This window comes from Cyprinus carpio, chromosome B25 (assembly GCF_018340385.1).
Source record: "Cyprinus carpio isolate SPL01 chromosome B25, ASM1834038v1, whole genome shotgun sequence".
Lineage (NCBI taxonomy): Eukaryota > Metazoa > Chordata > Actinopteri > Cypriniformes > Cyprinidae > Cyprinus > Cyprinus carpio.
The window spans coordinates 18,818,300-18,890,388 of NC_056621.1; the positions used below are offsets into that span (position 1 = coordinate 18,818,300).

The 72,089-nt window shown below is 38.4% G+C and overlaps 1 protein-coding gene across 1 annotated transcript; it reads left to right on the forward strand.

Moving 5' to 3' along the window:
* The first annotated feature begins 1,410 nt into the window (after positions 1 to 1,410).
* Positions 1,411 to 21,348, forward strand: mrpl23 (mitochondrial ribosomal protein L23). Its single transcript, XM_042752731.1, is given in 5 exon segments — positions 1,411 to 1,514; positions 3,098 to 3,224; positions 8,601 to 8,682; positions 12,283 to 12,356; positions 20,630 to 21,348. Coding segments are annotated over 5 exon segments (465 nt in total). The 5' UTR covers positions 1,411 to 1,497; the 3' UTR covers positions 20,795 to 21,348.
* The last annotated feature ends 50,741 nt before the right edge of the window (positions 21,349 to 72,089 follow it).

The following is a 72,089-nucleotide window of genomic DNA, read 5'->3' on the forward strand; positions in this document are numbered from 1 at the left end:
TGTCGGATTCAGTGTGCAAAGACCTTTACTCAGATCATTCTTCTGAGAGACAACTGGACAAAGCAATGTTTTTTTTTTCCTTTTCTCGCCTTTTCTGTGTGTTCACCACTGCAGATGGGATGAGGCGGAGAAGAATTGTTGAATAATGTCATTATTTTTGTATTATTCGTGCACAGAAAGTATTCTCGTAGCTTCATAAAATCATGGTTCCCTGGTGTCACATGAAAATTTGACCGATGTCCTTGCTACGTTTCTGGACCTATGGAGGGTCTGAGGGCTCTCGCATTTAATCAAAAATATCTTAATTTGTGCTTCAAAGATGAACAAAGGTCTTACGGGTTTGGAACGACCTGAGGTGAGTAATTGATAAAAAAAAAATCATCTACAATACAACAATCAAATTAATTTCAGCATTTGCAGCAGCCAGTAATCCTCCCAGATTCGCGGCGCCAATCTGCATTTTTGTTGCATTTGTTCTATTTCGCCTATTTGTTTAGTTTATCTTTCTAAATTGTCTATTCATATTAAGGTGCACTACACGTGGTGAAGTTATAGGCGCGATCACATTATTACATCAACGTTGTGTGGGAATTAATTAGTCCGTGACAGCACTGTCGGGAACGTTTGAAAATTGTGTGCAAAACAATCGCTCACCCTGTTGAGGCTCCGTTAAAGCACAAACAAACAGTATTACTTTGATTTAACGTCAATATATGTTAGCAGGCTACTACCTTCAAACCGACAACAGTGTCTCTTCTGATGCTCTGTTCTTCCTGAATGAAGTAGCGCCAATAATCAGTGTAGCCCTCTGCTGGTGAAAATAATCACTACATAAGTGTTCAGGAAACATGTACACCTTGACAACATGTAGGCTATATGGTAGGAGCTTTTTTTCGTAGTGTAAAAACGGGGACATTTTCACATTTTCGGGGAGAGAGGACACCAAAACTGGTTATATATTCGAACGCATATAGATCTGTAGAAGGATATTAAATTATTTGAAACTAAATCAAATGTGACTTTATTATTATTATTATTATTATTATTATTATTATTATTATTATTATTATTATTCCGACAACCTTTTATTAAACCATGTATACAAAATTGTATAAATCTCACAACAAGGGTTAACAAAAATTTGACATTTAGGAAACGGTCAAACGACATCAGCTGACGTTATATTTCCATCAAAATAAAAGTTCTAACAGTATTTGAAATGCATATAAATATCCCCATTTTTATAAACAAACCCCATAGTTTAAAGTTAATATTAAAAGTATATTAATTTGATCATCCTATCTATTACAATACTCCACATTTAACCGCGCTGTGCGATCCAAACGACAACAGTGTTGCAAAAAGACTTTTATTGTGAACATTTTCTGACGCTTGTCTGCGCAGCTTTCACAGCACTCAGTTTCTAGGACCTTGAGCACATGAAAATAAAATAAATACAGCACGTGCGACTGTAGAAGTCCAGAACGTTTACAGGACATGGCGAAACGGATCATGTGAGTGGTTTCGTGTTTGTTTACAGTATGCATGCATGTAACGTTAGATATGATATAAAAATAGTGAAGATAACATTATTGTTAGTGTGTCCTTCCTCACAGTATGTACTGAAGAGACACAGTATGTACTAAAACGGCTCCCTTGGTTTCAGCCGTTTTTCTGCAGGGATGGTAATGTTACGCTTATTCTGAACAAATAATTTAGATAATCCTTTAGTAAATACACGTGATAGTTAAGTGTTATTCTTTGAAGCTCGTGAGTACCATGTAAAAATCATGGTATATGAATATGGCAGTCATTTAGTGTTATGGTAAATATGCAAAACTACCGTGGTTCTTCCACAATTTTATAAGAGATTGGAACATTTAATTAGAAATAGCTGGAATTATATCAAATAAATTATTATAACGTTGACTCCTATATCTATCTATCTATCTATCTATCTATCTATCTATCTATGTATCTATCTATCTACATATATATATATATATTATTTATTTATTTATTTATTTATTTATTTATATACATACACTACCGGTCAAAAGTTTGGGATCAGTAAGACTTGTAATGTCTTTTAAAGAAGTCACTTCTGCTCATCAAGGCTGCATTTATTTGATCAAAAATACAGAAAAAAAAAACTGTGATCTTGCAAAATGTTATTACAAAATAAAATAATGGTTTCTATTTTAATATGCTTTAAAATATAATTTATTTCTGTGATGCAAAGCTGAATTTCCATCAGCCATCACTCCAGTATAAAGTGTCACTTGATACTTAAGAAATCATTCTAATATGCTGATTTATTATTAGAATTATCAATGTTGGCATCAGTTGTGCTGCCAGGTATTTTTTCGGAAACTGCAATACTTTTTTTCAGGATTCTTTGATGAATAAAAAGTTCAAAACAACAGCATTTATTCAAAATAGATTTTTTTTCTAACAATATAAATCTTTGCTATCACTTCTACATCTGTGAATAAACACTTGCTGAATAAAAGTTTTAATTTCTTAAAAAAAAAAAAGAAAGATTAAAAATGTACTGACCCCAAACTTTTGAACTGTAGTGTATATTGTTAGAAAATAATTCTATTTTAAATAAATGCTCTTCTTTTTAACTTTTTATTCATCATAGAATCCTGAAAAAAGTATCACAGGCTCCAAAATAATATGAAGCAGCACAACAGTTTCAACACTGATAATAAATCATCATATTAGAATGATTTCTGAAGGATCATGTGACACTGAAGACTGGAGTTATGATGCTGAAAATTCAGCTGCGCATCACAGAAATAAATTACATTTTAATGTATATTAAAATAGAAAAAAGTTATTTTACATCATAATAATATTTCACAATATTACTGATTTTCCCTGTATTTTTGATCAAATAAATGCAGCCTTGATGAGCATAAGAATCTCCTGTAAAAAACATAAAAAATCATTCTGATCCCAAACTTTTGACCGGTAGTGTGTATATATATATATATACACGTACAAGTTCTATGAAAATTCCTTGGAATATGAATAAATGGAATGGTAATTTCCTTTCATGTAATTTTATGTAATTTCCGTATTTGTTCAGATATCCTTTATTCCAGCTTGGTAACCCACAGCTGAGAATTTTCCGACCCACCTTCAATCTGACGCTGGTCAGACCCGGCAAAGAACAGCCACCTGATACAGTACAGTTTCGCATTCCTTTGGAGTAAGTATTTAATGTCATTTACTTCAATAAAGCCAACGGTGTCACTGTCAGGGTGAAAGTTCTCAATGGTGTAGTTGCATTATTTTCCAGTAGGTGGCAGGCAAATCCCACAAATCTATTTCGTCTTGGCATTGTAAATTGCAGAGTGGGAATCTTATTGCGTGAGATGATCACAAAGAATTAAGGCATCTTAAGTGATGCTTAACTATAATTGCAGACCGGTTAGATGCAACACAGCATTTCGTAACAAAACCCGGGATGACGTTTCGGAGCGCGGTCGCATGGCCGATGATGCCTCGGAGCTCCCTTGCCTCTCTCAAGACTTGTTTACAGCTCTTTCACCTACTTAAAATCCGACATCTCGTTCCTTTATTGATGACGTTTGTTAAACGTCACTAAAAATACAGCCATAATTATTGCATTGCTGCGGTGTAATACGAAACAGGCAGTCAGACTGTTAATAACGGGTCTAATCGGAGTCCACACAAGAAAAGAGGACAAAGTCTGCTTTGTTTTCTGGAGAACCTCAGGGCGTACATCTAAAGCAGTGACGGTGGAGCCTTGTTCCTCAGTTATTATTCCACTAGTATGTGTTCCAAACCGCACACGTTTGTAATTGGGCTGTATGTTATCACTTGCGCAAGTGCTCAGAGGAAGCTTTTTTTTTTTTTTCTTTTACCTGTTTTTACTCCTTTGTTATCTTAAGTGTCTTAATCTGCACCAGGCATCCTTGTCACCTGAATGTAAACATTTTGTGCCTGTTTCAATCAAAGGAAGAGGTGTTTTTTTTTTTTTTTTTTTCTTTTTCTCCTTCTTGTTTTGAAACCACTGTCGCCTCGGACATCAAGAACTGTTTTGTCTCCTCCGGAGCTGCGTTTGACACAGTCCCATCGCAAACAGAATGAAAGTAGACAAAGCAACAGAGGTATCATTAAAACATCCCCCTCTTCACTTTCTACTTTTCAAAGATACCCTTCACTTTGGCAAGGAGTTGTTTTGATTGAAACCAACCTGGTTTGCATAGTGATTATCAGAGCCAAAGAATTTCAAAGCACTTGTTTTTGTGAAAGAGGGCCTCTTTAGAAAGTGTTTGTCCTTGCAGGATGGTTTATTTACCATCCTATGGGCCTTTTAAGTATTTGATCCATCGTCAACATTTGATCTTTCATCTTTTTATTTACTTTCTTTTTTGAATAATTTCATTTTAATGATCTTAGTTCATTAAAGCTATTTGTCCACTCTCTTGCCGCTTTTATAGTCCCAGTGGTGTGAATGTAACCTCGAGGTCACCGGCTAAGAAAAGATCCCCCCTTTTTTTTGGATTTCCTCAAAATTTGGAGTGTTTTGTCCCTCTGCTTCTGAGTCACCTACTTGGAAAGCCTTTGAAATGGGCGGCGTGAGCGCACATGTTTAGAGATGAGCGTGTACTGTTTATGTGTGAAGGGTGGGGCGCAACTCGCAGTAGAGAGGATTGAACAACAAGGAGGTCTCTATCTTTATAAGACGTCAGCACTTACAAAAGATAAGCCACACCGGCGCAAGGCACTGTTTACATCTGCTGAAGGTCATGACCGTGTTGCCCAGTGCTTCATTTAATTGATTCTATGGAGCAGAACTAAGAAGCATCGTCCAAACAGATAAAATAAGTGATTATTAAAATTGCAATTAATTACTTTTCACTCTTCACTGTTATGTCTTCATGTATGGGATTCCCATTTTTTTTTCTTCTGTTTTTTTGTTTGTTTTGTTTTTGGGCCAAACCTCTCTGACCTTATATATATATATATATATATATATATATATATATATATATATATATATATATATATATATATATATATATATATATATATATATATATATATTTTAGTAAATAGGCTATTTAAATAATTCAGCAACACTATACTGATTAATAAAAATAAATAAACAATTTTCAAATAAAAACAATATTACGATTTAATTAATTATTACAAACCCCCTGCAGTTCCCTCATTAACCCACAGGGGTTTGGGAAACCCTGCTGTGTATGATAGATAAAGTGGAAAATGACTCAAAAATATCATCGAAAGAAAGAAAATATGATAGGAATATGTCATAGGACAAACTCAGTCCTCCATTTTCCAACATTAAACAGCAGTTTAAAACTCTTTTTTGTTTTTCTTCCTTCCAAGACAAAGAGTCAAACGTGTGGCCTAGTGATTTGAATGCATTTTCCAGACACATTGAGCTCATGTGGGGTCGAGTCCAGTCAGTTTGTTGTTTACACAGTTTAAAAAATATTAAATCTTTTTAATAAGTACTTCATTTAGATATATTTTTATTAGAAGTGTTTTTATTTTAAAATAATTTATTTTAATTATACAATATTATGAATTAATCAATTATTGTTTTAATCAACCCCCGGAGGTTTGCAAACCCTTTTATATTTGCAATATTTTGTCACTCTTCACTGATTTGTCTTTGATAGATGAAGTGGAAAATGTCATAAAATTATCAAGGAAACAAAAAAAAAAATAGTAATATGTTGCAGGCCAAATTCGACCCTGCATTTCCCATCTGAGCACCAAGTTTCAATGTGATAGTTTCTCTGCCTTCGTATATGAGGTCTTAGAGATGTTGCCCAGTAATCTTTATTCATTTTCCAGACACATTGAGCTGTGCTGCTCATGTGTGTTTTGAGTCCAGTCAGTTTGCTTTGTCCCTTTTGACTGAAAATGTTTTTTCTGTTATAACAAAATATTAATATTAAAAATTATTTATTTATACAATGTTATGATTCATCAACTGACGAACCCCCAGGTTCATGAATCCCAGTTTTAAAAAATATATATTTTGTATATATTTAACAGATGAAGTGGAAAATGTCAGTAAATTATCAAGGAAAGAAAGAAAATATCATTGGAATTAGGGGTGCTCCGATTGATCGGGTACCAATCACTATCGGCTGATAATCACGTTGGGATGATTGATCGGCGGTCTCTAAAAAGGCCGATCTCAAACAACCGATCTCAAAATATGCATATGGATTCACCAGACACCGCGTCTGTCTGTAAGCGAGTTGCACAGATGACACAGGAATTGTCACTTGCACAATCGAGGCAGTGTCACATCATCACTAAAGTTTATAAATTGCATTACTTTTTAATTCTTGCCCGTGTTTTACCATTCAGCGCTCACACGCTCTCCTGGAGACCATGCGCTCATGCACACTCGCAGAGCGCACGTCAGGTTCACATCACTCTGTTTGCAGTGCATATGCGGTGCATATTTTTTTTCTGCATTCATGTTAACGGATTGTTAACTCAAAGCCCACACTTTTCACACAAGTCTACTATCCGGCAGCGCGTCTGCAGTAGTGTAGAGATTGTTTCCGCACCGAGTCTATTGCTGCGCTGCAAGCGCTGAATTAAAATAACAGCACATTGTTTTCAGTAAATATGAACATGGATTGACACAGAAAATGTAGTAATTACACCATACATGCATATTATTAAAGACTACTGTGTTTCACAGTCAACACATGTGGCTTTTTGGCTAGGTTTAAAAGGAAAGAGCACTTTTAGATAAACAAGGCCATAAGATGGCACTCGTGGAGGAAGAAAAACAACGTTCTTTATGAATGTCAGGATTGCTTTTAATAAATATTTAAAAAAGCAAAGGCAGTAGAGCTCATTTTCTGTCAATGGTAAGTTTGTGATAACGTAAGAAAAGTAGTTTAAATGTTTTGCCACTTGCTTGAGCAAATTAATATATAAATCTAGAAGTAAGTGCATTGAATGATGTGTTGCTTATATTTATTGTTTAAACATGTCTCTTAAGTATTGTATTACTGTACTGTATAAAAAAAATAAATTGCAATGCTGAAAAAGCATTTTCAGTGACAATGTTTGGATTTGAAATCAAAATAATGGATAAATGTTGTGTTTGTACCTTTGTGGTAAGCAGCTAAGGATCAGTAGGGGACTCTTCTGTGAACGCACAGTCCGTGCTGCTTCCCCTCTCACAAGAGTCACCTAAGAGCGGAACTGCCCCATTTTCAAAAATAAATTTCTAAAAATCCTGATTGGAGTATCACTATATATAGTTATAAATGATAAAAAGAACGCTTTAAAAAGATTGGTATCGGTGATCGATATCAGCAGATACTGCTTTCTTTGATCGGCGATCGGTGATCGGCCTCAAAAATCCTGATCAGAGCACCCCTAATTGGAATATGTTGCAAGTCAAACTCAAACCAGCATTTCCCAAGTGAGCACAAAGGCTCAATGTGATGGCTTTTCTGCTTTACTGGATGAAGTCTCAAATATGTGGCCTAGTGGTTTTAATGCATTTTCCAGCTGTGCTGCTCATGTGGGGTCGATTCCACTCCACATCCGTTCCCAGTCCTCCATGAAAAGCCTAAAAAGAGACTGACAGAAAATTCAATCTTGTCATTTAACTCACTCATTACCATCAGATGCTCCAGCTCTATACAGCACTAGACGTGGATGGGGCCGCAAAGGTCCTTCCTGTTGGCAGAACTGTCGAGGTCACCAGGAGGCCGGAACTGAAAAAGATCTCACCTTCTCCACTCCAAGATCTCAGAAAGCACTTAGGTCTGCTAACTATTCGTCTCACTGTGGATCGAGTGCTCTGCTCTCTAGGAATCGCCTCACTCTCTCACTTTCACATAGACAAACGCGCGCTTGTACGCATCTCCTCTCTCACATAAATTACGCTGCCAAAACTCCACTCCACTTCATTGAAATCTGGGCATCACACGCTGGTGGTGACTCGGAAAGATGTGCGTACAATACTCTTTCCGAAGGCGCATCTGTTTGTTGGGTTTCTTGGAAACCCTCTCCTTTACAAAAAAAAAAAAAAATTACATGGACTGACTTGTGAACAAACATCCTTGTTTTTCAAAGCAGTTCAATATGTTCTTCCCGTTAGCACCGGCGTCATATTTTCTGAATGGTTCTCATTGGGTTTTCAGTAACTGAAAACATAATGATACAATTTTGTTTTGTTTGTTCATGAAAGCATGTCACAAAAAAACATTTTACGTAATTTCAGTCCTCGAAAAACAGAATTTAAACGTGGGTTTCTCAGCCTTAGGGTCTCCAGAGATGCAGATGAACGTAATTTGCCATCTGTGAGATCCTAAAGCGTTCATCTTTAATTTTGTTATGTAGGTGGGTGGGATGGGGTTGTGGGGTCACAAGAATTTTGGAACTTAAAAGATGGATTGTGGACCAAAAAAAGGTTGTGAATCTCTGTATTAAATGCTTCCATATGACATGAATTTTAAGGTCTTACTTCAATACGCCATAGATTCTCATATTTTGTTCTCTTACTCCATGGCAACTCTGAACCTCTATCCGTTTCAATTTTCTTCAAGATGACCAAGTTTGATGTCAGAAATTATCTAGAGAAGATCTACAGCGTTCCTGTTGCAGCTGTACGCACAAGGATCCAATACTGTGAGTAAAACTTTCTGTCATTTTATTTGATCTAGAGTGATTCATTAAAAATTTTAAAGCAGGTTTTTGCAGTTTGTTTTTATTAAATCATTTTATTACAAGACAAAATTTAAAAATATGTTGTATCCTATTTATATGTAAACAATTGCATGTATGCCATTTCTCGGCTGATGTTTTGAAAAGCATAAAACTGTATCTGTGATTTATATTATTATGATTTTAATTTTTTTTTTGTCTAATTTAAATAACAGCTTTATATGAAAATGAAACATTACAGTGTTAAACTTCCAGTTGCATAAGGTGTCAGATCTTTTTAGTATCTTGTGCTCTAATAGTTGCATTTTTTAAGATGACTTGATTAAAAATAAAACAAAGAGTGTCAAGGCCTCTCCATTCTGGTCCATTCCAGTACATTCCGGCCAGCTGTTTTTGCATGCGAGAGCGTGTCTTGTGAGCCCCCTTTACTTTTTTGCACCTCTGCTCACTCTGTTTTGTTGTCGTCTTGCCTAACAACGCAAGCTAAACTCAGCTGACAGCAGCAGTGCCATCAACTGGCCTGAACTTTATGAAGCCCTTATACAACAACTCGCCAGTATTCTATGTTTATCACTTGTGTTTGCGCTCCTGGGGTGGTCGGTCACCTAGATAGGGGTAATATGAGTGTTAGTCAGTGAGAATGATCAATACTGACAAGATGTTTTGGAGATACTTGACAGCCGAGCGGGAGTTTGAATTTTATGTATAAACATATGGCTAATTCAGGGAACTGTGTTTTGTGGAATTCGGATCAAGTGGGAGACACTGAGGGAGGGAAGGAAAGGGAAGTGAAAGAAGAAGTGGTTTGCGTGATTCCACTCACAGCTGCTTATCTCTCCATCCATGGCTGTAGCGTTCCAATCGACAGTTGTCCTAGGATGCCCTGCCCTGTTTATTTCTTCACAAAGTTTGCCAGAAGCGTTACACAACCATGTTTTTTTTGTTGTTGTTTTTTTTTTATCATCATTTATAGGAGTAATTCACCCAAACCAGAAACTTTCGTCATTTAGTTATTTACTATCATGCCATTACAAACATGTAGGCTCAACACAAAAGGATTTTTTTTTTAAATCTTCAAACAGCTCTTTTTCATATAATGACAGTTCATAATAAATCACATCTGTAAGGTGCCAAAATTAAATGTTAAAATGTCCTGAACCCACATTGCAGCTTTGTGTGAGAACCACATTGAAATATAAAGATTCAGAAGAATCTTTAAAAGAAAGTGTATTTTGTTGGTCTTCCTTCAATATGTTTTGTTTTATTTATTTATTTAGACCTTGTCTTTTTTTTTTTTAATCGAAATGTCATAATCCTTTACCCTTAAAGCATCAGACTTTTGTTCAGTTCATTCACAAATGTAAGTTCTGAACTCAGTGCCTCAATGATCTTTTCGCAGTTCTCAAGTTAACAGCCTACTTTGTGGAAGATTATCAGTGAATAGAATTTAGGTCTGTTCCTCACAAAAACATCCAAAATATTGTATGACTTCAGAAAACATTGAAAATAGTACTTAGGTTGTATCGACTACTTATAATGGTGCCTTTAATCATTTTTTTGAGCTTAACAGCTGTGGCCACTTTGAGCTGTCATGGTATAGAAAAGATTTGCATACATGTTTTTTTTTTTTAAATCTAGTTTTCCATATAAAAAAAAAGTCATATGGGTTTGGAACAACATGAGGGTGACTAAATTACATAATTTTAAAAATGGAACTATTCCTTTAAAGCATAAAGGTTACAGCAATATAACATAAACAATAATGCCTAAGGGTAAGTAAATAATGCTGGGGTTATTATAGGCTTTACCGTCTGGTTAACGCAGAGGGAACCACTTTTACGAGCTGCCAGTTGGGTTTACGCCACCGGGATTTTTCCATGTGGTTTCCACACCAACGCTGGAGAGGGCCAATAAGCAAAGTGGCAATTTTTACAGCCACAACGTAAAGGAAGAAAAAAATGCGGAACACCCATTAGGTGAAATAGACCACGTCAGAGAAGGTTTCCCACTCTGCGTCATGGGCTCCACTCCGCTGATGGTTTAAAGGATGTAGAGAAAGGGGGGGCGTGGGTGCAACCCCCGGGCTCAAGGCATCTATTCTTTTTCCTAAGGAGTATTTTGGAAGGGGTTTCTATAACTACCCCTCAGGCCTGGGATTTGTAACATAATAGTAGCCAGCCAACACACAACCTCAAAAGAGAGCTTGATTGAATATTTATTTATACTATATAATGGTGGGTGGGAGTACGGGAATGGAAACAGGGTTCGCATACATGAACAAAAGCGCTTCTCACCTGTTTTGCGGGTTGACCGTTCATTTGACCCTAAATGGAGGGAGTGTTTGTGTGTTTAGGGTTTCCTTGTACTAGTAAAGGAAGACTGCCAATCCTGTTTAAGAAAACTCATCACACAGGTCGTCATTTAAACTTTTCTTGAGCAGGTTTTAAGGAGAGATTTCACTGCAAAATGTTGACATTACTATACCAGTCTTATATCATTTTAAACCTTATATCATTGCAGAACTTTCTTCGGTGGACCAGGAATCTGAAGAAAAGTCTTCTTTGTATAACAACAGTTCCTTGTGACAGTACAGCTATTAAGCTCCAAAACTGCCAGCAAATCAATAAATACTTATACTTTGGCCTGTATTGTATGGCTTTCGGAATACCCGAAATGTAGCACACATTATATGGACCACAGTTAAATTTAATTTTTTGTGTATTTATTGGTCTTTTTTGGAGCCAAGTAGACACGGTCACTATGAACTTGTAGTATGATAAACTATACCTTTAAACTTTCTGACTGAATGAACCAAATCTCATGCTGTAAAGATATTTTAATGTAAAACAATGCTGTTATCCACTGAGTGTGTTCTGTCATGTTTTTAATGATTTAATCTTTTTACTCTTTTTACACTGTCTTGTTTTTTGGAAGTGATTTGGTTCAGATGTACTTCTTGACTTCTTTCTCTGGGTTCTTGTGAACATCACCCAGCAGGCTTTGTGCAGTTACATCATGGCCAGCTGGGAAATGGTTAACGTGCATTCCACAGTTAACATGACTGAAAACATGGCCTTCTTAAGAGATAAACCCAACCCCCTGTTACCCTAAAATACATATTGGGTATCTAAGATATTCTGCAAAACATAACGATCTTCTTTGAAGGTGTAATTCTTTCAGTGTAAATATACCCAGCTGCAACACAGTTGGAGAGGTTATTTTTTATATCACCTGAGGTCTTACTATAATTATAAAAATTTGCTATATTTATATAATGCTTTTCTGGGTACTCAAATTGCTTTACATGGAAGGGGGGAATCTCCTCAACCACCACTAGTTAGCATTTATCAGATATTACTGGTTGATTTATTAGTTGTTAAACAAACACGTTGATAGTATTTGAAAACAAGTAGTTTTCATTAACTGTATTTCTGCAATCTGTGCCTCCTTAAAATTTAAAAATAAGTAGTGTATTACGGTATTGAGAATGAGCAATTGTAAATGAATAATAATTACAATAAACTTTTAGCTAAATATTAATCACCTCCTTTTTTTTTCTATCAGGTACAAATAAGAAACGAAACCACTTAAACCAGCGAGTGAAGAGGCCAGATTACAAAGTGGCATATGTTCAACTGGTGAGTGTTATTCTGTTGAGGCCTGGATTTGAAAGGGCCTGACATGCATTGTTAAAGTCCCTGTGTGTACCTGTGGTCTTTTGTGTTTATCTTGATTTTCAGAAAATGATCCCATCATTAGCACAGGACCATTTAATCCCTTTTTAAGACTTTATTGATTATGGGTGCTTGGGTTAGATGGATTGTCTCAGTTGAAATTATTGAACAAAACAATATCCCCTTGAGAAATGGGATGCTTGGGCATTTAAGCCCTCCATTTTTGTTTCTTCTTTGTTTTGAGGGCCCATCACAGCTTATCTTAAAAAAAACCCCAAGGCACAGGTACTCTTTCATGCGAAACCCTCACCTTATTGTGTTCGACTTCATGAGTCCCATCGCTGCTTGTTTAGTTTCTGTCTCTCCCACATATTCGCCCCTGCCCTCCTGAAAAAGGCGGCAGTTTGGGTTCTGGCTTTGGCCAAGAAGGCAAGAGGTCGTCTTTGGTTACATGCCAGACTTTGTGCAGGAATTATAGTACAAAGTTCTCAGAGAGCTATGGTTATTATCATGGGCGGATGGGAGAGTTGTTTCTTGGGGCATTAGAACGTTAGCATTGGTCGCGATCCAGTGGTGAATCACGCTGGTTTTTCTTTCTGAGTCTGGGTTCACACCTGCTTTTGGGCAGAGCCCTGGGCTGTTGATACCGACCGTGTTTGAAGTATGCCGGCGTGAAAATACCTTAATCTGATCTCCTTTGATTCATTTGGAATAGCTGGTTTTGTTTCTTTATGTTTTTTTGTGATTGTTTGCTCTCTTTTTTTCAGCTATCAATCAAGGCAGGGATAAATAATTAAACTTGACACAACAGAGCGGCTTGTAATGGGATACACAAGCAAAATACAAATTAATATTTAAAGGTGAACTTCCTCTTGACAAGATTTGAATGACTTCCTGTATGGCTTTGCGCCATTAATTTAACCTTCTCATAAACCCAGTTAGGGTCTTGGATACAGAGAATTACTGCAACCTGTTCCTAACATTTGTCTTCTTTCAAAAATACAGTGCCATATTTGCTTAAACATTTCTGGAGATAACTACTTACTTGTTGTCCAATCTTTCAGCTAAAAAAAATCTCAGACCGCGGCGAAAAACACTGATATGAAACCAAATTTCCGGCCTCTTTCTTCTCCTCTAGTGGGTCTGCAAAAAAAAAAAAAACACTGCCCAAGAAAAGCCCTCCTTTCTTTTCAGTGGTGGGTAAAAACAAGATTGTTCCTAATTGACACCACATGTGGGGGAGTATTCTGTGGTTGGATACCCTCAACGGTTCCCCCCGCCAGCCCTTCCCCCAGTGCACTACATCAGCTAATATTCCAGAGGCAATACAGTGAGCACCGCTCTCTACAACCCCCCTGAACCCCCAGATTTTACAAACTCCAGGCTCGTTGAAAAGCCATGTGTTAGTACGGATCCTTGATGGCCACTCTCTCATCAGACCTCCCCACGGTGGGGAGGAGTGCGGGAGGAGAGAGGGTTCATCAAGGAGGAGGAGGGGTTACGGATGCAGTCGACACATGAAGCGAGGTGAGCGAGGGCACCATGGAGCCGTGCCAGAACAGGGAGGTCCAGACAGAGGTCAGGGAAAATCTTAAGCAACATAAAATCTTGAGACAATATCAAGGCTTTACGTACGACCGCTTTGCAAGTAACGCTCTAGTTAAATGAAATGATATCCTGTGCTTCCCTTTGCAAGGCCATGACCTGTTCGGTCCTGGAATAAAGGTTCTGTTTGTTGATGTTGTGTCTGTAGTTTCCTGGGCTGGCTGGCGCAATGCACATAGCACATGCTATTGTATAGATGCTCCCTATCAGAATCACTTACCCCCTACGCTGAATTTCACTCATCTGTATTGTTGTATAATTGGCATTTGGCTAAACTATATACCTCACTAAAACACTGCCCCTCAAAGCCAAGATTTTGCGGGAACACTCCAGCTTGCCTGCTTGTCCACAACAACTGTTTATATTGCAGCCCCTATCCCCCACCCTGCTTTTTCCGCAAGGGTCTTGTTGCAAGTATCAGTATTTGGCAAGACAAGGCAACTGTTGTTGGTACTAATGGATGTTTGTTGTTGTTTGAGAGCTTGTTGCTGAGTCGTTGTTTTTTGGGGCAGTGTTTCAGTCTGGATCAGCTGGTAGCCAGGCTACCTTTCAGATCGGATCACAATGTTCCACCTGAACTTGTGAGCACACTCTGCTCAATTACCACTCAACAAAACCGAGTGAAACTCAACCACGCTAAGGCATACTATTATTTTTCTATTCAAATGGGTTCCTTCCTGTTACACACATCTCCCCCACTGATTGCCATGCACAAATTAACACCCTTTCCATATTTGCTGTTTTAAGTTGATGGCTCGTGAAAGTTCACATTGTGATCTTATCAACACTAGATGGCAACGTTTGGCTTCAGTGGTGCGGAATGAATGTAGGGCTCTACAACATTGCTGTCGTATATTCCTTGCAGTTCAGAGTACTGTAAGCCAAAGTAATGAAAGAAGAAAACTGACATTCGAAGACGTTTTGAAATATTGATTTCACAAGCATTGAGAGAGTTTAAGTTTAGAATTGTAAAATAGAAAAGGTATGAGGTAAGTTTGTCATTTAGAAAAAGTGCTGCCTGAGATATTATATAGTAGAATAGAAAGGTAGAAGGTAAGTTTATCATTTGAAAAGGCACAAGTTAGGTTTATTGTTGCACTTTAGAACAGAGAAAGTACAAGGTAAGTTTGTAATTTAGAAACGGTACAAGGTAAATTTATCATCATACTGAAGAATAGCAAAGGTACAAGGTAAGTTTGTCTTTTAGAAATGATATTGTAAATTTGTCATTTAGAAAAAGTATGAGGTAAGTTTGTAATTAAGAAAAGGTATGAGGCACATTTATAATTGAATTTTGTAGAACAGAAAAGTTACGAGGTAAGTTCATCAATTAGAAAAGGTATGAGGCTCATTTATCATTGCTCTGTAGAAACAAAAAGTTATGATTTAAGTTTGTCAAAGTGAAAAGGTACGAGGTGAGTTTATCATTGTAGCAAATGTATGAGGTCAGTTTGTCTTTATATGTAGTATAGAAAATGTACAAGTTACGTTTGTCATTATTCGATAAAAAGCAACTAGTTAGGTTTTTTTTATTATAGAAAAGATACAGTAAGTTTAAAATTGTACATCAAAAAAGGTACGAGTTATACATTTGTCACGGTAGATAAAAAGATGGAAGATAAATTTGTTATTGTAGAATTAAGATAAGATGTTTGCTGGCATTCCTCATTTTATTTTTTTAACGTGGACTAGTTATAAAACGTTGACACTGTTTATCATGTTTGGTTTAATTGCAAATGTACAGTATTTCATCCACCACAAGGACATTTGTAAGGCTGTGTTCGAATGAAAGAAGCACAGCATGAATAATGGAAAGGCCAGCGGGGTCTCTGGCATCCTGTTTGAAGCAAGCACACACACACTCAGCTCCCCAGTGTACGTCCACTACGAGACAGCCTCTGTGAGTGCCTGCAGACGTGAGCAAAGGAGATGATATTGAAGCCATGCCTCCACCTCCACTCCACGTCCTTTATGAGCTATGTGTTTCAGCATTTCCCTCAAGTCACTCTCATTTAATATTACTACAAACACTCATTGTCATGAAACACCATTCTTTTTCCACCCCATTACTGTTTTATCAGTCGCTCGATGTCCAGGCACCACCCAGCTTTATTTCTGTATCATTTTCAAAATAAATTACTCAGAAACTAGCAATGCTTTTCCTGTTATGGTACCACCTCAATTTTCCTGCTTCTGTCTCTCACTATTCCTTTCCCCCTCTCTTTTCTTTTGTGTATGTTTGTACACCGGAGATTGAGGGAGAGGTTCAGGACCCTACATGCAAAAGTAGGGGTTATCTTTGATTGCTGTTGACAGGGTCCAATATCCCGGGGAACCAAAAAATAGCCAGGACTTGGGCAAGTCTGAACAAGTTGACTGGTCACAACTGTCATCACTGCAAACATGGAACGAGTGACTCAGTGTCTTAAAATGACATGAGGGCTGATACTGCTCTGAATGGAGACTTTGCCACCCCTTCCTTTAGACTGACCGCTTGGCTTGACCGTAATGATTTAACAAGCTAGACTGTGTGCCAGCCGATTGTCTACGCCCGTGTGTACGAGAAACAGTTCCCCAGTTGCAGTGGAAACCTGCTTCTGTTTTACAGTAATGGGTACAAAAACGTCTGGCTCATGGCTGTCCTCATTGAGGAAATATAATATGTTTTGTTTAATTTTTCCCTCCGCACACTTTTCCCTGGCATTGAGGATTCATTAGAGTGGTTTTGGGAACAAAGGCTCTGGACCCCAACACATGTTTGGCAAGGCAGCTGTGTCTTGGCAAGGGGAACACATTGCATGAATCATGTTCTCTACTGCTGTGGCCAGTCAGGTTTTGACAGCTGGGCCACTATACCCATGCCCGAAGGAAGTGTTTATGCACAAACGCTGGTCCTCTGCTGGGAGGCAGTCAAGGCGTCAGAGTGAAGCAGAGCAGACAGACAGACTGGCACAGGCCCAGATAGGCCTCAGCTGGGCCTCAGATGGGCCAAATCCTTGGTTCTCTCTGAAACGCTTTACATTAGCACTGTTGGTCCGTGCTGTTTTTCACAGAGGGTGCAGCAAATTTGGATACAAAGACTGAACAGTGCTTTTGGTGTAATAAACTTGCCTCATTCATGTCATTCCATACCTGTTGTAGTAGTCAACTTTTTTGTGCACTTATGTTACATTTACAAATTTGGCAGATGGTTTTATCCAAAGTGACTTTTTTTTTTCTTTTCATGGGTTCCCTGGGAATCAAACCCATGATTTTTATTGTTTCTTGAGATCAAATATGAAATGCTACAATAGTCTCAAATAGTCCCATTGTCTGTATTGTTTTTGCACATTTTTGGATTGTACATAGGCTGCATTCCACTTAAACACAATTATACTTTTATATAAACAAACCCATCCACATAGCATTTTGTTGGTCACTGTGGTTTAAAGGTCACACCAAATTTGCAAGTTTATTGAGATGGAGTAGAGGTCATGCACTCATTGAGAACATCCGGCTCCTCCCTTGTGGTCTAGTCTGGGAGTTTTCCATTTGTTTGTCCCAACCTGGGTCCTCGCTACTGAGACTAGTCTTGGAATTCCTGTCTAGCCATAGAGCTGCCCTGAATTACCACTTTGATTTGCAAGAACCATTAAAGCTACAAATCATCTCTTTATCAGGGGCCTGTCCCCACTATCCCACCATCGTTGTGACTTTTGGCTCAATTCAGGCTCATTTTTCGGTATGGTGTGTGTCAAGACCAAGAGATATGAGGTGTCTCAGGGCAGCCAAATATCTGTGGTTAGTGAGTATCGGTTGTCAGTTAAGACTGTGGATTCAGAGGAAGTAGCAGTGTGGCCCACCCAGTGAGACTGGCAGAGGGAGCTGTTTACAAGCATTTCCCTACATTTCCTGCTCTCCTGTCTGGTAATGAACTTGTTAATAGACTTTCAACATTACACAAACATGCCCTCATCATTAAAAGTCCTGAAAATGCGGTCACATACAAAGAATGTATCAGATTTATATATTTTCTTTGGCTTTAACCCCTTGGTGCAAAATAAATCAAAATTGTCATAGTTCCATTTCTTGCAGCAGTGATTGGCCAAGGGGAAATAGTGATAAGCATGAGAAGAAAATTAATGTCTCTGAGGAGATATCAGCAAACAACCAGGTCTTGATCACACTCCCACTGGAGGGCTTTGCTAGTTAACTTGCTAGTACATTTAAATAGTACAACCTTTTAATTTATACTCCCAAACCAGTTCATTCTGTTTTCTTCAGGTACTTGCTTTTTTTTCTGAAGATAACATGTTAATTTCCTGTTGCCCTCATCTATGGGAATATAAAGAGCCTCGGACACATTTAAATTGGAGCTTCTGCTTCTGTCTAATAGTTTAGCCATCGTCATAGTGCAAACAGTGGAGATAAGGCAGTGACTAAAGGGGAGAGGGTGGTGCTTTATGTATGGAAACCCCATCTATTGCTAATCCTTTCAGACTGGCCCAAGTCATGCCAGCTGTTCCCGTCTGACTGATCGTGAAAGTGATTGTGGAATGTGAGTCACTAGAGTTCACCAAGAGTACTAGTGCTAAGAGTACTGTATTCATTAAAACTAACTCTTAAGAATCTTTAAAGGTGGGCTAGTAAATGTTATATAAATCAGACTAAGGGTGAAGTCTGTGATTTGTGACACTAGCATCACCAGACAGTATTGCCAAAATAACAAATGTTTCCTGAACACTCAAAACCCCAACCACAACAACAACCCCCCCCCCCCCCCCCCCCCCCGCGGCTGACAAACTATGACAACCTTCCATTTCCTAATAGGTGTCCCGAGTTGTTCTTAATGTCAGGATGATTGTTTGGATATTGCTTGATAGTTGCTATGGTGTTCTGAGTAATTGCTGGGCATTAGTAGGTGGTTGCTTATGGGCCCAAGCCCACCCCCAAGTTTATATATGTTGGTTGCTAGATATGACGCAAGTTCCTCCTGTAACATAAGTATGCGCCCCCTTTATGATATATCTTGAGACCAAAAGCAATAATACATCTGTCTTCACAAACCATTATGAACCAATGTATTTAAATGAAACATTAATGCATTGTTTCCTGTTCTTTTCTTTTACGTTTTTGACATTTCCAGTTTTTTTTTTTTTTTTCAGTCATTTAACTCCTAATATAATTAGAAACTTCTCTTGCGCACAAGGGCTCAGAATGCCCATCTATCCCTGATGTAAAGCCACTGAATGTACAGTTTATTGTGTAAGTTCAGGGCCTGACTTAGGAGGGGTGGAGGAGGGGGAGAGTTGGTCAGTCTAACAGGGACAGATGTTGGGTTGAACCCAACAACAACATTTTTGTTCCATGCTTTAGTCTTCCTTTTTTTCGCACAGGGGTGAGGGGGGACATGTCAAATGAGACATGTCAATGCGTAATTGATGCATCCAGCACTTTCTGAATAATGTATTACATGCTATTCCTAACAACTGCTTTTACTACATAATAAACAAGAATGTGTAGTGCTGAGTTTACATTTGAAATAGTAATATTAGAAGCAGAAGTGTTTGTCATAGCCTGAGACAAGAGTTTGTACACATTATGTACAAACATTAGTGCTAGCCAACAATAAGGCACTTGTTTAAGGTACATTAATGTTTTGGTGGACAGTCATGTGGTGACTTGTTTTTTGTTAATCATCCTCTCTGCCAGGGCTTCCAAACTTTTCAACTCCACTCTTGGATTGTCATGTGAACGGGTCCCCCTGCCGGTCTTTAGTCATAGTGATATTTTTATTTTTTCAAAGAAAGTTTACTACAGGTGAAGGAACAGACATTTTTTGGCATCCATTTTAGTACTCTGTTACTAAGGTCCTGTTTTTAATAGGGTTGGTTCTTGTACTTTCACTTGGCTGGACTCGTGTTTATAGTGTGGGGTTTCGCATTCCTAGATGGTAGGGTTGGAGCGCCACTGCTGAGCCTTGGAGGCCAAGCTGTTGATTTCAAGTGTTTCACTTGTTTTTTTTTCCCCTCCTTTTTTATTCCACTATTCTTTGGTCATTTTGCTCACTTAAAAGCTACTGCATTTGTTACAAATAACAGACCAAAATAATAGATCATCCCAGTAGAAGCATTTTTTTTTAGAAAGGCACTGCTTTTTATTAGCTGTTAACTCACTACAGTGCCTGTTTTCTCCTGGTTTTGCCACACCTTGTTTTATCTTTGGAACAATATTGATGGTCTCTGGTATGGTGATGTACCAGCAGCACTAGCACATTGTCTCTCTGGATGCACAAGGCCTATTCCCCCTTCTGTCTACCAAAAAAAATTACAATGTTTTAGAAGGGCCAGGCCCCTAATATATTGGGGTTCTATTTATTTCTGCAAGTTTTTCAGAGGCAGCGTTGGAGAGCAGAGCTTCAGAAAAGGGTACGGTGTTCTGCCCAGTGAAGTGAAATTGATTAACAGTTTGTCAGTAACATTAAGCATTAAAGATTTTACAAGTGTAGATATTTATTACTTTTAGAAGGAAGCATAAAGCATTCTTCAAAACTACTGTCTCACAAAAACTAAATGGAACAACGTAAAGATGACAAAGTTGATGACAAACAGACACAATCTTCAAACCTTTAACAATTGCTGCTTTTCTTACAGGCTCAGCAGCAAACCTTCCAGTTCCCAGATATCTTTCCTGAGAAGGATCAGAAGCATGAGGAGGGCTCTGTTGAGGAGATGCAGGAGAAGTTCATGGAGGATGAGCGTCAGAGGCAGAAATCAGATCCCAGAAGAGGAGGAGTTACTGAATGGTTTGGCCTCTAGACAGAGAAGTGTTGAATGAAGAATGACTTCAGAGAGGCAACAGCTGAATGAAGAATGTAGTGTATTGTAGATTATGTATTTGCGCGGGAAGAGCTATTTACAGTGATCTGACCAGCATCCATAGAGGGCCGTTTGCAGTGATCTGATCTGACTCGATGGAAAGACAGATTGCCTGAGAGAAGGCTTGGAAATCCATTACTCCATTAGAATCATGTGCTCTGTCAAAGAACACTGATGTCTACATAGCATATGATCACACCTGAGCATCTGCCATGCCATGAAAGTCTTTCAGGTTATGTTTTCCTCTCACAGGTCTCAGAAACTTTGTTTAAGCAAAGGTCTTCCTTGCGAATTTCTTTTCTTTAAAGTTCCTCCAAAATGTTTTCCTTTTGCCCTCGCTGATCTTCAAGTTCATGAACTACTTGCGGTAAAAAACGATCAATCTAATGAAGTGACTCTCAAATTCTTCGTGCAAAATCATACTCTTAATGTTGTTCCTGAAAGCTCTTTTAAAAAGCTGCATACTTCAATTCCAATAAAACAGTACAGCATGACTTATTTTTGTGTTTTCTTCAACTTAGCTATTCCCCACAGATGTGTTGGATAACTGCATGCCAGCTCTCATACCAGAGCGGCTTACTTCACCAAGGCCAACCTGGTGTTCACCAGGGAGAATGTCAATATTGATAACATTTGCCACCTGTTTTGTGCTTGTACTCAAGTACCCCCTGCATTGCAATAAAGCAATTTGATTTAATACAAAAAAAAAAAATGCTTTGTAATGGACCAGCTGGACAACAAAGAAAGAATCCTTAATTTTTTCCCAGTATCCTCATTGCTTGAATGAATGAGAGCCTACGTTATATTCGGGAAGTCTCATTGTGGTTGCCAAGGTTGGCCCCCTTCATCCCTCGCCTCGACAACCCAATCAACTCCCCTTCTCTTGCCCAAACCTTATAAAAGCCTTGAAACACAATGCATTTAAATTAGCTTTACACACACCTGGCACAGATTTCCTGATTTGTTAACATAATGTTCCCAACACATTGATATTGACCATAATGTTCTGGATTTGGGAAGACTTGGATCCTTGATCTCAGACCAGCAGTAATGGGAGTTATATGGTTGCTTTCCAGGATTATTGCTTTGTTTTAAAATGATGCTCCCCTATTGGTGATAAAAACAAAATGTTACCTCAGAATTTTTAGAAGGTAAGGGAAAAGAATACACAACTGATGGATTATGGAAGATGCTTTATTGCTAAAAACTAGATGTGCCATCCATCGAATGCACACATTCTCATTTTCCCATCTCCTTTCTAACCTTCTTCGTTCTTTAATGTCTTATGAAATTGACAGTGTGAGCCATGTTCGCAGTTCGTTCTAATGGAAGAGGGTTGAATATTTAACACAGACTCTCTTTGCTTCTCATTCAGGCTCTTGTAAGAAAGGTGGGCATGACCCTATTTTTACGCCAAGTTTGGAACTGACATGACATCATCGGCTTAAGATAGAAGATGATGTAATTGAAACTCTGCACACACCCATCACTAACTGTAACAAGAGATTGACTTCCATCACTTCACTCTTGCCTACATCAGATTGTCACTGATGTTGTCAGCCTGCTTTTCCAGATATCCATGACCCATTTTAACTCTAACCCTAAATCACACAATATAAAATGATATTGTCAATGCTTTATTCTGATTAAGTAACTGTTAAATCCACAATATGTAGTACCAACATGCAGAATCCCTCAGTGAATTTATCTGTATGATAATGCAGTTTTCCTTCCTCCTTAAAATTGTGCACAGGTCAATTTTAAGCCAAATTTTTGGATTCACGTAAGTGCAAACCTGCAAAGCATCTACTGGTAGGGAGTATCTTTGTTAGCATTCTCCAAATACGCACTACTCAGATGACTTATTATAAACTGTAGCTTGTTTCTCTCAGACAAGTAGAATTTATAAGATCTATCAAGAAAGATAAACTAACCTTTTCAACAATAAGAATATTTCACAGTTATTGTTCGTTTAATAAATGTGAGCTTTTGCAATCATCCTGTGTGGTCTACTGTTTCATACAGTAATAGGGGCTCCATCCCCCTGATAGTAAAATATGTTGTCATTCTTGACTAATGGATGTATCTGTTTTTTTAGTGATACTTAGGCCTTGGAGAGAGACATCTGGGTCTTTAAAATAAACATAATCTCTAGTCTCCACAGCTTCAAACCCAGCCGAATGTCTTGCTGACAACATTCAACTGAGTGTCGATCTTGAAGCTTATGGGCAAGTGTTCGATTTTGGCAAGCTTTAGGAACTCCAGCAAATATATTGATGCTCCTTCAGTTCCAGGGCATGGTGCCACGTCCAACAAAGGATGGTCCAATAAACACTCTTCCTATAAATAGCTGCAAAACAAATCTTGTGAAAAAACTTTTCAAGCACTACACATTTTAGTGTCTCTGAAAGATGTTCTCTAAGACAACCAGAGCAGGCCCATAGTGAGAAGGAGATTTGGACAGGAGCCATAGACATTCCTGACACCCCCAGGTTGCTGTTGGTTCATTTGAGCTCAGCCAATGCACTCTGTCACCTCACATTTTCTGTCTTGGCCTAGTGCACAAACAGCAGTGTTTTCAGCCCAGCAGGAAGCACATATGCACAGCTGTATTTAAAGGAGATGTGCAGTAATATACCGTAGTTTACAAATAAAAATACTAAAGGAACTTCCCATCAGCAGCAGTTAGCAATAGCAGTTTTTCTGTAGGGGGTCCTGTAGAATAAGAGTGGTTGCAATGTTTTTAAGAATCAAAATAAGAAAGAACTGTAAACTAAAGGACATTAAGATTTGTGACAACCAGATGTGTATGCTTTTTCAGCACCTGCTCTCCATTTAAAAAAAAAAGAAAGATGATGCTTTTTTTTACATTATCAAAGAAAAGGCAACAATCAGGATTTCAGGAAATGGCTGAAATTCAATTTTGCCAGCACATGAAGCCGGATGCTATGTCAAAGCATTTGAACTTCCCATTATGCCACATATACTTTAATAATTTCCTGCATAGTAATGCCAAATCTTTTGAACGAATTGGTTGATCAGGTTCACAAAATGATTAATTCATTCAAATCAACTTTGAATGATCTACTTGTAGTAGTTCTGAAGTTAATTATCAGTGTATAATGGCACAAAGCTATGGTATGACTTGAAATGTAGTACATATGGTGCTTTTGTGTTTTTGAAACTTACGCATTTTGATGCCCATGCATTGTAACTGCATGAAAAAGAATGACTAGTACATTTGTTATTGTATTCCATGGTAGGTTTGGAAAGCCATTAGGGTAAGTAAATGGTGACAGTATCCTGTTCAATCTGGTTCTATAAGTACTATTTAACCAGTACTATTCTATAAGTACTGGTTCTTAAAAAGTACTATAACTATTTATTTTAAATGTAAATTTGGTTGCACAGGATGGCTGTCCCTTAAGTAAAAAACAAGTCTTGAATAAGCAATATAATTATGCAGTGATAATTAAGTGGCTGTGCGTACGTGGCCAGTTGATTTGAGACATCCTGCATTGATTTATTTCTTGAAAAAAGCCTTCCAACAAGAGCTAGCAGATCCCAAACATCATCTAATCAGTCAAATCTCAGAACTGTGTGTATTTGTTGGACATTTCAACACCGAAAAAAAAAAAGTCTGATCCAGCACGTTCACATTTCTTACCTTAGATCTGTTTCATCTTGACACACGTTATTACACTCAAATGGGGACACTATTTCATTTTCTTTTTACTAGTGATGTGTTTGCAAGTCTCCTGTATAGTGTTGTGCCTTAGAGGGGTAAATAAGTTCCCCCGGCACCCCATTACTGCTTATCTGCAATCAACAATGCCTTATACCCACTGGGTGGTCTTTGTCCAAAGCAGCTGTTCAAGAAACGCATTTGCATTTTAAACAAGCTAATAATCACAATGAAACCCAAAGAACAGGAGGTGTGGGCTGTTTTGATGCTCGGAATGTAACAGAAAAGGGTTTTAGACTAGAGTTTTAGTCATGACAGTATGTGGCCACCCAACCTGCGCCTTTTAATACATAATCAGTGGAATCATACAGATGAGAATAATTTAGACAGTGTTCATTCTTCTTGCAATGATTGGCTGTACTACTGTAAGTTCTCCTCTTTTTAACCAGGAACCTCAACGTCCCACCTACACTGCAGGACAACTACCTGAGTCTAGCATGTTGGGGAACCATGAAAGGATAATTGAATTGCATCACTTGTAATATTAGAGTCTGATTAAGTGATATCGGATGGGAAATACAATAAATGTTTGAGGATTTCTTTTAGATTCTTAAACGTCTGAGAATGCTGTGGTTTTTTATTTAATGGTTATGTGACGCCCCCCTTGGCCTTACTCAAACAGATTCCTGGGAATAGTTTAGGCAGCACAGCATTGTTAATCACTGAAAGAACACACACACACACACACACACACACACACACACACACACACACACACATCCTCTGATCTCATTCAAGCGAGACCAATAGGTGATTGGAATGCAAACCCCCTCAAGAGAATTTCATGTGTTTTTGTAGAGACGATGTATGAATTGTACATTTTTGGAAACCTCAGCCAACCATTGTCCTGGTTCTCATTTTCATCCACTTCCTTCAGCTTAGCAGCGAAGATTGTTGCCTATCCTGGATCGATCCAAATGTGTGGCCTCAACCCACCATGATTTGACATATTTGTTTCTCAAGGAGGCATGCAAGTGATGGCAAGGCCTTTCCCCAGCCAGTGGGGTGGTGGAGGGAAAGGAGTGCCAAAATAAACTTCTTTGATTGCTTGGGCTCTGACCTTTCAACCCATCTTTTGCAAATGTCAAGCAGCCTGGAAGGGGAGGCGTGAGGGTCATGTGGTCCTCTAAGGCAAAAGCTCAAGGGTTTGGCACCAGGCCTCACACAGATTCTAGATAATTAAACACAATACGATACAGATCATTACTGACTCCAGAACTCCTGGTTTGTGGGCAGGGGAGTCTCAAAAAAAAAGACCTCTTGATTCAGATTGGTGCTTCTAATCAAGAGCTTCCATTCCTCAATCTCTAGTCTGGATAAACTTGATCCACAATTGCCTTTATGTTCAAAACAATCAAGTGTTTGTTGATAAGCAGCAGACAAAAGAGAGTGGGAGAAGAAGAGGAGTTTTGCGTGTGTTGGATGAAGTGAGTACAAGAATGAGACATGGGATGGTGAGAAAGAACTACTGTGATAGGGAGGGAGAGAGAGAAAGAGAAAGGCATCCTGTCCTCAGAGCACTGGCGGTGTGGTATGGTTTGGGTTATTTTGCGGCTGAAGCCTTGAAAGAGGGAGGCGTAGTGGCTCGCATATACCCGCGGCACTCAAATGGATCTTCCATTGGGAGGTTTTAGGCTTCAAAATGGTTTCCTGTGACGTCGATTGTATGTTTGATTTGCGCTTTGCAGGGTTAGAGTTATTCTCCGGGGGGCAGAATCTAGCACGCTTTCATTTCCGCTCACCCAACAGCCAGCACAAAGTTGGCAGTGAGAAGCCTAGGGATTGTAAAGACAGATTTTCCCTTACTGTTAGAAGCACATTTTTTGTTTTTCTTTAGCTGTCGCTGTTCCAAGACTTGTGCTTGCAACTTAATGAATTGTTCCTTATAATTGGACTGTTTTTTTGGCGGCTGCAGGGTTTGGTATGGTTAAAAAAATAAAGGGGGAAAAAAAATCACAATTCTTGGCCAGGGCGAAACGCCTCAGTACTAATTGCACACAGTGGATACTGGATGGGAAATGGTTGCAGGAGAATTGAATCCAGGTTATGTTAGTTCAGCTGGCACTTTGTGGTGTGAGAAGCCATGCGGTCCCTGGTGAAGACCAACAGTGCCCGGGAGTTAGCGTCAGTTCTGTTGTCGTTGGAGTGAATAGGCTTCTCGTTTGTAGAACCGTCTCACATTCCATGAAAACCATTGCATTTATTGTGCTCTCCACACGCAAAGTGAGATGTCAGGCTTGGACGGCACACTGAGGACTCATCTTTTTAGCTCGGTACCTTCAAGCAGATGGTCTGCTAGGCCTATAGGAGCCATAATAAACTAGGAAAGGTGAAATAATGTAACAGCATTGAAGAAATTTAAGGAAAGACTGGGGGATTTTTTAAAACATTTTTTGAATACAACCCATTTTATTATCCTCAAATGTATCAGAAACCCATAGAAAAGAAGAATAACAAATTATTTTGTTCATTTGCATTGTTTCTTTTTGAGATCAATGTGATTAAATGGAGAGTAAATTGAGAATACAATATGTTTGCCCATACAATGAAAAAATCTATTGAATGTATGCGGAAGTATTTTGTGGACTATCCTTTTAATTCATACAAATGCAACAATTGTGCAACATCTGTGACTTTGTTGTTTCTCTTTGGGATTTTAGAAGAACTATATGCGATTAAATTAAATTGGAAATCTGGAATCCATTAAGTTGTATGAGCTATAAATGAACAATTTATAAGCAATTTTGTTTATTTTAGCAATTTATTTTGTTGTAATATGATGTCTGTATTTCATTTTTTAAGAGTAAATACTCTTACAACCACTATCCTATTTTTCAGCTTGAATGTGAAAATGTAAAAACACCAACAGCAGGTCTTCACTGAGTTGTAAATAGAGAGGATGTTTATTTTGAGGCTTTCCAGGGGTTGAAAAGTCAAGATGATGAGCTACATCACAATCTAATGATACAAAGAGTACACAGGAGATCATCAAAATGTTATGGCATTATATGAATTTAGAAAGAAGATTGTAATCTTTCAAAGTTCTTATGCAGATAAAATTTCAGCTGGCCTTCTTCCCATTTTGTAAATGTGCTTCACGCTGTTATTGTCAGACGATGATTTTTTTTTTTTTTTTTTTTTTTGGTGAAGCCAGTGAGATCAAAAACAGCGGTCTATTATTTAATGTTATTTTAAGTGAATCCTTGACTTTTGGGCTTAGTAACAAGAAAAGGAAAAACAACGTTAGCTACGCTAATCTGAGGCCAGAACAAGACATGTGACCAAACATTTTCTGCCCCTGGGGGTGTCCTGAGTTTGGTGTTCTGTACAAACATTGGCCTGGCCCTGTGTAATTCTGTTTTTTGGAGAGCAGACAAAGGGAACAGCTTCATCTAGTCTCAAAGCAAATCTTTGGTGTTTACAAAAAGACCACACAACAACATCATAGCAGCCAATCTATTTGTAATTAAAATGTTTTTCTTTTTCATCCTCATGATGTCTTCATTCAGACATCGAATCCATCTGTTTTGACTGAAAGTTGTTTTCCTGACTAGCCTCTGAAACTATTTACCTTCACCTCAGTTGAGGATACGTTGGGAATGATCTGCATTACAGCGGTAATCATGATTTATGATGACTTTATCATACAAATAGTATTTCACTTACAGTGATATCACTATTTTTATTTCGTCCATTTATCTTAGGTTATGAGTATGTCTTTCCTGACCGTTTCCTCCTTACTCCTTAGTCTCTACACTGCACTAAAACTTGATAAGGCATTTCCATTATGCATTGCAACAACAATTTTTAGTACTGTATAATAGTCATTGAAAATAGTTCATTTTAATTAAAAATGGTTATTTAATCCGATTTAAAAGAACATCAGTGCTGATAGCCTCGTGGGCAGATTGCCGACATACAGCGCTGTTGCACTCCAGGCGTCCCGAATTTGAATCCCAGTTTGTGGACCTTTCCCCATCCCATACCCCTCTCTCTCCCCCACTAACTGCTTCATGTCTAGCTACTGTCCTGTCATAGTAAAAGGCAAAAACACCAAAAAATTAATCCACAAAAAAAGGACTGCTCGATTTTTAACTGCTATTTATTTTTATGCTTATAATTGCGCCTGCCATTAGCTTGGCAACATTAACACCAACACCAAATTCTATTGAGATTATTAGCGAGCCACAAACTTCACATGCTATTTGTGTAGCACAGCATGTTTCTGACTATCTACGATGTTCCCAGTCAGTCACCTATGAGGTGCCATTTTAGTTATAACTTTGTCTTCATGTTGCATTTGTGAAATTTGACGCACAAAAAAGTCCTTTTCTAGTTTAACAATGTACTGTATAAAGCACAAGTCACACGGCAGTTACTTTCACACTACTCAACTTCCTGTCGGTCAATGCGACAAATTTTTGTTAACTGCGCAACTACCCATTGCAAAATCTAATTGGGGAAATCTTTTGTCCCACAGCGGTAAATGAAACTTCTGAAACATTTTGCATGCAAAAAAATCCTTTGTTAATAGTGTAGAGATGAATAAAGCACAGCTCACAAAGAAGAATATTTCAAACGAATGAAGCAGCTTTCTGTTGGTCAGTGTGGTAACTTTGCATCCATAACTTGAACCCGTTGCTTAATGTACATGGAGAAATCTTCCGTCCGTCATGCAGATTTCCAGATCGCTTGGATTCCTATTGAAATGACCAGATTTCGCCCACAAAAATTCACCAACAACACTAAATGGATAATCTGGAATCTACAGCTGGAGATACTGGTAGAAATTCGTAAAAAAAAAAAAAAAAAAAAAAAAATTTTTTTTGTGTGTAAGTGATATTACACAAATGTTAGAAATTTTGAAGGCAAAAACATCCATTGTCAATATTGCAGTGATGTATGAAGCACAGCTCAAAAAGAAGTCACTTTCAAACTAAGCAACTTTCTGTCAACATGACAAATTTGAGTAAACAACTTGAACGCAATGCGAATTCTAAGTGGGGAAATATTTTGTCCTTCACCAGGCAGCTTTCTACCGGTCAGTGCAGCAAATTCTCTTCACAGGCTTGAACCTGACACAAAAACGTGATACACCTTTAGACAGCTGCCTATATAGATTGCAGACACCAAGGCATTTTACTAGGTCTCTGACTGTCAGTTTGTAGGCTTGCAGTCATCTTTTCTGTTCACGTGTCACATTTTACACTCGTGCTGAATCTACGTGTCATATGTGGAATCAGGTTGGAGTCAGATGATTCAGCTTTCCCTTGTAAGCAGATCGGAGAATGCTTTTAAACCCCTCTCCCCCTACTTTTACAAGAACATTAAACATTTAATGGGAGCAAAAACAATGTAAAATAGTACTTCCTGCACGGCAATGTTTTGCACACCATTAAATGTGAAGTCATATAATTGTGAATTGGCAAATGGGTTTGCCTTTCTCCATGTGGAGCATAACTTTACTGTGAATATAAAAATCACTCGTACAAATTTCTACCAGCATCTCCTGCCGTAGCTTCCAGATCATGCATTCCAAATAGAAGTAAATGATTCATGTGTGCTGTTTACTGGCAACAAGGCTTTTTTGTATCACGCTGAGGAAAAACTGATGTAAAGGAGCTCAGCAGAGAGCAATTGAACTTTTTAAAGGGTTGACAGTCATAAAACAGCATTTTCGAACTCAGAAGGCACTGCATTAATATGTTCAAAATACGTGGGGAATTTCGTTAAACCCAAAAATTAAAAGTACAAACCGGTTGAACTTTCTTTCTTCTGATGAATACTAAAGGATAAATTCTGAAGAATGTGCTGGTTACTTTTTTCCATGCAATCTTACATTTGGGTTGATTGTACAAATCTTACAAAAATGGACTATAAATGGCCTTTTTTCATATTGATTTTATTAGTATGCTTTGATGCTTATAAAAAAGGAAGACAAAAAGTGTTATTTTACACTAAATACACTGTTTTAACCAGCATTCCCTTTGGTTTTTTGAGGTTAGTGTGATATATATATTCTGGCAAAAACCATGGAAATATATGTCTTTTAACATAAAGACTAAAAAACTCCCTCCAACGGAGGGCACATTTACCACAACCAGAATTCCTAGAAATCCCCTCTGGAATTCCTAGAAAAAAAAAAAAAAAACCCTCAAGGCTGTCTTTCTTCAAACAAACCCATGCTCACAGAGCAACGGCTTCAGTCAGACATCTTTGTTTTTGGCAGAAGCTAAACAGAGTGTTAACCTCACAGACGCAACTCACCCTGGCTTTGCTGCTTTATGAGAAAACAGAGAAATGTCATCTATCAAGTTCTTCATCCTGCTGATGTTTGACATAATGTTAAGAAATCCCAAAAGCTCTGAAGATCAGAGACAATCTGCCAAAGTTTAAGGTCACACAATGAGGATATCCAACATGTTGCTTTGCTTTCTAGAGTTACTGCCAGGCACTGAAATCACCAAGTAAAAATAGGTCAAACCAAACCCAAAAGGTTGTATGATGCGTTCTGACCAAGCTTTCAGACTTCAAACAATTCCTACTCTAAAATATATGTGACTACGTAACTGAGTGGCACATTGGATAGAGATGACTAAAAAAAATGCAATCTGTAAAAGCAACTGTTTCCCATACACTCTGCTCTGCCATTGATCGGAAAACCAGACCGCCACACTGCCAGAATTTAGCCATTGGTTAAGCCACTGTTGCTGTGTCTGGCAACAATTTTACACTTTTTCAGGGAAATCCACCTACATATGGCTTGAGAGAAGTGACACATTCAATTTAAAGAACATTGGGACTAAATTAGAATGACTGGAATTTATATATATATATATATATATATATATATATATATATATATATATATATATATATATATATATATATATATATATATATATATATATAAATGGTAGGATATAGTGCAGTGTCTGTGAAATTCTTCCTTTGGTTCTATTATAATAATTCCAAGCTTGAGTGTTTTGTAAACCCAATAGTATGTGCGGTATCTATTTTTATGGTGATATTAATAAAATACCCCAGATTCAGTTTATACATGCTTATACTTATTGTCACATGGTGGAGCGTTTGTCAATGATTGAGCTCTGTGTTTGGATAGTTGCCATTGGGACACAAAACAGAGCAACTAAAGTGATGACCTTACATGGATCCGTCTTTACAAATACATTGTTGGAAGTTTACAGCAAGGCAGCAACTGGTGGGATTTGGGAGCCATCCATTCTGTGAGATCGCCTGAGGGGCTTCTTATCCTCATCTTAACTCTAGGGGAGCTGGAACCGTTCACAATGTCCAGAGGTGATGAGACCTGTAATGGACAAAGTCAAAAAGAGTAGATTGGGATGATTTTGACTCTCGATTTGTAAAAAAAAGTGTATGATCGCATATATTAGTATTTGCAGAGAAAATATGCCAAATTTCATGTTTTTTAAATAAAGAATTTTACATATACAGCTTGTTAAATTGACAGCATTATTATTTTAAATATTATTATTGCATCATTATATTGAATATTTGAGTGACTGGTAAATGTATACATTAATAGACAAAATAAATCAAAAACGTTATCCCTCTCTTGGAGTTTGGTAAGAGGAGTTTCACTGTTTTCCAAATTCATGCCACATGAAAGTAGCATCAGCACACAGGCAATATGCTAACTTCAGTCAAAAATCCTTATAAAAATACCAAGGTGACCACAGAATTATATTCCTGAGATTACAATGCTTCGGTGTGTTTGAAGTACCTTTCCAAAACCTTGATCTCAGCATTGTGTATAATGTGTCTTCGTCACAGGCATGAATGAAAGGTTTTCCAAAGATTTCCATACCCTGTTTGGCTGAGGGTAGGTGTCCAGAGTTTTACCATAATTATACGCTGGAAGCATAATTGACTTCTGTTTGAACACAAACAAAACTAACTTGTTGAGACTCAGGTGGAGCAGGCCAGCAATTAATTTTAAATGTACCCATTATGTCATTGGAAGAGTGTTAAAGTACAAAAGTGTATATGAGATGTTTGTGAGGCATTTTCTCTAACTCTAGAGTACAATGAACACACTGCAGGGAGAGACATTGTACCACAATCCCCAGAGCAGTCTTAGGTTAACTGTGTTTTATAATGGTAACAGTATAGGATCGTCCAGTTCCTGGGTCACCATGTTCTGGCATTAATCTCTTAGTTATTGTTTCATTCGGTTACGGTTTAAGGTCTTCTTCGATAGAGAAGTAATGAGTCAAAAATGCATAAAAATGTCATTCATACGTAAAATGAAGTGAATTCATTTCTTATATGGTCCATGTTTTAAAAATCTGTATTCAAATTTAAGGTGATACAACTGTCCTGGTATCATAATGAAGGAAAAAATAAATAAAAAAGGCTTATTAAAAGAATCATAAAAAAAACTTTTTTTTTTCAGAAAAAAAAAAAAAAAAAAAAAAAAAAAAAAAAAAAACTTTACTAAAATTTGTCCACAAAATTGTGGTGTGACACGATGTTACCAACAGTCATGCTTTAGAACATGGCAAACCTAATACTAATAATAAGAATTTTCAATAAAGAAAAAAAAGATATTAAAACAAATACACACACACACACATATATATATAGAGAGAGAGATAGAGAGAGAGAGAGTTTAAAAATAATATATATAACACTTTTATTAAATGCAAACCTCAAAAAAAAAAAAAAAAAAAAAAAAAAACTTAACATAATCTCAGCAAAAGACAATTCATCACTATCAATCCAACACAGCAACTTTTCGACACTCCAAATGTCCTCACAAGTTTCCACTTTTTTTTTTATAGATTGATAAAAATAAAATCATGCCTTATTCTTGAGAGAGAGAAAGAGTGAGAATCTGATATTTAATAAGTACATTTCATTCATGATTTCTACCATTAATTATAGATCATTTATAAAGAAAAAAAACACCCTGTACTCACTGAAAAAAAAGAAGAAAAAAAAAGTATTTGTTTCCTTCCCTGTACAAGTAGGCCTACGAATGTTCCCAAAATATGTGGATGATTTGTCCTTCTTTTTTTCAAAGTAGAGGTTTGGAATGACAGTTGCCTTTCCAAGTGTGCTGTTTGATCATACTCTGTGCAATATGTTTCTTGTTCTCCATATTTCCTGATATGTGGGTAACTGGACCCCTTTATCTGGAACAAATAGTGCACTGTGCCTCCACCCCCCCCACCCCACACTAACCGCTTATCCATATCACTCTGTTCTCCATCCCTCCACGGCCCAGCACTCCCTGTGCGGTTTCCCACAACCTACTGCACTGCTACTGTTGGTGGAAACGGTATCTGTGGATGTCGGACTGGAAAACATGTCTGAAAGAGACAGATTGGGAGATAATGATGAGTGGGGTTTCTTGGAAAGTGATGTAGTTTTGCCCTCTTCATTTTAAAACCTGAACTTTTTTTTTTTAGGCAGTTCAGAGTAAAACCACCTGGTATTCAGCCCATGTCCTGTTAAATTTATTCACAGTCTTTGCTGTAGTGGTAACAAACAGGTTTGAAATATGTTTTCATACTTTTCGCATGAAATGGATAGTTGCAGTAAATCTCTATGAGTGCACAGTCTCATAAACGTTCATTCAATATAAAATGTTTCACACTGCGAATTTGTTAAACCAGAAGTTGTTTCTGCCTAATACAGAGACTGGGCTTAAAATATAGATCTCTCAATTTTAATTTATACTTATTTGAATGAATTTTTTTATTTTTTTAAACAGTAATCAGTAACAGTAATCAGTATTTTAGTCTATACTATATTCAAGTAATGTGGCAATAAAACTTGCAAAAAAAAAAAAAAAAAAAAAAAAAAAAAAAAAAGAACTAAAAATGTGCCTCCCATGCGATACTGGTGTTGTGTTACTTTTGATATGAAACAGAATCTCAAAACCTTTTTTTTTTTGCTTTATATAAAATCTTTCGCAAATAAGATAATATAAAGTTATTGCTGACCTTAAACTACGACTTCTCACTTTATTAACTTTCGGGATCTGGCACCACGGCTGGGGCTGCGCCCACGCCTTCACTCACAAATCTCTGAAGCCACATTCACTCAGTCAGTATCTCCCAGCGATCATTTTCATACCACAAATGCTAAACATTCTTGCAAACTCTCTAAACTGAATTATAGAGTTTTAAACAGCAAACTCAGAGATCATTCAGAGAACAAGATCTATTTTTGAATACGAAAAATTTACAGAGGTCCAGTAAATGGCATTCCTCGACTTTTTTTAAATATTGAGTGAAAAATGTCACTGTGACATTTTGACAAGTGTTTGCTGAACTGGTGATCTGAAATCACTTGTCATTGAAAAAGTCATATATTTTATTTAGGGTTGTCTCCATAGGCTGTTTCATCATTTAGAATTTTTAGTTGCACCTAGATGGCGCCAATAAAGTGTTTCATTTATGGACTGCCATTAAAAGAAGAAGATGAAACACAAACAAGGTGTAAACAGTTTTCAGAGGCATGTTCTGTCCTAAATTTGACACGCCCCAAAGCAGTGGTGTTGTAGCGTTGCCAACGGCACTGCGTGCATATTTGACGCTGTAATGGAAATGCACCGTAATTCTTGTTTGTTTGTTTTATTTATAAAGCACAGTTAAACCAACGTAACATTGACCATTTAACGATTTAACAATACTTGGCTAATACCCATATACAGTGAGTTACAGTAATCCAGTTTTACAGAAATAAAAACATGAATAATCCTTTCAAAATCACTGGATGACAGAAACGGTTTAATCTTTGCTATTGATCTGAAATAGAAGAAACAAGATTTGACCACAGAGTTGATCTGTTTTTCAAATTTCAAAGAAGTATCAAATTGGACACCAAGTTTCTTCACCACAGATTTACAGAAGGGAGGTAAATTGCCCAAGTCAAAAGATTTTTGGGTGTCAGGAGCCTCGAACCAGATTATTTCAGTTTTAATTTCATTTAAATTCAGATAATTTTGTGACATCCAAGACTAATCTTCATGTAAACAACTCAATAGTGACTCAAAAAAGCTGTTTCTGCAAAGGTAGATATACCTGAGTGTCATCTGCATAACAATGAAAAGATACTACATGCTTATGAAATATAGAACCTAAGGGTAACATATATAATGAAAACAAGACTGGGCCAAGAATGGATCCTTGTGGAACTCCACTAGACAATGGGGCCGTTTTAGAGTACTGTTGACCAAAATAGACTGAAAACGTTCTATTAAAATGAAAGGATTTGAACCACTCAAGTGCCATACCCCGGATTCCCACTATCTTTTCTAGACGAGAGACAAGAATATTGTGATCAGTGGTATCAAATGCTGCATTGAGATCTGGTAAAACTAAAACCACTGAGCTGCCTGAATCAATCGAAACAAAAATATCATTTAAAACGTTCAACAAAAGCCGTTTTTTGTACGGACTTGCTTTAAACCCTGACTGAAATTTCTCAAAGATCTCATTTTGAACTAGAAAGGTCTGCAACTGGTTTAATGGGATTTTTTTCTAGAATTTTAGATAAAAATGGCAATTTAGAAATAGGCCTGTAATGAGATAAAACATTTGGATCCAAATTATTATTATTTATTTATTTTTTCAAAAGGGGCTGTACAATGGCATGCTTAAAATCCATTGGAACTACTGCTGTTTTAAAGCTTCTATTAATTAAAATCAGTATACTGGGACCAATAATATCAAAAATGTTCTTAACTAATCTTGATGGAATAATATCGCAACCATAGTTTGTAGGTTTTAACTGTCTAACTACCTCAGCTAGAGAATTCAGAGAAATTGGTGAAAACTGATCAAACACAGTAGAGGTGAAAAAAGTAATGAGAGGATCATATGAAACAGGTACCAAATGTGACCTAATATCATCAATGTTCTACACAAAGAAATTCTGCAAATCTTCACATGCAATGGTGTACAAAACAGGACATGTAGTAATAAGATTTAGCACTGAGTTGATAGTATTGAATAGAATATTAGAATTACTGTGGTACCTTAAAAGTAAATCAGCAAAATATTTTCTCTTAGCTGAATTAACTGAATTCTTGTAAGTAGATAAAGACTCGTAGCGTATCATAAGACACCTGTAATTTGTCCTTCTTCCACCTACTGTACGCTTCGCTTACCTACAAGCACGCCTCAAGCCCTGAGTAACCTCATTTAACCAAGTTTCTGGTTTGGCCTTAACATTCTTAACCCTCAGAGGGGCAATGGAATTTAAGATAGAGGAACATACAGAATTAAACGTATCAAGTGAAGCATTCACATCTAAATGTAAAGATGGGCTCTCCAAAGTAAAATAATATCAGATTTAAGGAATGCATTTTTAAATTGCTCAATAGTGGCTGCATTTAAATTCCGAACCTGACGAATTGGACATTGAACGAACAGCAATGAAATAATCCTTCTCCTTCATTAGATCAAGTAAAGGGGAATATTGTGTAACCATCTGGGATGATAGGCTTGCCTTTAGCTTTACTAAAAATCTGCCTCGATTTCCGCGTTTTCTACAACGCTTTCTCCGGCCAGGCAAGCAGGGGAGTCGACAAAGAAACTTCGGGAACGGACACCAAGTAGGACAGCAATGAGTGGCGCATCCTCTCAGCAAAATTTTATGCAATCCTTACATTGAAGATTTAATGTCAAATAGAGTTTGACAATCATACTGTACATTGACAAAGCTGGCTGACTCATAATGGTGGAACACATAACAAAAAACAAAGTGAAGACAAACACGCTGAGGAACAGACGGCACGCCATATACACTGGCGCCATCTTGAATTGAACCCTTACCCTCTTACCCTGGCTATGGGCATGATGACTATAGACTCGACGATAGCCAGCTATAAAAACACTCTAAAACTCTAGTAAACTGTATTCACTATATATTACACATTCATTATGTTTACTTAAGTTTACCTGTTTGTCTATTGTTAAATAGTCTGGCAGGAAATGTCCCATGTATTGCAGATGAGCAAAATACATCTTCCAGATGTAAACGAACACACCAAATTGACATCTCTGATATATACGTGTAATATAAAGTCTCATTACATCCCGATAACACTCACTAAGTTAAGTGGTTTAAATGTATTTATATTGATAGGGTTCCCTGTATTATTTTTATATATTATACCTGTAATATTACTTTACAGTATTAGTTAAAAAAGAGTTTTTCCTTTGAATCAAGTTCACAGTTGAATCGAATCATGTATGTAAAGGAAAAAGTACAGATTTTAACCGAATAACAAGATTTTCTTCAGACTGTAGCTCCACTTTTAAAATAGTTGTCCTGAAATAGAAAAGTGGAAGAAGGGAGTTTAGACCAATGCTGGTCATAGCGCCCCTTGTGGCAGTACTGAGAATGCGACACTTCTTTGCTGTTCGTGTTATGAATTGCGGTCCACATTTCGGAATGCAACAACGCAAAACTTGAGAGCATTTTTACGTTATTAAATAAAGGAGACACCACCATAAAAAAAGAAACATCTCCCATCATAACAATCTGTTTTTCACTAGCAGCTAAAGACTTGGAGAGAGCTATTCATACCCCTATCTATATGTCTTGAGTCAGAGTCAAAAACATCCAGCTGTTTTGTATTACTTTCCCCTTTGGTTCATTGAGGCATAATTACATTCTGACTTCATCGGAACCTTAGCGTGACCTCTGCTCCTGTCAGACACACACAAACACGCACAGACTTCTCTGAGTGAGACGAGATCACACAGCGCTCACGCTGCCACCACAATGAACCTCAGACACAAACCCGCTAGCCCCTGGAACGCAGCGGGGGGACAAGAGGGTAAAAACGAGACCCACGCAAAAACACACCACTGTTTCCCTTCATTTGGGGAACCCATGGCGTGCCTCACTGGAAACCATTGCTAATCAGGCCCAATTTTGACCCTTCGCTGTTTTTGCTCCTTCTCAATTCGCTCTCCCCCGCTCGATGTCTCTTGTTTGGAATGATGTAATGGATTTTCCAGCTACACATTCGGAGAGTTTTTTTTCCGTGTTCTCTCAATTAACCAACAGGGCTTCCCCACATCAAACTGCTAGAGACGTTTTCCCTTTTAAACTGCTATGAAATGCATCCCACAGATGACTAGCTCATTGTTGACTTTTATTCCTTATTTTTCTTACACATGCAACTCTCTGTTTACCAGAGCGCAGGTTACAGACGTCATAAGCTTGACGTGATGTTTGGAATCGAGAAACGTCCTTGTGCTGTGTATATATGATGTCTAAACATCAAATAAATATTATTTTCTACTATTAGCTGGATCTCAATGGCCAATAAAGCTACAAATGCAAGCAATTATGTCTTTGTTGGCGTTTTTCAGAGCCATCTGCAATGGGAGGCCCGTTCCAGAGCTTTCCCAAGACCCTTCGCTCTGCTTTTTTACATTTCATAAATTATACATTTGCTATGTACTCTCAGTATTATGCAACTAAGTCTAGTTGTAATAATTCTCACCGAAATATCTCAGTGTTCATGTATGTTTGAACTGCTTGTACCGAAGATTGAGTTATAGCGCACTAAAACTAGTAAATTTTCTGGATATTTTTTCTTTTTGTTGTCGTTTGGAAGGCAAAAGGGTCTATTTTCATTTTCTTCAGCACTTTTTTCTTCTGCACTCATTTTCAAGTACTCATAAATAACTCTTCTTTATAGAACGGTGCTATTTTCTTTTATTATAGCCTGACTTGACTAATGTACCTTTTAGTTATTTGCCCTTTTCTTGATCTATTTTAAGCATCGGACCGCAGCTGCATGGCTACATATGAGTATCCATAAGCAGCCATTGGGTGGGAGAGCAGTGACTCAGCATTGCAAATGTGTCTACACCACATATGAGTGTTTCTGTGTACGTATCCAACCTTTACTGGCATGTTAAAGCTATTTAAAGAAGATAACAGTGTCTAATCTGAGAATATGATATGTGTTTGAATGCTGAAGCCAAGAAAGTCAACTAACAATAATTATGTTGTTGCACAGTTTTAGTTTCATCCTGTATATGTACAGAAAATGCAGCCTTATCGTTTATATAAATGTTTTGAATTGGAAATTACCAAAAATGAAGATTTCAAAGTGAATTAATTTATTTGATGAATGGATGAATTTATTTATTTATCAAATATCATTTATAATCTCTATGCAATATTTATAACATCATTTAGTGTATACATTCAGATTAAAAATAATTAAAATAAACACACTATTTTTAATGATTTGGTCATTATTATTTTAGTAAAATATTTTATTAATATTTATTTATATTTAATTCAGATCAAAATAACAATTTAAATAAATAAGTAAATAAATAAATTTATATTTATTACAAACAATTATGTCCATCTGGATTGTTTCACCCTCCTTTGAGAAACACTGCTTGTTAATAAATAAATAAATAACAGCAAATTTTTCAGTGAAAGGAGGTGCTTAATCTTCCAGAATAATAATTTTAATGAGTTCAAACCTATTTGCTGTTTAATCATGTATATATTATGTCGAAATTTGAGATAATTTAAAACTGTAATTTTGTTACTATGCAATAAAATTTATTGGACTTTTAAAAATAGCTACTCTTCATGCTTCATTAATCTTATGCAAGATAATAGTTTTTCTAACATAACAAACAGGATTTGTACCTCTAATGCTTTAAAAAAATGTCATGGGGCACCAAAGCGTATCCTGTTCATGGAAGTGTCATCTACCAGTTAATGTCTACCAGACATTTACTATTATTGTTTTCAATGAGCCCACACTGGGAGAAAGTCACAATAGGTGAGGAGGCCAAAAGGTCTAAGGCGGCCTGTTGGGATCCCTGCTGTGCAGAGCAGTTTGTAAACGCAGTAGAACAAGTTCAGAGAGCCATTTCAGCTGGCCGCGGTGCGTCTGCGAATCATGGGGCCATGCTGGGAGCTGTAGCTGAATTGAAATGAATGAGTTGTTATGCAAGTTCTTACGTTATTGCTAAATTATGTAAATGGCTGCGTTGCTACACAACAATAGTCTGCCTGTCAAAACATTAACAACCGTACAAATAGCCCATTTTGTAGAATGCTAAGGTTTTGTTAAGCTTTTTCCCTTTTGTGCAGGTTACAGTTACATCTAGATACAAATAGCAGAACGTGGAAAAGTTGAACGAAGACTAGCCGAAAGCGCGTCGAAGGCAATGAATGATGATATTACTCAGTCTACTTGTGGTTGTTATGACTGCTCTAATGTATAAAGCAAAATTTTGGTCGTGATGAATGGTAAATGTCCGTGATGGGTGTCTGGGGGTTTCTTTACGGCCGCCTCTCCAGCTGTGTGTTATCATTTCCTTTCTTCAGAGGAGTCCCACTTCAAACTCCCTTCCCTCGAGCGCCGCTGGTTGCGCGACTGATTCTCATTAGGCTGAGTCACTAAATATTTTGGCCGAAATACACACAGCAGTCGCCGGAAAACAACGACGTGATGGTCTATGTCTGCAACACGTAAAAGAGACAAGAAGTGTGTCCATGAAGCCAAGCTGATGAAAAAGCAGATTGGCTGAATTAATCGCACAGACGATATTGTTTTAACCTTTGTCGAATCCACTGGGCGTCAGAACATTGTGTTTGTTTTTAAGGCTGAAGCTTTGCCAAGGCCTTCCTGGATGTGATTCTCAGTTGCGTTCCCAGCTGACGATGCTTTCGCGCAAACCTTCCGAGCCGGACCGTCTGTCCTTTTGTTGCTGGAGGGGCCACTTCCACGTTAAGATTTACGATTGGCTATTGAGAGATAGCGAGCGAGTGACCTTGAAATGAAAGATAATATTGGCTCAGGGGTTAAAGATGCCTCACGGCTGGTTAATTATTCTTGTTTAACTGTTATATATCATTTCCTTTTCTTAGAGGGTGAGGAAACTCGAACATCTCTGAGAGAAGCTGAGCATTGTGTGTCCTCCATGTCTGATCATCCTGTTTCAGCTCAGTCATCCACAGTGAATGCTGGCGGACATATTGAATCCCTCTGTGCCTTTCACTAATCACGTGCCAAGACTGTTCACCGCTCATCTGCCTCCCACATTCGGCTGTTGTTCGGTGCAGCTCGAAGCAGAGTGCAATGCGAGCGAGTGCACATCAAAAAGTCCTTCCTAGGAGAAGTCTCTGGAAGACGTCAAGCTTTCTGATGGATGAGTAGTGAAAGCAGAAATGCAAAATGGGATGGAGTGAATTGCCAAAAAAAGTAAAAGGATGGCAGGAATAATAAATGATGGTGAATGGTGCTCTAGTCCCTTCACTACTTATTCTGAAATGGCAAAAAGGGTGAAAACCAGAGCTAGTTTTTTGCAATAAGTTAATATGAGTTTTTCACGAGTGTCAGGAGAGAGGAATATCAGAACAGCAAGAGAGTTAAATTATAAAGCTCCAGGTGTGAAAAATGAGAGGTTTCACATTTTCAGTGTTATTTTGGTATTATGTACTAGTAAAGTTTATTTTAATATTTTTAGTTTTTATTTTAAGTTTTTATTTTACATTTCTGTTTATTTTTTAATTATTTTCTCATGTGATTTTGTCATTTCTATTTTTTTTTAATATTACTATTTAAGTTTCATTTATTTTTATTTCTGCTTAGATTCTATCTATCTATCTATCTATCTATCTATCTATCTATCTATCTATCTATCTATCTATCTATCTATCTATCTATCTATCTATCTATCTATCTATCTATCTATATCTCAGCTTAATTTCAAGCAAGTTTAATAGATTTAGCTTTAGTTAATGATAATAACCCTGGTTTGTCCTTCTTTGAATTCCCTCAGTGTAAGTCAAAGTAAAAGGCTTGGGGTCTAAAAAGCACTTAAATGCTCCAACCCGATCTCATGAAAGTATGTATAAATACCATGAGTTTCTATTTCTATTCTATTTCTAAGGGAGTACTATTTATAAACAAATTGACTTTGGCGTGCATATGATACGCAGTTGTTAGGATTAAGGGTGTGGGGTATATGTACGCCAAAACTGGGTATCATATGTACACCAAGACGTTGCTTATAATATGCACGTGTAACTGCATATTATATTCACGCCAAACATATGCATATCATATGCACAGCAAAGTCAATTTCTGCGTATAAATAGCATGCCAAATAGAAAGTGAAAATCGTGCAATTGATAGGCATTTTCATGAGACTGGGCTCAACTCTCTTAAAATGACACTCTCGCTTCTTCTTAAATCTGTCCAATAGCTATCTCCAACAATGGACACAGGAGCAGTCCGTCAATGCCCTTGAACAATGTCACTCCCACCACGTCTCAAATTCACCATTCATTCTGTTGCAGACAGTTGTGGAAATTATATATCCAATATTTTTGGTACAAAATATGGCAAATTTCATAGTTTGTTTTATTTATATATAAATACACACAATTATCTCTCTATTTTTTGTGCACCTTTTTCACACTTTATTGACAATATTGCATTTTGATCGAAAAGGACGTATGATTAAAATATTCTAATCAAGTGATATTCAGTTGCTTTGTTTGTACATCACATCTCGTATTTCATCTCAAGTTCTTCAATGGCACTGCTGCATCATTGATTAACTAGTAACTTTTAACTTTTTTAAAGTGAAATATTTGCCATTTCTGTCTTTATTTCAATTGGACAATCTAAGAGAGATGAAAAACAATTGGATGTAAGGGAGGGGGATGGCATCACGATCCAACTCAAGTTTAGGTAACCCAAAGCTCTCGTTCCATGTATGTTTACATGCCAACAATGTACTAAACATGAAAAAAGTCTTTCCTTCACGTTTTTCACATACAGACAAAAATGTTGTCAAAATTATCCTCATTCGCATAGATGACAGAAATGACTTAAAACACTGTATTAGACTATGCATGTCAGGCCAGTAGTTGGTAATGTCACGTTGTTAAAAAATAATGTCAATGTTTTCAAAAATGAGCATTTTTGTAGTTTAAATGGAGATGTTAACAGTATCATCTTAAAAATCACACTTTGAAATCTATTTTCAAAAGTTTGCATTTTCAGACCCCTAAAACACAATTGTAATGTAAATGAACAGCTAAAACACATAAAGTTTTTCTTTTAAGTTAAAAATGGTGTTGTGTAAATGCCCCCTCAGTATTCCAGAAGCTTCTGATCTGCAGATATTTTCACACACAACCATCTCTAGGGTTTACAGAGAACGGTCTGAAAAAGAGAAAATATCCAGTGAGCGGCAGTTCTGTGGGCGAAAATGCCTTGTTGATGGCAGAGGTCAGAGGAAAATGGTTACTGAACTGACAGAAAGGCAACAGTAACTCTTATAGCCACTTATTGCAACCGATGTATGCAGAAGATCATCTCTGAATGCGTAACGTCAAACCTTGCAGCCAATGGCCTATAGCAGCAGACCACACAGAGTATCACTCCTGTAAGCTAAGAACAGAAAACTCAAGCTACGATTCGCATAGATCACCAAAATTGGACAGCGGAAGATTGGAAAAAGGTTTCCTGGTCTGATGAGTCTCGATTTCTGCTGTGACATTCAGATAGTAGGGTTAGAATTTTGCATAACATGAAAGCATGGCTCCATGCATATTTGTAGTAGTGCTTCAGGCTGCTAGTGGTGGAGTAAAGTTCTAAGTATACTTCGTTTACGTATGCGTACGCTAGCGTATGCAGTCGAATGCGTAGCCTTTCAAAGTATACTCCATTTGAAGTTGTGCGTGAATGCGGGTGGTCGACACGTGTGCTCTAGAAAGCTTCATCCATGTTCAATGTCTGCTCTGTTTTTTTCCCGTTAAGTCATGGCTGATAACAAATATTTTTTCACACTTTGGGCCCCATAGTACCAACTGAGCATTGTTTAAATGCCACAGCCTACCTGAGTATTGTTGCTGACAATTCCCATCGCATTATTACCACAGTGTGCCCATCTTGTGATGGATACTTCCAGCAAAATAACGTGTCATGTAACAAAGCTCAAATCATCTCCAACTGGTTTATTAAACTTCTTGAATGAGTTCACTAAACTCAAATGACCTCCAGATCTCAGTCCAATAGAGCATTATGGATGTGCAGCCGACAAATCTGCTTGTGATGCTATCGTATCAATATGGACTAAAATCACAGAGAAATGTGTGGATTTGAGTCTCGGGCTGACAATACCATGACTGAGGTGTCTTTGAGCAAGGCACCGAACCCCCAACTGCTCCCTGGGCACCGCAGCATAAATGGCTGTCCACTGCTCTAGGTGTGTGTTCACGGTGTGTGTGCACTTTGGATGGGTTAAATGCAGAGCACGAATTCTGAGTATGGTTCACCATACTTGCCTGTATGTTACATCACGTCACAGATGTTTGTTTAAAAAGTCTTCAGATTTGGCAAACAACAAATTGCACTGCACAAAGGCAAACAGTTTGCATGCCAAAAAATAACCTATACACAGTTCTGAAGAAAGTTGTCACTGAATAATTCACAAACTCGTAAATCTTGAAAAAATATATGGGGTCAAAGGTTATGGTTATGGGTGCTGGATACCACACTAGTTTTAATGATGTGTCAAGGGGCCACAACAGCTAAGATAAAATAAGGAAATTCAGGTCATTTCTCAGGTCATGAGTAAGAAAGCATCTGTCAATCAACGTTGTCTCAGATATTTCTCTTAAAAATAACAACAGAACAAATTGAGACAAAGGTAAGTATTTTTAATAAATGCCAACAGAATGTTTCATATAATTGGTACATTGATGAATTTGATGAAATTGTTTGAGATTACTGGTGTGCTTTTCAAAGGAGAAACATCTGAGAATCAAGAGAATGTGTGGGAGAAATAACAAAGTATTTGTGATTTCATAACTTGCCAGCCTTCATAACTAGACTGCGCTCAAATTAATTCTAGCTAGAGCTGACCTGAGGGAGCTACAAAAAAATGCACGTACAGTAACACGTCAATAACGAATGCAAAAAAGTGCACAAAGCTGCCCCTGAGATGTGGCAAATGCCAAACTGGATTTATGTTTCCTTGATTATAATCTAGACACTGAATTATGACAAATACAGATTGCCTTAATAGAAAAGCCATTCCGTGTGTTTTTCTTTCTGCTTTGTTTTCAAGAAATGCTGTTAAAGAGATGGGCTAACTTGTCACATTATGTGCATTGAGCTCTACACGGAGGTCCAGCTTGCTTCAATTAAAAGTCATAAGAGGCTGGTTTTGATCAAGATCCTTGGCAAAGTCAAGGTGATTCCTTTCGTAATGAAAAACAACAGAGGCCTTACACTCTAAACACTGTTAAAGAGTAATAGCCCCTCTTGAGGGAAAGTAGCTAGCTCTCACATTACTTCCTCAGGAGTTTTCTTCCTTTTAGATTATATTGCAAACAAATCGGATACATGGACGGAATGAATAAAGGTTGTGTGGTGGAAGAAAAAAGAAACAGCTGTCGGGGTCTGGGAGCAAGATGTCTTTTGTGATGATGGTCCGGAGAGATTGCTGTGTCTTTGGAGGGTTTCCCTGTGAACAACTGTATGATTAACAAAAGAGAAACAACTACTTCTGAGGTCACCTCACGAGGAAACAAATCTTCCTTGATCTTTTTGTTGAAAAAAGCCTGGTGTAGGAAAATACACGGTAACTTTCAGAACTTAAACCTCCCTCCCGAGTCCAAAAAGAGCATCTAATAGGCTCCCAAAACCACTTGTTTTGAACTTCTGCAACTTCTTGACGTCATACAAATACATCAATGACCATCTATGTTTACAATTCAATTAACGGCTATGGTGAGACTAGAAACTTGATCACGGTGAGGCAATATCATTATAAATATATCATTGGGTGCGTTGGAAATGGCACAAGAATCATGTAATGGAATTATATATATATATATATATATATATATATATATATATAATATATATATATATATATTATATATATATATCAAAATGACAGTAAAGAGATTTATAATGTGACAAAAGATTTGTTTCAAATAAATGCTTTTTTAAAAATTGATATTTCAAAATTGATAATAAGAAATGTTTCTTGAGCAACAAAGCATATTACAATGATTTATAAAGGATCATGTGTCACTGAAGACTGGAGTAATGATGCTGAAAATTCAGCTTTTCATCGCAGGAATAAATTACATTTTAAAATATATTGAAATAGAAAACAGCTGTTTTAAATTGTAACAATATTTCACAATATTACTGTTTTTACTGTGTTTTTAATCAAATAACTACAGCCTTGGTAAGACAAATCTTACTGACCCCAAACCTTTGAAGGGTAGGCTGTATATATTTCCAAGTAAACTGCAAAATAAATGATTTCCTGATTTTTGACTAGCATACTACTCTTACTATCATGACAGCCATGGCAGAAATTAAGTAGCATAAGAAGCATGCTATTCTTAATTTAGCTACTGTTTTCAAACAGGTTTCCCACTATTGGTCACCATTGTTTTACCTAATGTTGGTCAGGTGTTTGATCAATCTCTCTCTTCCTTTGGCTTGCTCCCTTTATCAGGGGTCACCACAGTGGAACTTTGGGGGGCCCTTCCTGCCGCAACCCAGTCCTGAGAGTGCACTAGGTTTTTGTCAATAAGCTGTTAGTTAATAAAAATAATGATAAAAATGTATAATATGCACCCACTGAGTGAATTGAATAACCTCACGGTTGCATGACAGACTTCATTTTTTATTTCACAAGCAATTCTCAGGAGGCCCGCATATCACGTTTTGTGATTGTGTCAAATGCCAGAGTTCAAATTCCAGATCAACCATAAACCTCATCTGAATCCACATTAAAATTTTGCGCACATTTAAAGCAATTGAGTTATTCCACCAAACCATGAGGCATTCGAGAAGACACACTTAGACAGCTTTTATAATAGAGATTCTACATCTGCAAAAGATTTGAGGGGGTGTGACCAGGATTTCCACTTAACTCCAGCGAGTAAAATACCAGCACAGCACTCAATTATCTCTGACAAATTCCAGTGATTCATTGTCTTATCAGGGAAATTAAGGCAATTGCCTATCTGTCTCCTCTTTTCAAAGAGCAGCCAATCTGCAGGAGACTGAGCTTAAGCGCACATCACAGACACATGGACTTGGCATCCTCTCCATCGCTTTTATCTCGTAGTCTCAACCGTATCAAAGATTGGAAGGGACTCCATAAACTGAGCTGGTGGGGGGGATAAAGGGTTTGTTCATCTGTGTCCTCAGCCAAACGCAGAGGCCCGTTGATGAGCCATGTGGCTTTTAGATAGTCCGTTGATATCAGTTCCAAAACGCAAAGAAGAGGCGGAAAAAAGGAAACATATAAATGTCTCGTATGATTGTGAGTAATTCTGACGTTTACGCAGTGCGAGGCGTGCCGGCAGTTGTGGTGGTTACCCCTGCGTGACCCAAAGGGAAAGTAAAATGAAGCGGAGGAAATAGATGAGATATACTATTCTATAGGTGCATGCATTGTAGCGTAATATATTAAAGATAAAGTGAAGGATTAGGTTGTGATGGGAAGTCCAACTCATTTCCACAAATCTGTTCTTCCGAACAGTTCAGTGGTTCTTTCAATCACCATGTGGTCGCTGACATTGTGGGATATTACATGCTCTGATACATTAATTTAAAGCCACAAAGGCAATTATTAGCAATTTCTGTAGTTAAAACAGTAGATTGTCCCACCAGCAACTTCAAGGTCACAGGTCTGATTCCCAGAAAATGGCTCATGAGAGTTTTACTTACTAAAGAATCTTTCAACCAATCATTTTCCTTTCTGCCCTTAGAGCAACTTTGAGTAAGTAAAACTCCCATGAGCCAGAAAATGCATGAACTGATAAAAATGAATGAAAGTACAGTGTGCCTGCTAATAATAAACAGGTTTTTTTTTTTTTTTTTTTTTTTTTTTTTTTATTGATTAATTGTAACTTAAGTAACATTTCTTCCTTAAAAAAAAAAAAAAAAAAAAAAAAAAAGAGAAAATAATTGACTGACTCCAAAGATCTGATTCTTGGTTGAATGAGTCAGTAAATTGGCTCAAGGACAACTCAGAATGATTCCGCTGACTCAAGAATGATTCAGTCCTATTTGTGAATATACCATTTAGACAGGTTTTGTGAACCGCCTCTACAATTTCATTGAAATGGCATGTCTGAAAAATTATTCTTTCACAAAGGAAGTTTTGCTATAAAGATGGCAATCTGATTAAAATGAATACCTTGAATCAGTCAGTCCGTTTTATCAATAATGGTTGTTACAATAATTGTTATAAGTACATGTTCAGCCCTGATTTAGCACATAAAAACAAATACATTTCGAACCTAAAAATAATTAGTATTTACAATAAATAATTACAAATGTCTTAATAATATGTTGTTGATTAAAATCAACTGTATTTAATTCGTGCATTTTTACTATTCACTCAAGTCATACATGTAATTTCCAGAATGTCCAGTAACTTATTTCTACCCCCTCAATAAAATAGTTTAAAAATAAATGATTCTTGGTTGAATGACTCAGTTAGTTGACTCAAGAACTACTCAGGATGATTCAGCTGACTCAAGAATGATTTAACCTTATTTATAAATATCTCATTCAGAAAGGTTTTTTGAACTGCCTGATCTTTTACATTAAAAGTGTGAAGAAAATATCCATATCTATATATATTCTTTCATAAAACAAGCACCACTTTTCTGATAGTAATTTTGTAATTTTAAAATATGATATTCTGTACATTTATCTCTGTTTCAGTCTGAAATTTCTCAGTTTTTCTCTCACCACCCAAAATTCTTAGGTGATGTATTATTATTATGATACTGACGATGGAAATGACATTTTCCCACAATTTCTGGAGTGAATTCTTTTGTAGAACAGTTTGTTTTAGCTGTCATGTCTAAATGTGTGTTCTTTCACAGACTTTCACCCTGATAAACACTTACTGTGCGAATAGTGTTAAAACTCAAAATACCCTGAAAGCAGAACGGGAGAAATCTGACGTAACCCATTTTCACAGACTCTGACAAGTGACAGCTGTTGGCACGAAAAGTTGCGGATGATGCAGAGGAATAAAGAATTGATGTTCCTGGCAGAAGAAGACCTCTCAGTTCCAGGGAGCAGAACGAAAAGGTCCTCATGAAAAATTAAGAACAATCTGAAATGCGGCCTGAAGCGAAACGTGAGTGTCCGAGTGGGTGAACAGGAAGGGAAGTCATCAGAAAGTCTGTCAAGGTGTGTGTGCCAGTGATGTTTTATGTGTTGGCACAAAAGACCCTGGGTTTAGTATGCAGCGTGATAACACTGTGTTATAGACATTGCTTTTGATATTTATCCTTTATATCCTGGCAAAAATAACACAATATGAAGAAAGAAAACCAATAAAAAGCTGCTTAATCACATTTAGAAACCATTTTCGTGCAAATGGCAGCAGCCTCACATGATTAAGATACCTCTCAATATTCTCTTCCAATTGCATGTAAATATCTTGTATAACCTGCGGGCTATAATAGCAAATCACCAAAAAAAAGACAAGTTCTGTAATGAAAACCAGGTTAACCAGTGAAGATACTTAGGCCCAATCCCAATTCTATTTTATACCCCTTCACCTGCACCTACACCCTTGAAACACAGTGTCAAGGGGTAGGGGTAAAAATACTCCCCTAAGAAATGGGACACCACTATTACACCATTACACGTCACCATACGTCGCTAGCTCCTACAATACACACACACACACCATGGTCTGTCGGAATACTGGTGTGCATTAGGCATTTAATTATCTGTATAATTCTGTATTAATGTGCTTCTTTCTTTGACACACACACACACATAAGAGATCATGCAGTGCACACACAATCTGTCACAAACTGTTCTGGGGTGTGACAAACATTCAGGAGCAAAGAAACTCGTCAACATTGCCCTGCAACTCTAATAATATAACTTTAACACTGAATGGCTGTGTTATATTTCCCAGCAACTCATTCATTGTAGAAAGAAACACAGATGTGCATAATTCACACAACTTTCATCTCTCTCACAAAATGGCCATATTTGATAAAAAAAAAAAAAAAAAAAAAAAAAAAATTCTAATTATTGGGGGACTTGTTCCCCAAAATGTCTTTGGTGGTTACGGGCCCTGATCAGACATGAAAATATGTTGCTGGACTATCGGGCAGTCTGTTAATGGTTTTATGTTAGCAAACTTTTTTTGCAAACAACTCTTTAAAAAAAAACATAAATATGAACACAAGATTGAGGCATCTTGATATCAATTTGATGTCAAATGTTAGTCAAGACTTATATGAAGTTAATAAAGTATGTCAATAAAGTATGAAGTTTATAATCACACTGATATTGGTTTATTGTATATGTAGGCCAATGTAGTTTACATCAAATCAATAGCTGCGTTTCCACCCACCTATTTTTGTGCACACTTTGGAATATCGCATAACAAAACGCAAGATGGTAACACCAAGATGTGCATAAATTCTAAAAATGCACATAAAAAACATATGTGCACATTTGAGTAGGATAAACTTTTTATCCGATAAGAAAAAATGTGTGTAAACTATGATGGAAACATTTACTGAATAAATTCCTCCATGCGCATCGAAAAAGTCTTGCACTATCATTAGTAGGTAGGATTGACTCAATTAATAATCCTAATAATCAAATGAATATCCTTCCACAAATACTTTTTTTTTTTTTTTTTTAGACTGTTCCCATTTTTCTCCCCAAATCTTATTTTAAAACATTTGATGCCTCTATATCCTCATATATTTGGGCTGGTAAGCCTCCACGTGTACACAAGTCAACTCTTCAAAGAACCAAACAAGAAGGGGGTCTCGCTCTTCAAAATTTCCGTTTCTACTATTGAGCAGCTAATATTCAGAAAATATATGCATGGTGTAACTCCCCGGATATTAATTGGTGTATGATAGAAGCTAGCTCCTGCATATCGTCCTCATTACCAGCATTAGTTTTTGATCCCAACTTGTGGCACCTCTCTAAATACACCACTAACCCGATTGTACTTTCTTCGCTTAAAATCTGGTAACAGTTTCGTCACCACTTTAAATTAAACACTTTGTCCATTTATATGCCGATTTGTGGTAATCACCTTTTCACACCTTCGGCTTTGGATTGAACTTTTGCACAGCCCAGGGAGAAGGGTTTGGTATCGTTTCATGATTTGTTTTCTGATCACACATTTGTGACATTCAATGATTTGCGCCATAGATTCAAAATTTCCAAATCCAGTTTATTTCGCTATTTTTAATTATGTGACTTTGCTAAAGCACATTTTACTACCTTTCTTCACCAGCCAAAGGAAGCTTTAATTGAAGTTATAAAGTCACTTTCGAAATCTCACAGCCATATTGCCCCAATTTATGCCATTATGCTCTTCACAGTTCCCTCCTCTTTTTGCACTCAAGGAAACCTGGGAGAGGGAGCTAGGACTGGAAATTGACAAAGAGTTATGGAATAGTGCTCTAGCTAAAATTAACTCTGTATTTGTGCTCGTTTGAATCTTATTCAGTCCAAAGTTGTTCAGAGAATTCATTTCAGGCAAAGCTGAAGAAACTTTTTTTAACAGAAGATGATAGGTGCAATAGATGTTCGCTATCCCCAGCAGATCATATTCATTCATTTTATTCATGTCCTAAATTGTATCCATTCTGGTCTTCTTTTTTTGCTACATTGTGAAAGGCTCTTATAGTTTCTGTGAAACCCTGCCCAATAATTGCATTTTTGAAGTACCCCCTGCTGATGGCTTGTACAACAAGCGTCATGCTGATATTATTGCTTTTGCTTCATTGGTAGCCAGAAGTACGAATATTGTTACATTGGAAATCCTCATGCCCCCCTCCTAACTTCTCTTGGTTGAAGGACTTAATGTCCTTTTTACATCTGGAAAAAATTAAATACTCCATTAGAGACTCTATTAACTCATTTTATAAAAAAAATGTGCAACCCTGTCGTTTCCTTTGTTGAAACTGTACCTTCATTAGATATTTGATTTCAACATGGAACAATATGGAAGGAACTGAAATTCAGGCATAAAACCACAATTCACTGAATAATGCAGAATGTAACCGAATTTGGCCAATTTGAAGTAAACAATCAGGAGTAGTGCTGCACAGCTAATCAAATTCAGATCATGATATGGACCAATGACAGTAATCATTCATCTGTTGTTCTGTGATCTTTGTTCACAATCAGAAAAAAAAATGCTTTTGACATCAGTTTGATTTGCATTTTTGACGCCAATGTTTGATGTCAATTTGATGTCTTATCAACATCAAGGTGCCTGCTAAGATATTTTTTTGTTTGTTTGTTTTTCATTAAAATCTTTATTAATGGCAAAAATAATTAAATTTAAGGATCTCCTTGTTAACTCGGACAGCAATAAAGGCTTTCACACTGCGGGAGCCTTTTCATAGTACCAGAACTAATTGTGGAACTACCCACTTTTTGGCATTTTCGCACCGCTGGAACTAGGTGCGATTTTAGTAACGGACTGCCTTTTCGAGAACCAAATTAGCTCCTACTCCGGAGCAGGGTCTAACCAGCACAACTGGTACTACCCGTGATGTAAGTAGACATTGACTGGCCAGTCACGTACGGAAATGCCCTCATCCGCCATGATTTAAAACACTGTGTAAACATACTGTAAACATTGTATCAACTTATTTCGCAAGTATGGAGAACTGCGAAAAATGAACGGACACTGAAGTGCAGGCACTTGTAGCAAATGTAGCACTGCCAGTTGTCGATTCTTAGTCCTCTTTTCCGATCGTTCAATCGCTTTACGTATACGTCGACATTCCATGTCCATTATTGTGAAACCCACGAGACACAACAAAAACACAGCTGGGATCACTACGTCCACCCTATAACTGTTGTTAATATTGTTCTTCTTTGTTTTCATTGTTGAATGCCGCTCAAGAATGACGTCACTGTCGACCAGCTTACGTCACTTCCTAGTACACAGTGTCAGTGCGAATGCAACACTTTAAATGGTACTGGGAAATAGTTTGTGCAAAATCTTTCCAGTTCTTTAGTACTGTACATTTAGTTAGAAACTAAAGTGGTGCGAAAGGCCCTTGTAGCCGGTGTATGCTGAGATGTACCCATATACAAACTGAATATACATAGCTGAAATGAACACTAGTGACAGTAAAACACCAGCAACTTTTATTTCTTTTCAGGCAAATTATGACTTCACAATGGCTTTTCTGACAGAAAAGTTGCTCAATAGCCTACCTGGTGCACCTGAAAGGCAGAATGCTGGGGTTGCAGTCTTGTGAAACACAAGTCACCATTAAAGTCTTGTAGAAAAATGCTAAAATGTCATGGTTGCTTCAGCAAATGTGTTTTTATCCCAGGTTGGCATTTGTTAACACTTTCGGTTAGGTTTAGGGTAGGGTTTAGTGTAGGTGTGAAACTTAATAGAGCATTAACCTTATAATAGACAAATAACGTAACAAAAATTGCTATATTCACGTTCATCTGCTTCCAAAAAAATCTAAAAAAGCTCTTTAGTGTCATTCGCTGCACAATGTACAAGTGTATAAGAAGCAATGTAATATTGTTTTGCAGAAATGTTGCAACAGACAAGTTTTTCAAACGAGCCTGTATTAGACTAGTCTGGTGTTGCCAGACCTTCAGACTGACAGCAGAAGGTTTGGACTCCAACTTTACTTTCATTGGCAATAGATCAGGGATCTCCAACCGTGCCTCTGGAGAGCTATTTTCCTGCAGACTTAACTTCCAACCTTTCTCCAATACACCTGCATGCAATTCACAAGTAGCCCTGAACACTTTGATTAGCTGGTTCAAGTGTGTCTGATTGGGGTTGGAGCTGAAATCTGCAGGATGGTATCTCTCCAGGAGCAGGGATGGAGAACCCTGCCATAGACCATCCAACAGGCCTTCTGACAGACATGTAAAGTAACCAGTCATAGTTTGTTTGGTTCAATGTCTTATTTAGGGGATAGTGAAAATGTAAATCCAATGTCCTTACAATAACAGACCAGCATGCAACCAATAAATTATTTATCCAAGAATGTTGTGCAAGTTTACTGCAACAAAAGTGCAGCTTCTATACCAGGGGTCTCGAACCCTGCTCCTGGAGAGCTACCATCCTACAGATTTCAGCTCCAACCCCAATCAAACACACCTGAACCAGCTAATCAAGGTCTTCGGGGGTTGCTTGATAATTACAAGCAGATGTGTTGGAGCACGGTTAGAACTGAAGTCTACAGGATTGTAGCTCTCCAGAAGCACGGTTGGAGATCCCTGGTGTTTGCCTTGAACTTAAACTTTTGAAAATCCAGCTTTTAGTTGATCTCATTGTCAAAGTCGTAAAATAAAAAAAGAAAAAATTACTTTAGAAGAAAAAACTTTCTTCTTCCATGAGGTGGTTTGGCATCACGACAGCTTTGTTTCAAGGTGGACTGTTAAAGATTGCGACACATCAGATGACTTCAAAATTCTTTAAGAGTTTCCCATTTTGTGTGCCTTGCAGTGGGTATCAGGCATTCAGCCGTTCATAACTCTTCGGTCTTCTTTGGAAAGCACCATTGGAAAGCTATTTTCAGTATGTACAGCTCCTGTCTAACTGAATAGGGAAATAACCAAAATCTCACAAACTGGATGCCAAACTCTCATTTCAATAAAATCTCAAAACAGCAGTAAAATCTGAAATGAATAGTATCATAAATGTTTTTTATGATAATAACTCTAAAAACAGTTCATTTTCAAAATTGGTCAGGCCAATTCACATGAGTAAAGACTGAGTGCAAGTTTTTTATAAAAACCAAATGGAGACTTTGCTGATTAACATCAGTCTCTGACCTAGGTCCACCAGCTGGACCATGCATCAGAAAGACCAAGTTTTGCTGGAGAACAGCATGGCTGGTCCATTAGCCAGACCAGCATGAATCCAACACAAACCAACCTGTTCCAGCAAGGAAATTTATGCTTGCCCAAGTTGGCCTTTTAAGGTTGTTGGTCATGAACTCCTTCAACTTATAACCAGCTATGCTTGCATACTGTTCCATTCCAATAGTGTAAAGCAGAGTTCTTGTAGCTCATTTAGTATTAATCTAAACTGGTCTGTCCCGATGACACTGTGGAGATTAGGTAATCAAAACAGATAAAGGCACAGTAGCAAAAATGAATTATCTTAATAATGAAAGTCAGAAAGGGTTAAAACTGGTGATGCAATTACATTCATTGTGTGAGGATCAATGGGCCTATATGATTGGACATGTCTTAGATCCTGGAATTTTAATAACTGCAGGCATTCTCACAGACACCAGACCGGCTGAATGGAGGGGGATGGTTGGTTTGTGGAGTGCATGTTTATGCCAGTTTAAATGTGTGTTCCTGTATTCTGGGTGAACACAAACTCATGGTTCTAAAATGTTCAAGATTTATGAATTTGGAACAGCTGTTTTGTATATGTTGTACATGATGCAAAATCCAAATGAAAAATGAAAAAAAGTAGCCTGTCAGGATGGAATGACCTTAAAGGACCAGGTCCGCAAAGATGCGCGATTGGGTGAACTTTTTAACATGGCGCCCAGAGGGTGCCAAGGCATTCTTGTTTACAAGGTCAGAGACCAAGTGAGGGAGAATAATAGCTGCTTTGTCTTTAACAGCAAACAAGCTTTTGTGACGCCATTAACTGTGGTGTTTATTAGGACAAACAAAAAGATACTCAACTAAATGCTGTTGAACCCCTTGGCATCCATAAGTTCATCAGTAGGCTAGAGTTCCACATATCTCCTCAAAACTGACCATATTAATGTATTTGTTGCTTTATTTTGTTCTCTTTTGAAATCTGAAAGACTCTCAATGACATTTTCGATGAATTGAATATTGAGGAGGTTGTTAGATGGTTAATTGTGTCTCACATCCTGGGAATGCTGTTGGGTTTGACCAACCCCATTCCCTCGAAAGAATCACACTACTGATCTACACAAAGGTCAAAGGAAATGCTGTCATGATTTCAACAAAAGCTTGGGGTAAATGGTCTTCATCTTCAACAATGCAAGTACTCAGCAGCACACTTAGCAGGGGACTTTTCTCTAAGGATGAACTGTGGAAGTGCCACTTCAGAATAAATTTGGAAATAATATATTGAAATATTTTCATGAAATATGAGAGAAAACAAGGCAGAAAGTACTGTTGTTGTTTTTTAAAGTAACTATGTCCAAAAGCGGATAATGTTTTATCTTTTATTAGCATAATTTATTAGCATAACATTTTATTTCTTTAGCATAATGACACACACACACACACACACACACACACACACACAGTTTTTAATTAACACTATCAGACCTATCAAGAGCACTTGTATGAATCACTTGGCCAAGGCTTTTGTCCTCAATGAGCTGTTAACCACAGAATCTGAATCACTGAATCAATGAGTTAAATTTGAGAACCTGTGGTGTTTCCCAAAAGCATTGTTAGCCAACTATGTTTGCTAGTTTTGTTGTTACCAACATTGTTTGTTGGATTCGGGAAACACCAAGTCATTGAACATTCGCAAACAGCATCACAAAGTGGTGTGGTTGGAACTCCTGTGGTTTAAAAGCAGTGTTTTATGTCAGTATGACATATAGACCTAAATCACGCACTTGAGCAAATAAGCAAGCTAAGATGTAGTACAATCTATATCATACAGATTTCAATCTGTTTTATTAAAGCAGCATTTAATAAAGTGAGTATGTGATTTGATGTCGAACTGATTAATTAGAAGAAGTTAACATTCAAGACCTGCTTGACGTCATTAACTTTTTGTTGTTTTTGAGAAACAGTCATGTCTAGCTAGTTAATTAGCTTCTCCAACAATGCATCGTACTATGTTAGTTAAGCAGCAAGTGATGTTGTTCTTTGGGAAACGCACCCTAGATAAGTCATTGGTGAATAAATCATTCAGACTGGTTTTGTGAACTGAATCTACTGATTCACTGAAAAAATCTGGCTCAAGAATTATTCATATGAACAACCCTGTTAAAATAACAAGAACAACAACTGAAACCAGCCTAAGTTGGTTGGTTTAAGCTGGTCTTCCAGCCTGGTCATAGCTGATATAGGAGTATGGTTTTACAGGGGGTTTGATTTTCTTCTGGTCAGGCTGGGAGACCAGCTGACTAACCAGTTAAAACCAGCTGAACACCAGCTTGGTTTAGTTGGGAGATCAGTTTAACAAGGTTAAACTAACTAACCCAGCCAACCAGCATTAGCCCTTATTTTCCAATCAGGGTAATGTCATGATTTTCAGTGAATAATTCAAATATTTCTCATAATTTTGACATGAATGGTCAAAAAGACTGCTCAATTTTTTAAGAATTTTATATGGTCTACATTACAATATAATTAGTCTAATTAACTGTCAAATGTAATTATACTAGTCTTCATGAAATTACAAAAAATAAATTAGCACTTTTTATGATACCTGTGAGTCAAATCCAGAGGACTGAGAATGTAAATGCGGTTTTTAATCAGACAAAAGTGTGGTTTTTTAAACCAAACAATACTGACAGTGAACATTTCTATTTACTCTAGTTGGCGATGTTCAAGAGAAGTAAATCTATTGGTAATCACCAATAAATACTAGAAGAGTAAATCACAGACATTGGTATGTTTTCCTTTGTTTACTTAAACTTTGCTTAGCAACAAGAAATTCCTAATGCAGGCCAGGGCAAACGAACAACCTTTTCAAAGCGTCCCCTGCTGATTCTCCTTCAGTTCATACGATTTACCCTAATTAGAAAAGCTTACTTGTGTTGCTCCAGACACATAAAGCATTGGTGTGGTTATAGAGACCTGGGGTTGAGTCCTGGCTGGGTCATGTCCCAGTCCCAGTACTTTCATGTAATTTCTCTGCTGACCAATAAAATAAAGACAAAAAGCCTATAAACTAAAATTCAGAAATTTGTTTTTGGTTTGTTGGTTAACTTAGCCATGGGGTACTTGGACTCAAACTGTAATTATGAATGAACTTGAATGCAGTTGAGTGTACTTGGAATTGGACATTTTAGACTTTCTTTTTCCCTAGTACAGTTTAATTCATGTTATGTGTATTATGAAAGATGAAAAAGGGAACAACATAAAATTAAGACAATAAAATATTAATAAATGTCTCCCATTCAAACTCAATTGTTTAAGAACTTGGACTCAGAAAGAAGGATTTAGACCCAACACTACTCAACCAGCTGGTAAATGAAAATTCTGGGTATCTGCTTTGTACTATCTGGAAAGGCCATAAAAATGTCAAGCTGAATCTATTGACTTTTCAAATTGTTATCTAGTTCACACATCACCACTGATGTCAGATTGGAACATTAGTTCATATTTTCCTCCACTTTCATGGATTTAGCAATTGTTGTAATCCATAAAAAGTCTATTATACATTTTATAGATGCACTACAAGTCACCTCATAAATAGGTCATCTGTCTGCACTGCAATGTGTCATATTTTTTTTTTTTCTACTTTTATAATGACTTCTTTAATGAGTCCAACTGATCTTTCAGAAAAACACCACAACCATTTTCCAATAAAGGCCTTTTGCCTCTGAGCATGCATGAGAGAAACAAAAGCTGTTTGTCCTTGTGGGAAACAGGGAGCTCTTCCCATTACTCAAAGGATTTATTCACAGTTTTATTGGAAATTAGACTAGTGTTCCTGTTAGTCCAACTGAACGCTTCAACCATGTTCCTTGATTCTCAGAAAACATAAAACAACCACTATCACTTAAATCACTGCTGGATTATCATATTATTACAAATGCACAGGCTAGATATAGTTCATAGGGTCCATATAGTGACCCAAAAAATATTGGACACTTGAGCCATACTTAAGAATGTATGTTTTTGCATTAAATAACAACAAATTCAGAAACCAGTATATAATTTACAAAATAAAGTTAAAAGTATTTGCACACTTCTTTGTGGATGTGGATAATAAATATGAGTTACCTGTGTTTGAATAGACAGTTTTGTTTGCAAGTCACTGTCAAACCAAGCATCTTTTTGTTGGTCAGTGTGACAAAATCGTGTGGCCAACTTGAACCTGTTGTGAAATCTGTGTGGGGGAAATTCCCAATCCTGTGGATTCCTACTGAAATTACTATGGGGAAAAAAATTGTAAACATGACTACACTTTAAGCCACAGCTCAGGAAATGTACATATGTTTTAATGAATACAATTAGTTAAGATAAACGCTAAATGCTGGCATCCTAAAGTTTATAATATAGTCTATAATATACGTTAATATAATATATGTGATCCTGGACCACAAAACCAGTCTTAAGTCGCTGGGGTATATTTTTAGCAATAGCCACAATAACACTGTGTGGGTCAAAATTATCGATTTTTCTTATATGCCAAAAATCATTAGGATATTAAGTAAAGATCATGTTCCATGAAGACATTTTGAAAATTTCCTACCATAAATATATCAAAACTTAATTTATGATTTGTAATATGCATTGCTAAGAACTTAATTTGGACAACTTTAAAGGTGATTTTCTCAGTATTTTTTTTTTTTTTTTTTGCACCCTGAGATTCCAGATATTCAAATAGCTGTATCTCGGACAAATATTGTCGGATCCTAACAAACCATACATCAACAGAAACCTTATTTCAGATGATGTATAAATCTCAATTTCGAAAAATTGACACTTAAGACTGGTTTTGTGGTCCAGGGTCACATATAGCCTATAGATTTAAGTTTGAATATTTTGCCAATTTGTAATATGTGGCAACGCCTGTGTGTGTGTGTGTGTGTGTATATATATATATATATATATATATATGTATATATATATATATACATACACACAGTATATATATATATATATATATATATATATATATATATATATTTGTATCACTCCGCTTGCGGTACTTCTTACAGCGAGAGTCATGGCGGATACCCAATGCCCTTTAGGTGTGGCGACTGTCTGAAGCCCATATAGAATCAGAGCGGTAAAGCCCAGAGGCACACGATGTAATTTCCTTTGGGCTAAAGGACATTTTGTACACCGCAGCATCAGACTGAGGATTTCGGGCCTGCTTGAGCTGACGCTTTTCCGCCTAGCGGCCAGGAAGCGCAGTACTCTGTGGCCTACTCGGAGCTTGTAAACGTGCTGGTGCACACCACAGAGAAGGTCTCTATTGATTGGCCTGACGAGCCCTGCTAATCCCAGTCATCTAAACTCGACGAGCGTTTCCTGAGCGGCCCAAATTTGAGGTCCGCGTGGAGAAAGCTGCCCTTTTTCTGCGATCTGCATCAGGAGATCTCAAGATCCTGGGAGCAGCCATTCTCTGCCCGCCTTAATAATGCGGCAGCCGCTGACTTCACCAACCTAGTGGGTTCTGTGGAGCAGGGCTATACCATCATCTCGGCTATCGAGGATAAGCTAGCTACGCACCTCTAAACCCCTCTCCCCCATCCCACTAAACCTCGTCCTCTCCTGCATACTAAACCATGGAGGACCACTTCAACCTTAATCGGAAAGTCCCACATGGCAGCTAGTCAGGCAGGCATGGCCCTTCATACTATGGCCATTCTCCAAGCCTACCAAGTGGATGTCCTTAAGGAGATGGACAAAGGGGGCGGTCTGACCCCAGAGGCGGTCAATGAGCTCTGCAGAGCCACAGACTTGGCCCTGAGAGCCACCAAGCACACCGCGTGTGCTATAGGGCGTTCTATGGTGGGCTTGGTGGCTGCAGACCGCCACCCTTGGCTTAATCTCACAGAGATCTGTGAGAAGGAGAAAGTTTGACGCCCCCATCTCTCAGTCTGGGGAGGCAGTCAACTCTGTGGTTGATAAATTTTAGGTAGCCAAATTCCAGTCAGCAGCCCACAGGCAGTTTATGCCCAGAAGGGCATAGGAGCACCCTAATCCCACCTTGACCAGAGAGCGCTCCTTGCCTAGGAAGGAGACTGTCAGTAGGAGCATAGACCCGGGTCATCCCCCACAGTCTGGGGAGCCCGAGGCCACCCATTGCCCCACCGGCAACCTCGCAGGCGGCTTGAGCTGAAGCTTTCTGACAGACCCATTACTTCAGTTCTATCAAGTCGCTCCTGACTCTTGTGTCAGGAAGAAGGGAGTTTCTCCTGCCTTACGAGGCTGGGCCAGACCGTACAAAGGTTTCTGTCTGCTTATAAAATGCTCCCCTCATTCAGTTCTTTCACATCTGCCGCCCAGTGCATTTCGGTGTGCAGCAACCATTCAACCTCTCTCTCTTTCAACATGGGGGATGGGAGATGCACCAGACTCTCTCGCCCTACCACCGGTTCCTTTGTAAACTGCTGCTCACGTTCTAGGAGACAGGTGTGTTTTTTTTCCCAGTGCCAGCAGAACCTGTACCAGTCACAGACCAGGCCTCTGCATTGGTTCCTGTAGACTTCCTCTTTCCACATCTGGATGCCAAGGACCCTCCTTTGTGGTGGACTATGTCATCTCCTCCGGACCATGTCGCCAAAAACCCAACACCGGTATGTCCTCAAACAGACTGCAACACTCTGCTTCCTCTATCGCAATTCTTTTATTTACCTTCTCTTCTTCTCAAGGAGGTGATAGAGGAGGTCCCTCCAGATAAGTGTAATGCAGCTTTTTCAGTCGCTATTTTCTCATTCTAATGAAGGACGGCAGCCTACATCCTATTCTAGACCTTCGCTGACTGAACTTCTCCCTTTACAAAGGGAAGTTCAAGATGCTTACGTTGAAGGCTATTATATCACAGATTCGAGTAAGAAACTGGTTTGGCATGTCAACCTGAAGGATGCCTATTTTCATATTCAGCTTGTTTGGCAACACAGGAAGTTACTCAGGTTTGCCTTTGGGGGAAAGGCTTATCAATACAAGGTTCGTTCATTTGGCCTAGCCTTTGCACTTTGCACACTTTGCACAAGGACATTCACAAAATGCATGGATGCTGCTCTGGCCCCATTGAAGCTCCAGGACATCTGTATACACAATAACCTGGACAACTGGCTCATTTTGGCCCACTCCAGGGAATTAGTCAGTCACCACAGGGATGTCCACCTTTGCCACATTCTGTCTCTTGGCCTCAGAATGAATGCCAAGAAGAGTGTTCTAACCCCCTCTCAACAGACTGTTTTCTTGGGGGTTCACTTGGATTCCATTTAGATGCAGGCCCATTTGGCTCCTGCCCAGATTTCCAGCCTAAACGCATGCATGGCCCACTTCAAGCTAGGCCATGTTTCTGTCATGTTTCAGTAAGCACTTGTTGCAGGCTTTTAGGCCTCATGGCAGCAGCCTCCCCTGTGCTACCCCTGGGGCCGTTCCTTTAGAGGATGAAACTCATTGGGATCCGCCCAACAGGACCAGCCTCTCACTTAGTAAGGGTGTCTCGCAGTTGCTTTTGCGCACTTTCAGTGTGACGGGACCCCCTCTTTCTTTAGAAAGGGGTCAGTATGGGTTCTGTTCACCGTTGCCAAATGGTAACGAAGGATGCCTCTCTGATGGGCTGGAGCATGGTCTTCGAGGGCAGGTCAGCATGCAGAGTTTGGCCAGAAGAGTTTCTCTCCTGGCAAAGAAACAGCCTGGAGCTGAGAGCCATCTTTCTGCCACTGATACACACTTTCTCCCCTCTCTCAAGGGGTGTCATGTGATTGTCAGGATGGAAAACATGGCGGTAGTATCTCATATAAACTGCCAAAGGGGTTCACAGTCACGCATCCTGGACAGGCATGACTGCCATCCCCACCTTCTCACGAGACAGAAGCTCAAAACAGAAGCTCAGATCAGTGGAATGGATGCTGAACCTCCAGGTTTGGACCTGTTTGCAAGGCAGGAGTCATCCCAATGTCCACTTTGGTACTCCCTGAGTTCCCCAGCACTGCTGGGCATAGATGCATTTTTAGTCTTCCTGCCAATGTTCAGAAGACTATTGCTAGTGCCAGAGCCCTTTCCACAAGGAGGCTGTATTCCTCCAAGTGGAAGGTTTTTGAATCATGGTGTTAAGCTAATGCAGTGGACCCAGTCTGCTGCCCTATAGGTTCAGTACCGGACTTCCTGCAAGAAAACTGGTGGCAGGGGCAGCGACCCTGAGAGTTTACGTTGCAGCCATCACCACACAGAGAGAGTTGGATGACATTCCCCTGGGGAGACATCGGTTGGTCTCAGCATTTATGCATAGAGTCCAGGCGTCTGAGACCAGCACACCCCATTGGAATTCCTTCTTCGGACTTATCAGTCATCCTGGAGGGCTTAATGGAAGCTCCTTTTGAGCCCTTGGAGTCAGCTCCAGAGCGGATTTCTGACTCTCAAGGGTGCTCTTTTGTAGGCACTAACCTCGTTGAAGTGAGTTGGGGATTTCCAAGCTCTCTCGGTCAGCGAGTTGTGTATGGACTTGAGTATGGTCTGGTTAATGTAACCTTATGACCCAGGCCAGGATATGTTCTCAAGGTTTTGTCTGCGTCTTTTCACTCTCAGGGGATCACCCTTCACTCTTTCCATTTTCCTCCTTTTGCTTCAGGGGTAAATGAGAGACTACACATGCTCTGCCCTGTCCGAGCTTTGAAGCTCCATGTGGATCGTTCTTGCCAGTGGAGGAAATCTCCCCAGCTGTTAGTATGCTTTAGTGCTGGCTGCTGTGGGCTTGCCGCGTCGATGCACAGAATTTCGCACTGGGTTAGGGACGCTATTTCGCTGGCATACAAGGTAGATGGTCTTTCTTCACCTCTCAGTGTTTGGGTACATTTCACCAGGCCTGTGGCTTCCTCTCAAGCTCTTTTTAGGGGAGTCCCCTAGAGGATATTTATGTAGAGGCAGGATAGACACCACAGCACACTATCATCACCATCTATGGATTCTATCTGGTTCATCGGGCCAGATACCACATCTCATCCACTTGAACCAGCCAGGGATACTATCTGGTTCTTCATCAGGCAGTGCTTTAGCTTGGTGTGTTTTGTATATCGTTCCCATTGCGTCATAGCGACGCAGCATTGAGTGAACCTATGAAAGAGAACGTCTCGGGTTACTTGTGTAACCCATGTACTCTGAGTTGGGAACGAGACACTGTGTCTGCTGCCAAGCTCCTCGCACTGCCTACAAGAGGTCTTTTTCAGCAGAGAAATCTGAGGAGCAGATGGCATTCGCCAGTATAAGGATGGCAACGCAAGAGCATCAGGCAGCGCCTGGCCATCAGCCAATTAATTGCCATGATTCTATACAGGCTTCAGACAGTCTGCACACCTAGAGGGCTTTCCCTTTGCGTTATAGTGATGCACCGCCTTGTTCCATACTCAGAGAACATGGGTTACGCAAGTAACCCAAGACAAATTTGCGTCACAGAATTTAGTTTTAAGAGGTTTTCAGGCGAGAATGTACTTGATTATAGTTCAAATATGCAGTTTGTTAATAAAGATAACTTCTATCTGAAAATTTCCTTCGATGTTTTCGGACATGTGAGGTCCAGATCGTCTGCACAGATATATCAGCAGATATTCAAACCAATGTTTATTGTGATATGAGATTGATGCAGGTAAGCACACCCACTCAGTCCATCTCTCTCTCTCTCTCACACACCATATTTACACTGCTTTTAATTCAGTAATACAGTAATCTTTCAATGAATTAACATTCCTTCGTTAGCTCTAAAGTGATGTTTTGGAATTAGTAACGGAGGCTTGGGCTCGGCTGTAGTAACTGTCAAACTTTGATTTGAATCTGTGGCGGAAGGAAGCAATTCACACAAAGGAGGGCTTTTAAAGACAATCTGTTGTTATCTGTTTATGTATTTACACACTCGTGCTATCGAACTGTTGTAGAAACAGAATATCACACTCGTACATGTGAGATATGGCTCTATGTTGGCACGCTGTGATTACCTACAGCCGAATCACAGCGTGCTGATATCAGAATCAGAATCAGAAAGAGCTTTATTGCCAAGTATGCTTGCGCATACAAGGAATTTGTTTTAGTGACATAAGCTTCCAGTACACAAAAGACAACAACACACAGTCAAAAAAATAAAAACTAAAAACCCTTTGCAGATAAATAAGTGTATAAACAATTGTGCTATAAATGATAATGGAATTGGATTGAGTAAGATGCAGGGATGTACTAGGATGAAAGGGGAAACAAATAAATATAAGGATGTTGCACATTTTTATTGTATAAGTGGGGAACATTTAACTGTTCATGAGGTAGATTGCCTGGGGGAAGAAACTGTTCTTGTGCCTGACTGTCCTGGTATTTGCGGCTCTGAAGCGCCGGCCAGATGGCAAGAGTTCAAAGATGGGGTAACTTGGGTGTGAGGGATCCAGAGTGATTTTCTGAGCCCTTTTCCTCACTCTAGATGTATACAGTTCTTGAAGGGTGGGCAGGGGAGTACCAATAATCCTTTCAGCAGTCCGAACCATTCTCTGTAGTCTTCTGATGTCTGATTTTGTAGCTGAACCAAACCACACAGTTGAAGTGCACAGGACAGACTCAATGACGGCTGAGTAGAACTGTTTCAGCAGCTCCTGTGGCAGGTTAAACTTCCTCAGCTGACGAAGGAAGTACAGCCTTTGTTGGGCCTTTTTAACAATGGAGTCAATGTGATTGTCCCACTTCAGGTCCTGAGAGATGGTGGTTCCCAGGAATCTGAATGACTCCACTGCAGCCACAGTGCTGTTCATGATGGTGAGTGGGGGGAGTGCAGGGGGGTTTCTTCTGAAGTCCACGATCATCTCCACTGTTTTGAGCGTGTTCAGCTTCAGGTTGTTAAGACTGCACCAGACAGCCAGCTGCTCAACCTCTTGTCTGTAAGCAGACTCGTCACCGTCCTGGATGAGACCGATGAGTGTGGTGTCGTCTGCAAACTTCAGGAGCTTGACAAAGGGGTCTTTTGAGGTGCAGTCGTTGGTGTACAGCGAGAAGAGCAGTGAGGAGAGAACACATCCCTGAGGGGCACCAGTGTTGGTGGAGCAGCTGTTTGACATGAATTTCCCCAGTCTCACTAGCTGTTGCCTATCTGTCAGAAAGCTGGTGATCCACTGACAGATAGAGCTAGGAACAGAGACCTGGGTCAGTTTGGTCTGGAGGACTGTTGGAATGATGGTGTTGAAAGCCGAACTGAAGTCCACAAACAGGATCCTCACATAAGTCCCTGTTTTGTCCAGATGTTGCAGGATGAAGTGCAATCCCATGTTGATTGCATCATCCACGGACCTTTTTGCTTGGTAAGCAAACTGAATCCGGTCCAGTAAGGGTCCAGTGATGTCCTTCAGATAAGCCAGAACCAGTTTTTCAAACGACTTCATGACGACAGATGTTAGAGCCACAGGTCTGTAGTCATTAAGTCCTGTAATCTTGGGTTTCTTTGGAATGGGGATGATGGTGGAGCGTTTGAAGCAGGAAGGCACTTCACACAACTCCAGAGATCTGTTGAAGATCTGTGAAAAGATGGGGGCCAGCTGGTCAGCACAGGTTTTCAAACAGGCTGGTGTAACGCCATCTGGGCCTGGTGCTTTTCTTCTTTTGTTCTTCCTGAAGACCTGGCGCACATCATCTTCACAGATTTGAAGAGCAGGAGGTGTGGAGAGGGGGATTGCAGGAGGTGTTAACGGTTGTGTAGAGAGATGGTCAGAATGGGTGTTGGGGGTTTCAAATCTACAATAAAACTCATTCAGGTCGTTAACAAGTCGTTGATTAGCCTCAGTGCAGGAGGATGGTGTCTTGTAATTAGTGATGGCTCTCAGTCCACTCCACACTGAAGTTGAGTCATTAGAAGTAAACTGGTCTTCCAACTTTTTAGCGTAGGTTATTTTAGCCGCTCTAATCTCTTTGTTCAGTGTGTTCCTGACCTGATTGTACAAGACTCTGTCCCCATTTCTGTAGGCATCCTCTTTGGCCTGACGAAGATGTCTGAGTTTTGCTGTAAACCATGGCTTATCATTGTTGAATGTTAAATAAGTCCTGGTAGGAATGCATATATCCTCACAAAAACTAATATATGATGTTACGGTCTCTGTGAGTTCGTCCAGATCGGTGGTAGCAGCTTCAAAAACACTCCAATCAGTTAGGTCAAAACAGACTTGTAAATCCTGCTATGTTTCATTGGTCCATCTCTTTACAGTCTTTACTACAGGTTTAGCAGATTTAAGTTTCTGCCTGTAGGTTGGTATAAGATGAACCAGACAGTGATCAGACAGTCCCAAAGCTGCTCGTGGAACAGAGTGATATGCATCCTTTATTGTGGTGTAACAGTGATCCAATATATTACTGTCTCTGGTGGGACATGTAACATGCTGTCTGTATTTTGGCAGTTCTCGGGAGAGATTGGCTTTATTAAAGTCCCCAAGAATGATTAAAACAGAGTCCGGGTGTTGTTGTTCTGTCTCTGTGATCTGGTCAGCGAGTTTCTGTAAAGCCAGACTTACGTGCGCTTGCGGAGGGATATAAACACTCACCAGAATGAACGAGTGAAACTCCCGCGGCGAATAGAATGGCTTGCAGTTAATGAAGAGTGTTTCGAGATCTGAGCAGCACATCTTCTTAAACAAAGTTACATCTGTACACCACCGTTCATTGATGTAAAAGCATGTCCCGCCGCCGCGCGATTTCCCCGTTGATTCTGCATCGCGATCCGCTCTGAACAGCTGAAAGCCCGGCAGATGGAGCACGCTGTCCGGTATGGCGTCATTGAGCCAGGTTTCCGTGAAACACAGAGCAGCAGAGTGTGAGAAATCCTTATTTGTCCGAGAGAGCAGAAGGATTTCGTCCGTTTTGTTGGGTAGAGAGCAGAGATTTGCATTAAAGTGCACACCCTAAGCTTTAATTAAATTCTTGTTTACATCTGCGCTGGCGGTGAAACAATGGCGGACTAATGACTGCTCACTCAAGGCGGGTCTAAGGGAGGGTTGTCAGGTTTTCACATCAAAACCCGCCCAATTGCTACTCAAAACTAGCCCAATTGTTTTTCGAGGGGGTCCCCCGATAACAATTGTGTTCCGTGGGATAAAATACATACAGTAACCTCCATAAGTATCTGAACAGTAAAGACATAACTGCTTTCTCTGCTGTGGAGTCAAGACATTTGCAAATATGATTAAAAGATGAATATGCGACAAAACTACAGAATGTCACATTTTATCATTAGGTCTTTCGACACATACATGTTTTACCCAATAAAAAAGACAGCACTTTTAGAGTTCATCCCACTATTTGATGTGAGCATAAGTATTGGAACAGTTAAATTTAAGGCAGATGTAAAAGATTAAAAGCTAATATTTAGTTGCATGCAATCAGAGCAGTGAGTCTGCAACCCATAGACATCACCAGACTCTTGGGTTTATGCTTTGAAATGCTTTTACCCAGCCTTTAAGGCAGCCAATTCCAACTGTTGCTTGTTTTGGGGAGTTTCTGTCTTTAGTCTCCTCTTCAGCTGGTGAAATTAATGTTCAATCGGATTTAAATCTGGAGAATGATTTGGGCAATCTAAGACTTTACTTTTCTTTGCCCTGATAAAGTCCTTGACTGAACTGGCAGGGTGTTTTGGGTCATTGTCCTGATCCAATATGAGGAGCTTTCTAATGAGTTTGGTGGCATTTTCTTGAATATTGGTAGCTAAGATGATTTTGTACCCTTCCAGATTCATTCTGCTACTGCTATCATACATTGAGTCATCATTAAAATTAAGAGGTCCTGTTCTAGAGACAGCCATGCATGCCCATGCCATGACACCACCTCCACCATGCTTTACAGATGAGGTTGTATACTTAGGATCATTTGCAGTTCCATTTTTTCTCCACACTTTTGCTTTCCAATAACTTAGATAAAGGTTAATCTTTGTCTCATTGGTCCATCAACTCAGTTCCAAAACTCTACTGGCTCACATTTGTGAAGAATCTTGCCTTTCTATTTTTGGTACTGATTAGAGGTGCATCTTGCATCTTTGCATCTTGCTGTGTAGCTACTGCAATTCTGTGTCAAATTCTCCTGCGGACTGTAGATTGACAGAGCATCACCCCAGCTTTCTGGAGGTTGTTGGTGATTTTACAGACATGTATTTTAGGGTTCATATTTCACAGCTTTTATGATTTGTCTGTCATCAACTACTGTTGTTTTTCTCCGCCGATCAGGTCGTCGTTGGTTGCTGATGTCGCCGGTAGTTTCCAAAGTCTTGATTTCTCCATGCCCTTTGTTTTTCCTATAGTTCTAATTGACTTCCTCTTTTCTTTTAGCATCAAAATTGCTTGCCTTTCTTTCAGAGTCGGCCTTCCTGTCTTCATCCTGGTTTGTGTGTGTCATCGTCGAATGCAAGACTTAGAATGCAGAAGCAATGGATATAACTGATAAGACACATTCCCTGCTTTTAATATCTGAAGAATTAATGCAACAGGACACAGCTGAACACTTAGAAAGACCTGTGAGACAACTGTTCCAATACTTATGTTCACATCAGATAGGGAGATGAAACTCTAAAAGTGATGATCTTCTTAGCTGGTAAAACATCTTTGTGTTGAATCACCCAATAATAAAATGTGACATTCTGTAGTTTTTTCTCATATTCATCTTTTAATCATATTTCTCATATTCATCTTTTAATCAAATCATACAGATTTCTTGACTCCACAGCAAACAGAACAATTTTGTCTTTACTGTTCCAATACTTATGAAATGCACTGTATGTCCAAATATATATGGACCTAACTGTATTTCTCTCCTGATTCAGACAAAACAAGATACTGTAAGATACAAGATACAAGATACTATGCATAGAGGACTCAAATTTTAGCCGGTTTCAATTTAAAACTTGATTTATTTGTTTCATAAAAATATACAGCTTTTCACTTCACAAGATGTTAACTGATGGACTGAAATGGTGTGGATTACTTGTGGATTATTGTGATGTTTTTATCAGTTGTATGGACATTCTGACAGCACCCATACATGAGCAAGTAATGGAATGATACATTTCTCAAAATCTGTTCTGATGAAGAAACAAACTAATCTACATCTGACCTGAGGGTAAGTACATTTTCCGCAAAAGTTTATTTTTGGGAGAACTATTTCTTTAAATGTACTTGTTTAAATGTGATAAGATGACTGACAGGCCAGTTCACACTAACTGACTGACTGACTGACTGACTGATCACAGAGAACAATATAACGATAATGTAAAGCCAGGCTAGGAAATGTTATTACTTGTTAGACCAGAAAAGTGATTTAAACAAGTCTTAATTGGTAGGCCGGAGTTTGTTTCCTAATGCCTTGTGATGCTGTTGTGATGAACATTTGCATTTCAAGTCTTTCACTCCGTAAACAAACTACCCCTCCCCTTCAGTACTCTAACAGGCTGTCCCTCAATCCTGAGTATGTGTGAGTGTGTGTGCTGAAGTTCGGGTTGGAGGTCAGTCTGACCTGATTTTTTGGATGAACACTTTCTTTTTGAACATTGCCAAAGTGAGATTAAAGGCTAGTTTTAGGTTTGACATTGTTGTATTAGATTGAGGTTAGGAATGGGCTAAAGATCTAAGTGGTTTAGCAGAAAAAAATACATGGTTTTGAATGAATAGATTGCTTCTGTCATTGTCAAAAATGGCGTGAGTTACATCTCAAAATTGAATATTTAAGGTTAAAACACGTGAACAACCATAAAAGCGATGTTTTCCTTATCAAGCAACACTAATAGTGCATGATTTGTTCACTGAACACATTTCTGCCAACCTTTGTGTTATTTTTTTTCTTTTAAATGAACAATCGGAGGTTTTCGCCTCTTACTTAAGAGTAAAGATATTGCATTCATACGTAAGATCAAAGGGAATCAAAATTTGGGAGCCATCATACAATTTATGCAACGTCTGATGCACTATTTATGTTATTTCACCATATCTCTGTGGCTAAACAGTGTCAGCATTTGTTTTCCACACAAAAATTGAAAGCGGAAGATCGAACACCCTTTTCACATAGAGGATCATGAAGGACCTCCGTTACACAGATTGACACATTGACCTCCAAACGAGTATGGGACTGTGAGGCCAGGATGAAAGGCCCCTATTTGTGCACTGAACTCATTTAACTTGCGTTGTGTATGATGTGCAGGGGGCCGCATGGTCTAATATGGGGGAGAGGGTCACACGGAGTGGGGCCCACCAACAGCTCAGAGGACTCCTGCGTGAGAGAGGACATGCATAAGACACTGCCAGCATCCATAGTTGTGAGTAAAAGGGACCTTTTGGGTTAATCCTCATTAAAAATGGAAGCGGCTTTCATCTTAGCAAGCCAAAATGACCCACTGTGAACTTTTGTCCACTTCCTTTCAGGCTGAGTTCTAGCGTATACCAGGGCAATTAGACCAACGTTACAATGGCGCTTTGCTTTAAAGGCGGGGACGAGCTGTCTCATTGGTCTGCAAAGCCTTCAAAATCTGACTCATGCATTTCAATGGGATGTTTGGAGACCAAAAAAAAAAAAAACACCAA